General features: G+C 46.3%; 2 protein-coding genes and 1 pseudogene across 2 annotated transcripts; all 3 read left to right on the top strand.

Annotated features, from left to right (window-relative positions):
• Positions 1 to 35,895: 35,895 nt before the first annotated feature.
• Positions 35,896 to 50,850, top strand: LOC138651786 (zinc finger protein 605-like). The gene is made up of 6 exons (XM_069742290.1): positions 35,896 to 36,041; positions 36,171 to 36,350; positions 36,434 to 36,557; positions 36,648 to 36,745; positions 36,935 to 37,025; positions 43,194 to 50,850. The coding sequence occupies exons 1-6, from the start codon at positions 35,964 to 35,966 to the stop codon at positions 45,128 to 45,130; spliced, it is 2,508 nt and encodes an 835-aa protein (XP_069598391.1). The 5' UTR covers positions 35,896 to 35,963; the 3' UTR covers positions 45,131 to 50,850.
• On the top strand, positions 45,189 to 45,437 carry LOC138651802 (oocyte zinc finger protein XlCOF2-like). The gene has a single exon (XM_069742309.1). The coding sequence runs from the start codon at positions 45,189 to 45,191 to the stop codon at positions 45,435 to 45,437; it is 249 nt and encodes an 82-aa protein (XP_069598410.1).
• A 15,575-nt stretch (positions 50,851 to 66,425) lies between the features above and the next one.
• The window catches only part of LOC138651785 (zinc finger protein 585A-like), a 15,587-nt pseudogene continuing 9,923 nt past the window's right edge, over positions 66,426 to 72,089 (top strand).

Genomic DNA, 72,089 nt, shown 5'->3' on the forward strand with positions numbered 1-72,089 from the left:
TGTGCACCATATGGCAGTGTCATCTGAGCAAAGTCCTGAACCTATGCAATGTGATAGGATTTTGACTAGAATAGAACGGCAGGAATTCAGACGTCAGAATAGGCTGTGTTTTTACTGCGGTGATTTGGCTCATGTTATCTCTGATTGCCCTAAGCGTACTAAGAGAGTCGCTAGGTCTGTTACCATTAGCACAATACAGCCTAAATTTCTCTTATCTGTGACCCTGATTTGCTCATTGTCGTCCTTTTCTGTCATGGCATTTGTGGATTCAGGCGCTGCCCTGAACTTAATGGACTTAGAATTCGCCAGGCGCTGTGGTTTTTCCTTGCAGCCTTTGCAGAGCCCTATTCCTTTGAGGGGCATTGATGCTACACCCTTGGCCAAGGATAAACCTCAGTACTGGACACAGATGACTATGTACATGGCTCCTGCACATCAGGAAGATTGCCGTTTTCTGGTGCTGCATAACCTGCATGATGTTGTTGTACTGGGATTTCCATGGTTACAGGAACATAATCCGGTGCTGGATTGGAAAACTATGTCGGTGACTAGTTGGGGTTGTCGAGGAGTACATAGTGACGTTCCTTTGATGTCAATTTCCTCTTCCCCCTCTTCTGAGGTCCCTGAGTTTTTGTCGGATTTCCAGGATGTATTTGATGAGCCCAAGTCCAGTTCCCTCCCTCCACATAGGGAGGGGGTGATTCTTTCTGCTATCTCCCCTGATTTGCGGCGGGTGCTTCAGGAATTTCAGGCTGATAGGCCTGACCGCTGTCCAGTAGGGAAGCTGTTTGTTCCTGATAGATGGACAAGTAAGGTAATTTCTGAGGTTCATTGTTCAGTGTTGGCTGGTCATCCTGGGATTTTTGGTACCAGAAATTTGGTTGCTAGGTCCTTTTAGTGGCCTTCCTTGTCGCGCGATGTGCGTGCTTTTGTGCAGTCCTGTGGGACTTGCGCCCGGGCCAAGCCTTGCTGTTCCCACGCTAGTGGGTTGCTTTTGCCTTTGCCGGTCCCTGAGAGGCCCTGGACGCATATTTCCATGGATTTTATTTCGGATCTTTCTGTTTCCCAGAAGATGTCTGTTATCTGGGTTGTTTGTGACCGGTTCTCTAAAATGGTCCATCTGGTACCTCTGCTTAAGTTGCCTTCTTCCTCAGATCTGGTTCCATTATTTTTTCAGCATGTGGTTCGTTTGCATGGCATTCCGGAGAATATTGTGTCTGACAGAGGTTCTCAGTTTGTCTCTAGATTTTGGCAGGCCTTTTGTGCTAGGATGGGCATTGATTTGTCTTTTTCTTCGGCGTTTCATCCTCAGACTAATGGCCAAACTGAGCGAACTAATCAGATCTTGGAGACCTATTTGAGATGCTTTGTGTCTGCTGATCAGGATGATTGGGTGTCTTTCTTGCCGTTGGCCGAGTTTGCCCTTAATAATAGGGCTAGTTCGGCTACTTTGGTTTCACCTTTCTTTTGTAATTTTGATTTTCATCCTCGTTTTTCTTCTGGGCAGGTTGAGCCTTCTGATTGTCCTGGTGTTGATTCTGTGGTGGACAGGCTGCAGCAGATTTGGACTCATGTGGTGGACAATTTGACGTTGTCTCAGGAAAGGGCTCAACGTTTTGCTAACCGCCGTCGGTGTGTTGGTCCCCGGCTTCGTGTGGGGGATTTGGTTTGGTTGTCTTCTCGTCATGTTCCTATGAAGGTTTCTTCTCCTAAATTTAAGCCTCGGTTTATTGGTCCTTATAACATTTCTGAAATTATTAATCCGGTGTCTTTTCGTTTGGCTCTTCCTGCCTCTTTTTCCATTCATAATGTTTTCCATAGATCTTTGTTGCGGAGATATGTGGTGCCCGTTGTTCCCTCGGTTGACCCTCCTGCCCCGGTGTTGGTTGAGGGAGAGTTGGAATATGAGGTTGAGAAGATTATGGATTCTCGTTTTTCGAGGCGGAGGCTTCAGTATCTTGTCAAGTGGAAGGGTTATGGCCAGGAGGATAATGCTTGGGCTGTTGCCTCCAATGTCCATGCCACCAATTTGGTTCGTGCTTTTCACTTGGCTCGTCCTGATCGGCCTGGGGGCTCTGGTGAGGGTTCGGTGACCCCTCCTCAAGGGGGGGTACTGTTGTGAATTCCGCTCTTGGGCTCCCTCCGGTGGTTGTAAGTGGCACTTTTGTGAGTTCTGCTCTTGGGTTCCCTCTTGTGGTTTCTAGTGGTATGGCTGCTCCTTGGAGTTAGCTGTCTTCAGCTGCTTCCACCTGACCGTCGTTTCTGCTCGGCTATTTAAGCCTGGCTTTTCCTTCAGCTTGTGCCACTTGTAAATGGTTTCTGGTTGGATTCACATTTCTTTGGATTTCCCTGTTATCCTGACCAGTTCAGCTAAGCTGTTGTGAGTTCTGTTTTTGGGCTCCCTCTGGTGGTTACTGATGGTACTGGGTGATTTGTGTTCTGCTGTCTCTGGTGTCCACCTGTTCTATTAGGATTTGGGAGTTTCCTATTTAACCGGGCTTTCTTGTCATTTCCCCGCCGGCTATCAAGGTTATCAGAGTGTTTTGTTACCTCAGCTTCTGGCTTCAGTAATCTTCAGGACAAGCTAAGTTTTTGATTTTCTTGTTCCACGTTTTGCTTTATTTTTGTCTTGTCCAGCTTGCATATAATTGTTTCTTTGCTGCTGGTTGCTCTAGTGGGCTGTAATTGCTCCTCATGTTCCATGAGTTGGAACATGAGTTCAAGTAATTACAGGATGGTTTTTTGAAGGGTTTTTTGCTGACCGCGCAGTTTACTTTTGTATCCTCTGCTATCTAGTTTTAGCGGGCCTCATTTTGCTGAATCTGTTTTCATACTGTGTATGTGCCTTCCTCTCATTTCACCGTCATTATATGTGGGGGGCTGCTATTTCTGTGGGGTATTTCTCTGGAGGCAAGAGAGGTCTGTGTTTCTTCTAATAGGGGAAGTTAGATCTTCGGCTGGTGCGAGACGTCTAGGATCAACGTAGGCACGTTCCCCGGCTATTGTTATTTGTGTGTTCAGGTTTAGGGTCGCGGTCAGCTCAGGTTCCATCACCCTAGAGCTCGTTGGTGCTTGTCCTTTTGTGATTCCCTGCCATTGGAATTATGACACTAAGCTAAGTTCTTGCTTGCGCTTTTCTGTCCACAGATTGTGGACTTATCCGTTCTGTGTTTTCTATGTTTGTCCAGCTTATCAGTATGAATTAATTCTGTCTTGCTGGAAGCTCTGGGAAGCAGATTTACCCTCCACACCTTTAGTCAGGTGTGGAGTTTTTAGTAAACTCTGCGTGGATTTTTGTAGTTTTTTATACTGACCGCACAGTATTCCATCCTGTCCTATCTATCTAGCTAGTCTGCCCTCCTGTGCTCATTCTGGTTTCATTCTGTGTATGTCTTTTCCCTCTCCACTCACAGTCATTATGTACAGATACCACTTCCTTCCGAGCTCGTTCCATGTTGCTCCTAAACCACCGCTTCATAACAGTAGACATAGCCGGATCGGCTTGGTGTTAGCTTCACGTGATCTAGTGCGACCAATTCAATTGGTTGTTTGGTAACTATGGGCTGGAGGGGAGCCCTCTGACTGTCACGGTCCTTTCTGCGTAAGCTACACGGGCCACACTCTCGGCACCACTTTTTGATGTTTTTTTTTCATACCAATCCAAAAGAACCTTCCACGAAGTAGACTCTCCAACTTCCTCCATCCGAAGTGTCCTGCTCCATCGTGGTACACTTCCAGAACCATTGGCGCATCTTGCCTTGGGACCACTATCTGCCAAACCAACTCATGAGTGCGTGGGTCGATGTTTCTCTGGCACAGATTACCATCATAGATAAATAGTTTGCCCTTCTCCTTCCACAGTTGTTCCATCTCTTGTGGATCATCCGGACCAGGGCATGCACCTGCCTGCGTAAAGAGTTCTTTCACCCGATGGACCGCGGGGTCACTGTCCAGGGTATCTGCCCTACCATGGTGGGGCAGGGGATTCAGCGTGGCATCCTGCTTGTTCTTATGCCTGTTTCTCACATGATGGGAATACTGAGTGGCATGGGGGCGATGGAAAGCTGGCAACTCTATTTCTTTGAGGGTCTCCGAGTCTTCTTCAAGTTAGCATTCTGGACAATGCATCGGCATTCGCATTCTTGTGCCCTGCACGGTACTTGATGGTGAAATCTGTTATGATCCGGTGACCTTGGAGCAGCATGAGAACTTTCACTGGAGAAGGTGGCCACTATACTGACCGCAATCCTGAACTTAACACCACAACTAGAAGTAGCCGTGGAGTGTACCTAACACACCTAGACACCTCGTCACAGCCGGAGGACTAAATACCCCTAAAGATGGAAATAGGAATACTATCTTGCCTCAGAGCAAATCCCCAAAGGATAGACAGCCCCCCACAAATATTGGCGGTGAGTAGGAGAGGAAAAAACATACACAGGCAGAACAAACAGGATTTAGCACAGGAGGCCACTCTAGCTAGATAGGACAGATTTCTGTGCGGTCAGTATTAAAACCCTTCAAAAATATCCACAGCAGAAAATACAAAAACTTCCTACATCTAACTAATAGATGTAGGAGCGTAAATCTGCAACTCCAGCGAATCCTACAATCAGAGCAGGATTATAAACAAAAACTAGCACACAGCAGTGTGCCACAGACACAAAAACCAAACACTTATCTTTGCTGAATTTGGCAGCAAGCAGGAGAAGCCAGAAAGTGATCCAACACTTCACAAGGAACATTGACAACTGGCAAGGGCTAATGAATCCTGCACACCTAAATATCCCAGTCAGAATTGTAATCAGCAGATACACCTGGCCAGGACTGCGACTCAGAGACAACTGCATTCCCACCTACAACCACTGGAGGGAACCCAAGAGCAGAATTCACAACAGTACCCCCCCTTGAGGAGGGGTCACCGAACCCTCACCAGGGCCCCCAGGACGATCAGGACGAGCCAGATGAAAGGCACGGACCAAATCAGCAGCATGGACATCAGAGGCAAAAACCCAAGAATTATCCTCCTGGCCATAACCCTTCCATTTGACCAGGTACTGAAGCTTCTGCCTCGAAAAACGGGAATCCAAAATCTTCTCAACAACATATTCCAACTCCCCATCAACCAACACAGGGGCCGGAGGATCAACAGAGGGAACAACGGGCTCCACATATTTCTGCAACAAAGATCTATGGAAGACATTATGGATAGCAAAAGAGGCCGGAAACGCCAGTCGAAAAGACACCGGATTAATAATCTCAGAAATCCTATAAGGACCAATAAACCGAGGTTTAAACTTAGGAGAAGAAACCTTCATAGGAACATGACAGGAAGACAACCAGACCAGATCCCCAACCCGAAGCCGGGAACCAACACACCGACGACGATTAGCAAAACGTTGAGCCTCCTCTTGAGACAACACCAACTTATCCACCACATGAGCCCAAATCTGCTGCAACCTGTCCACCACAGAATCCACACCAGGACAGTCAGAAGGCTCAACCTGCCCAGAAGAAAAACGAGGATGAAAACCAAAATTACAAAAGAAAGGCGAAACCAAGGTAGCTGAACTAGCCCGATTATTAAGGGCAAACTCGGCCAATGGCAAGAAAGCCACCCAATCATCCTGATCAGCAGACACAAAGCATCTCAAATAAGTCTCCAAAGTATGATTAGTTCGCTCGGTCTGGCCATAAGTCTGAGGATGAAATGCAGAAGAAAAAGACAAATCAATGCCCAGCCTAGCACAAAAGGCCCGCCAAAACCTAGAAACAAACTGGGAACCTCTGTCGGACACAATATTCTCTGGAATACCATGCAAACGAACCACATGCTGAAAAAACAACGGAACCAAATCTGAAGAGGAAGGCAATTTAGGCAAAGGCACCAAATGAACCATCTTAGAGAACCGGTCACAAACAACCCAGATAACAGACATCTTCTGGGAGACCGGAAGATCAGAAATAAAATCCATCGAAATATGCGTCCAGGGCCTCTCAGGGACTGGCAATGGCAAAAGCAACCCACTAGCACGGGAACAACAAGGCTTGGCCCACGCACAAGTCCCACAGGACTGCACAAAAGAACGCACATCACGCGACAATGAAGGCCACCAAAAGGACCTACCAACCAAATCTCTGGTACCAAAAATGCCAGGATGACCAGCCAACACGGAACAGTGAACCTCAGAAATCACTCTACTAGTCCATCTGTCAGGAACAAACAGTTTCCCCACAGGACAGCGGTCAGGTTTGTCAGCCTGAAATTCCTGAAGAACCCGTCGTAAATCAGGGGAAATGGCAGAAAGGACCACCCCCTCTTTCAGAATACCGACCGGCTTTAAGACCTCAGGAGAATCAGGCAAAAAACTCCTAGAGAGGGCATCAGCCTTAATATTCTTAGAACCCGAAAGGTACGAGACCACGAAATCAAAACGGGAAAAAAAACAAGGACCATCGAGCCTGTCTAGGATTCAGCCATTTGGCAGACTCGAGGTAAATCAAATTCTTATGATCGGTCAAGACCACAATACAGTGCTCAGCTCCCTCAAGCCAATGTCGCCACTCCTCAAACGCCCACTTCATAGCCAACAACTCCCGATTGCCGACATCATAATTGCGTTCAGCAGGCGAAAACTTATGGGAAAAGAAGGCACACGGTTTCATTAAGGAACCAACAGGATCCCTCTGAGACAAAACGGCCCCTGCCCCAATCTCAGAAGCGTCAACCTCAACCTGAAACGGAAGAGAAACATCCGGTTGGCGTAACACCGGAGCAGAAGTAAATCGACGTTTAAGCTCCTGAAAGGCAGAGACAGCCGCAGAGGACCAATTCGCTACATCAGCGTCTTTCTTCATCAAATCGGTCAAGGGTTTAACCACGCTGGAAAAATTAGCAATGAAACGGCGATAAAAATTTGCAAAACCCAAAAATTTCTGAAGGCTCTTCATGGATGTGGGCTGAATCCAATCATGAATGGCCTGAACCTTAACCGGATCCATCTCTATAGACGAGGGAGAAAAAATAAAGCCCAAAAAAGAGACCTTCTGCACCCCAAAGAGACACTTAGACCCTTTCACAAACAAAGCATTGTCACTGAGGATCTGAAATACCATCCTGACCTGTTGCACATGAGACTCCCAATCATCGGAAAAAATCAAAATATCGTCCAAATATACAATCAAGAATTTATCAAGATAAGTCCGGAAGATATCATGCATGAAGGACTGAAAAACAGATGGAGCATTAGAGAGTCCGAATGGCATCACAAGGTATTCAAAATGGCCCTCGGGCGTGTTAAACGCAGTTTTCAATTCATCACCCTGCTTAATACGAACAAGATTATATGCCCCCCGAAGGTCAATCTTGGTAAACCAACTAGCTCCCTTAATCCTAGCAAACAAATCGGAAAGCAAAGGTAAAGGGTATTGAAACTTGACCGTGATCTTATTCAAGAGGCGATAATCAATACAGGGTCTCAAGGAACCATCTTTTTTAACAACAAAAAAGAACCCCGCTCCCAACGGTGAAGAAGATAGTCGAATATGCCCTTTCTCCAAAGACTTCTTAATATAGCTCCGCATGGTGGTATCAGTGGCGTAGGAACGGGGGTGCAGGGGGGCGGGCCGCCCCGGGCGGCACAATGTGGGGGCGGCTATCAGCACGGCTGCGCGCACTCATTCTCTGCTCCTTCCTCCCAGCAAGCATTATGAGGACTGGAGCAGAGCGCTGGCAGTGCGCGCGGCCGTGCAGAGTTGCTGGCTGCAGTGTAGCAGGGGCACACAGTCACACACGCTGTGACTCACCCCCGCACCTGCAGTCAGCAGCAGAAGCTCCGATCCCGCCCCTCCAGCAGCGTCACAGCTCTCACAATGTGAAGAGCCATGGAGGGGCGGGGCTAAATGTCGGGGGCGGAGCCACGGACAAGCAGGAAGAAGAGGCAGAAGGAAATATGAAAATCAGAGCGGGAGACAGAAAAGATGTGAGAACAGAGACAGAAAACAACAGAGAGGCAAAACACAGGTGAGAAGTATATATGTATATATATATATATATATATATATATATATATATATATTACATCATTGTCTAAGGGTCACACTTCCGTCTTTCTGTCTGTCCTTCTGTCTTTCTTTCTTTCACGGATATTCATTGGTCGCGGCCTCTGTCTGTCGTCGCTGATTGGTCTCGGCAGCTGCCTGTCATGGCTGCCGCGACCAATCAGCGACGGGCACAGTCCGATTAGTCCCTCCGCTGCAGTCAGTGCCCGGCGCCTGCTCTATACTCCCCACAATCAGCGCCCGCTCCATAATCCCCTCCAGTCACCACTCACACAGGGTTAATAACAGCGGTAACGGGCCGCGGTGTAACGCACTCCATTACCGCTGCTATTAACCCTGTGTGTCCCCAACTATTTACTATTGATGCTGCCTATGCAGCATCAATAGTAAAAATATGTCATGTTAAAAATAATAAAAAAATGAAAAAACCTGCTATACTCACCCTCCATCGCCTTTCCCGCTCCTCGCAACGCTCCAGTGCCCGCTCCATGCAAGCGGCAGCTTCCAGTGCCAAGGATGGTATGTGAGAAGGACCTGCCATGACGTCACGGTCATGTGACTGCAACGTCATCACAGGTCCTGCGCTCATACCAACCCTGGGACTGGAAGCTGCCTCGTGCGATACAGGGCCAGAATTCATCGGAGGGTGAGTATATGTTTATTTTTTATTTTAAGTCTGTATACTACGTGGCTCTGTGCTGTATACTCCATCACTGGGCAATATACTACGTTGCTGGGCAATATACTACGTGACTGGGCAATATACTACGTGGCTGGGCAATATACTACGTGGCTGGGCAATATACTACGTGGCTGGGCAATATACTACGTGGCTGTGTTATATACTACGTGGCTGGGCAATATGCTACGTGGGCTGTGCAATATACTACATGGCTGTGTTATATACTACGTGGCTGGGCAATATGCTACGTGGGCTGTGCAATATACTACATGGCTGTGTTATATACTACGTGGCTGTGTTATATGCTATGTGGGCTGTGCAATATACTACTTGGCTGTGTTATATACTACGTGGCTGTGCTATACGCTATGTGGGCTGTGCTATATACTGCGTGGGCTGTGTTATATACTGCGTGGGCTGTGTTATACACTACGTGGCTGTGCTATATGCTACGTGGGCTGTGTTATATGCTATGTGGCTATGCTATATTTCTCTGCTGTATCTGCATCATGAATCATGCTATGTGTTAAAGGGGGGGCCCACTGAGACTCTTTCGCCCGGGGCCCTCTAAAACCGCGGCCGACGCTGCAGCTGTTTAACGCTATTGACGTGCGGGCCCGCGCCCGTACGTCAATAGTTAACAACAGCCACCAGCCATTTGGAGGCTGGTAGCTGAAGTCGGCCGCAGCGCACACGTCGACGGCTTCTGACGTCATTGTCAGTCGCCGGCGAGTGCACGCTTCAGCTGCGTGGAGAGAGCAGGAGCGCGGTCAGGTAAGCAGAACTTGTTTTTTTTTTTTGCAGACCCGATCATGTGTGTTGTCCTATTTTTGGTAACCTTTGTGTGTATTGAGCCGAGGGGGGAAGGGGGGGGGGGGGGGCGCCAAACTCGGGAGCAGCCCCGGGCGGCAAAAGCTCTAGCTACGCCCCTGGGTGGTATGTTCAGGCACAGACAGGTTGAAAAGTCGACCCTTAGGAAACTTACAGCCTGGAATCAAGTCAATAGCACAATCGCAGTCCCTGTGCGGTGGAAGGAAACTGGACTTGGGCTCATCGAATACATCCTGAAAAGCAGACAAAAACTCTGGAATTTCAGAAGAGGAGATTGACATCAAAGGAATATCATTATGAACCCCCTGACAACCCCAACTAGTCACAGACATGGACTTCCAATCCAACACAGGATTATGTACCTGCAACCACAGAAAACCCAGCACGATAGCATCATGCAAGTTATGCAACACCAGAAATCGACAATCTTCCTGATGGGCTGGCGCCATTCGCATGGTCACCTGTGTCCAAAACTGGGGCTTATTTTTAGCCAAGGGTGTAGCATCAATGCCCCTTAAAGGAATAGGGTTCTGCAAAGGCTGCAAGGGAAAACCACAACGCTTGGCAAACTCAAAGTCCATTAAATTCAAGGTGGCGCCTGAATCCACAAACGCCATGACAGAAAATGATGACAATGAGCAGATCAAGGACACAGATAACAAAAATTTAGGTTGTACAGTACTGATGGTAATTGAACTGGCGATCCTCTTTGTCCGCTTAGGGCAGACAGAAATGACATGAGAAGCGTTGCCACAATAATAACACAACCTATTTTGACGTCTGAAACCTTGTCGTTCTGTTCTAGACAGAATTCTATCACACTGCATAGGCTCAGGATTTTGCTCTGAGGATAACGCCACAGCGCGCACAGTTCTGCGCTCCCGCAAGCGGCGGTCAATCTGAATGGCCAGAGACATAGAATCACTCAGACCGGAAGGCGTGGGAAACCCCACCATAACATCTGTAACGGATTCAGAAAGACCCTTTCTGAAAATTGCCGCCAAAGCATCATTATTCCATTTAGTCAACACAGACCATTTTCTGAATTTCTGACAATACAATTCTGCCGCCTCTTGACCCTGAGACAGGGTCAACAAGGTCTTCTCAGCTTGATCCACAGAATTAGGTTCATCATATAATAATAATCCCAAAGCCTGAAAAAAGGAGTCAATATTAAGCAAAGCCGGATTCCCAGATTCCAGGGAAAACGCACAATCCTGCGGGTCGCCACACAGCAGGGAGATTACGATTTTTACCTGCTGAATGAAATCACCAGAGGATCGAGGTCTCAGAGCAAGAAACAGTTTACAGTTGTTTTTAAAACTTAAAAATTTGGACCTGTCACCAGAAAACAAATCAGGAGTAGGAATCTTCGGTTCTAAAGCAGGAGTCTGAACAATATAATCAGAAATACCCTGCACCCTAGCAGCAAGCTGGTCTACACGAGAAGCTAATTCCTGAACATTCATGCTTGCACCAGGCTCCTCAGCCACCCAGATATTAAGAGGGAAGAGAACACAAAACAAACTGGAGAAAAAAAATGGCTCAAGAGCTTTCTTCCCTTCTTCTGAGATGCATTTAACTCATTGTTGGCCAGTTGTACTGTTATGATCCGGTGACCTTGGAGCAGCATGAGAACTTTCACTGGAGAAGGTGGCCACTATACTGACCGCAATCCTGAACTTAACACCACAACTAGAAGTAGCCGTGGAGTCTACCTAACACACCTAGACACCTCGTCACAGCCGGAGGACTAAATACCCCTAAAGATGGAAATAGGAATACTATCTTGCCTCAGAGAAAATCCCCAAAGGGTAGACAGCCCCCCACAAATATTGGCGGTGAGTCGGAGAGGAAAAAGCATACACAGGCAGAAAAAACAGGATTTAGCACAGGAGGCCACTCTGGCTAGATAGGACAGGATAGGACAGAGTTCTGTGCGGTCAGTATTAAAACCCTTCAAAAATATCCACAGCAGAAAATACAAAAACTTCCTACATCTAACTAATAGATGTAGGAGCGTAAATCTGCAACTCCAGCGAATCCTACAATCAGAGCAGGAATGTAAACAAAAACTAGCACACAGCAGTGTGCCACAGACACAAAAACCAAACACTTATCTTTGCTGAATTTGGCAGCAAGCAGGAGAAGACAGAAAGTGATCCAACACTTCACAAGGAACATTGACAACTGGCAAGGGCTAATGAATCCTGCACACCTAAATATCCCTGTCAGAATTGTAATCAGCAGATACACCTGGCCAGGACTGCGACTCAGAGACAACTGCATTCCCACCTACAACCACTGGAGGGAACCCAAGAGCAGAATTCACAACAGAAATCATAATTGGACAAACGTGCCATCCACCGTTGCTCCAGGGCACCCAGTTTTGCTGTGTCCAGGTGTGTCAGTGGATTGTTATCCATGAAGACGGTGAATCTTGCCGAGGCTAGGTAGTGTTTGAATCTCTCCGTCACCGCCCAGACGATGGCAAGGAACTCCAGCTTAAAGGAACTGTAGTTGTCAGGGTTCCTTTCAGTGGGGCAAAGTTTCCTGCTGGCGTAGGCAATTACCCTCTCTTTGCCTTTCTAGACCTGGGACAGCACGGCTCCTAGTTCCATGTTGCTGGCGTCCGTGTACAGCACAAATGGTTGGTCATATTCAGGGTAAGCCAGTACCTCGTCTCCCGTCAGAGCCAACTTCAAATGAGTGATGTAATGTGCTGCTGCAGTGCAGTATAGAGCAACCTCCACCAGCGGGTGCTGGTTAAGAGAAAGAGGTTGTACACACAGCGCAGTAACACTGAACAACAACACAGGTGTCACAGGTAATGAAAGAGACGTGAGACAAGCCAAGGTCATACACAGAGATAGCAGCGCGGTACAGGAGGGGTGAGCAGAGAATAGTCGGGGAAAAGCAAGACGTCAGAACCTACCGGGAACGTGGTAACCAAAACGTGAGACGTAAGACAGAGTCGGGGTACAGGCCAGAGGTCAGAACAAGTCATAAACGGGTGCAGGCAGTCAGAGGCAAACAGGAACACTATTACAGGGGTCAGGAGCTCAAACAGTGCAGCATGAACTATAGCTGACACTGGCCCACAGGTTGCAGAGGACTTAAATAGCTCAGCCAGCTTCAGAGTGAGGCAGAAAAGATTAACTCCCACATGACCAGTCCAGAGACAGGAGAGCTGAACATAATCTCAGAACTGGATCATGACAAGTGAAGGATCTCTCCAGTCCGTCGTCCCAGTCAAATGGGGTATTCTTACCCTTGGTTTTCTTGGATTGGCCCACTAACAGGTCTTGTAGTGGTGCGGCTTTCTTGGTGAAGTCTTTGATAAATCTCCTGTAGTAGCCTACCAACCCGAGGAACTGCCGGACTTCATGGAGGTTGCTGGGCTTCGGCCAGTCTCTGATCACAGTGACCTTGTCAGGGTCTGGGGCCACTCCTTTGGCACTCGCTACATGGCCCAGGTACTGCACTTTGGGCTTTAACAGATGGCATTTGGATGGTTTTACCTTTAGGCCAAAGTTGGACAGGGCCTCGAACACCTCGGCCAGGTGCTCCAGATGGTCCTCATAAGTCTTGGAAAAGATAATGACATTGTCCAGATACAGCAAGACGGTTTCAAAGTTCTTGTGTCCAAGACAGCACTCCATCATCCTCTGGAACGTTCCTGGAGCGTTGCACAGTACGAATGGCAGGTAATTGAACTCACAGAGATCCATCGGTGTGATGAAGGCCGTCTTTTCCTTGTCCGCCTCTGCTACGGGAACCTGCCAGTACCCACTGGTGAGATCCAAGGTAGAGAAGTAGTTAGCAGATTTTAAAGCAGCTAATGACTCTTCTATTCTAGGCAAAGGGTATGCATGTGTAATGCGGTTTATCTGCCTATAATCAACACACATCCTCATCGTGCCATCCTTCTTCCTGACTAGGACTAATGGAGCTGCCCAGGGGCTACAACTGTCTCTAACTACCCCAGCCTCCTTCATCTCTCGCAACATGTCTTTGGCACACTGATAATGAGCTGGAGGTACAGGACGGCATCTCTCTTTAATGGGTGGATGATTTCCCGTGGGGATATGATGTTGAATCCCTTTTACCTGCCCAAAATCTAGGGGGTGCTTGCTGAATACCCGCTCATACTCATGGACCACTCTGTACGCCTCTTGTTATTGGTGTGATGGTGTAGAGTCAGTGCCCATGTGTAATTTCTGACATCAATCTTCCATTTGTCCTGCAGAGCCATTGTCCTCCGCCTGGTTGGATGGGACCAAGGGTTCTGTTGCCTATATCACATTGTTATCAACAGTAAACAGTTTGGCAACTGTGGCATATTTGGTTAGGTGGACCTCTTCCTCTCCACAATTAAGGACACGTACTGGCACCCTCCCCTTGCGGACTTCAACCACCCCTCTGGCTGTCAGGATTGTGGGCCTCTTTTCTGAATACACAGGTTCAACCAGGGCCTGGTAGTCTTTACCTCTGAGGCCTATTGCTGCCCGACACCATATTAACATTTCACTTCTGGGGGGTATTGCAATGGGGATTGAGTCACTCACTGTGGCACGGCCAATTTCTCCACCATCTAGTTCTACCTGCTGTCTCTGTACCAGAGCTCTGATTTCTTTCTGCAGGACACGTTGCTCAATGGAAACAACTGTTTCTGCCACCTGCTGTAACAAGGCAATAACCTCTGCAAGACAATTTTCTATGACATTAGTACCAATGGTCATCATAGGGTTACATTCACGGCGATCAATATCAACAATCACGATCCCTTGGGATTTTAACTCTACCCGCCCCACTTTAATGGTGACCTCTTTGTATCCCACTTGGGGTAGTGGCTAACCGTTACTGGCGACTATGGTGAAGTCGTCGTCAGGGCCACGAGTAATGTCGGTGTCTTCCCAATAACGTTTATAAAGGATGTAAGGCATAGTTGTCACCTGAGAACCGGTGTCCAACAGAGCGATCATGGGGATACCGTCGATCACAATGGGGAGAACAGGTCGTCCTCCAACGTACTTGGCTCGCCAGTTGTTTTGGGCCTGGTCGTCCTACTCCTGGGGGGTTGGCCCTCTGCCTCAGGCGTTGCTCATTTAAATGACAGTACCTTGCAATGTGGCCTGCCTGATTGCAGCGGCGGCAGATGGGTCGTCCGTCCTGATGATAGCGATCGTCGTCTCTGCCTCTGGTCGGCGGGGTCCGCTTTTGTTGTCGCCAGGGAACATCCACCAGTCTTGAAGCCAACTTGATCTTCTCCTTGGGGGCCTCCTGTAGGGACTGCACGGTCCGAGCTAATGCAGCAACGTTCTTGGTCAGCTCCTGCAGCTGGAGGCGTAGTCCGGTGGGAGAATCATCTTCCAGGGTCTGAGCATCGGCCTCCGCTGAGACTTGAGGATAGGGCACCACCTCCTGGTGCCACGTGAGGGCTGGGCGCCTAGGGGGAACTGCAAGGCTGAGCTGCCATTCCTGTAGCACCTGGATGGCCTTGTCCTTGAACTGCGCAAAGGCCAGGTCAGGATTCTGCATGGCCAGGAGGTGCAGTTGGGCCCATTGGTTATTGCACAGAAGTCCCTCAATGAACCGCTCCTTTAAGAGTTTGTCCTCATCTGGCACACTGTTAGGGTCAACCTGCCTGATTGCCCGCAGTGCTTCCTGGAGATTAAGGGCATAGTTCCGTGGGCTATCCTGCGGCCTCTGCTTGCACCCATAGAACGTCAATTTAATTTCTGTAGCGGTGCGGGTGTCAAAGGTGGTCTTAAGCTTGGCAAAGACCCGCTGCACAGTCTCTTTATCCGCAGCTGGCCAGGATTTCACTTCTTTCTGGGCCACTCCAAGCAGTTAGCCCGTTAGGCTACGTTCACATTAGCGTTGTGCGGGGCAGCGTAGGCGACGCAACGCACAACGCATGCACAATCAATTCCGTCCATGCCACATATCACTGTTAACCAGTAGTGACACAGAAAAGCACAACCACCATTACTCAACCCAATAAAATCAATTTTATTAAATAATAGAAAACATACAAATAGAAAAACCCAATACAAAAACACAGTATCTCAAATGTGAGGGACCTATAGACTACTAGACTCTTTAAAACATTCAGCGTTTAATAGTACAAAAATGAGCTAATTAGCTACTCAGCTGGGCACTGGAATTGAATCACTCACTAAAGTGTCTGTGGTATAAACTACAAAGGTATCCACATGGTAACAGAGTGTTCCTCGCCCATATTTGCTGTGTGTCAAGTAAGGTGAAGTACCCACTGCTAGGACAATAGCACCCGTAATCCAGAGTATTGTTCACCTTAATAGGATTAGCTAAGTTAACAATCTATTGCCAGGCAGCAGTGAAAAAGCGCTATACTCACTGCTGAATGAAAGGAAAAGTGTCCGGTCACTCTACCCCGACGCGCGTTTCGTCCACACTTCTTCAGGGGGCGTCATGCACAATGCAGCTTTTTGTGACGCATGCGTTCATTTTTGCATGATTTTTGGCACAGAAAAAACTGCATCATGCAGCGTCCTCTGCGCCCTGTCAGTTGCGCCAAAATGACGCATGTGTCACAAAACGCAAGACAACGCATGTCCATGTGCCACCATGTTAAATGTAGGGGCGCATGACGCATGCGTCGTCGCGGCTGCGCCCGACGCTGCCCCGCACAACGCTAATGTGAACGTAGCCTTACAATGTGAACTTTCTGATGTTCTGTCAGGGAGTAAACTTCAAGCAGGCTGCAGTGACTCTCTTTAAAGTCGGCTAACGTATGCGATTCCTCGGAATATTGCGGGAGCCTGGCTGCTCCAGGTATGTATGGCATGGAGAAGGGCATGATGGCCGCAGTAGCTGAGGTGGCGCCTGGCTGGCTGATAGGAGCGGCGGGCTCTGCAGCTGCGCCTACCGCGGGGCCTGCGGGCACGTCCGCTGCGAGGACTGGGGGTGCCATTAGGTCTGCGGCTGCGACCGCCACCAACTCCCCTCCCGGATGAGACATGGCAATTTCCCCTCGCTAACCTGATAGAAGCCTGCGTCTCCTTTTGCGGCTCCGCTGTACGACGTCTCCACTTCCAGCGTTTCAGGCAGCAGCACGGCACCCGTCCTTCCTGCTTCGCACTCTTTTCCTCTGGCTCCGCCCACGAAGATACGTCTCCTCCTCCCTGCGCTCCACGCTGCGTGGAAATGGCGGATTTTGGTGGAAAATGGCAATACACAGTCTTTCAGCACAAAGAGTTCAAATACAATTCTGGCACAGTTCTTAGGCGCACATGACCTGATTTTCAGGCTTAAGTAGATCCTGTTCGTGACGCCAAAGTTGGAGCGCCCCCAGTAGGGCAGTGGGGTACTCGGAGCTGGGCCCTTCGGTTCTCAAGGGGGATGTCACGGTGGCTGACCTGGTCCGTGGCCCTAGGGGCGTTTGTTGATAAAAGGGGAAAAGGTCTTTAAAGGGGAAATGTTTGTGACGCCACCTGTGGTATTCGGTCAGGGTGACCGATGCTGCTTAGGGGTCCGCTGGGGTGATGTTATGGCAGCTAGATGGTATACTTTCCCACAGGTGAAGTATATCCCCATGGCTTCCCGAAGTGTAGATGGTGGATGGTGTGAGGCACAGTGAAGAACGAGGACACAAGGGTGCAGTCTCTTTACCTTTTTACTGAAGGCTTCAGCATCCACAGTCCAGAGAACCAGATCACAGGGCTGGCAGAGTCCGGCCGGTCTGAAGGCAAATCCAGAGTCCCCTTATCCAGGTGGAAATCAGTAGCCTTCCTCTAGCGCCTGGATGTTGTACCTCACTGCTGTGCTTCTCATAAGGTCCTCACCACTGTTGGTGGTATTCTAGATGTTATGTCTTTCTCTCTGTCCCCCAGATGGATAGGAACAACCCGTATGACTGATGGCCTGAGGCTTTTTACAGGGACTCTAGCACGCCCCAGTCTCCACAAGTTGCCACCGTGCCTCCTGGGTAAGAGGTGCGGATCAGCAATGTGCAATTATCTGTCATGCCAGTCTCTGAAGTAAAGCGTAGAGATCCTTACTCCATCGGTATTCTGGCTACCGGACTCTGCACCTCAGAAGGAAGCAGCCTGCTCCTGGCTTGTCTCCCTCTGATATTCCTCTCCTGTGCTCTGCTTTCCTGCACACTCTCTGCAATATGTTCTGCTTTCTATGCCTCTTCCCAGGAGCTGTAGCACTTCATGCCACAGAGCTCCTCTTCCTCTGTCTTCCTGACAGGAACTGAACTCTGAACTCCTTTTCCCTCCAGATCAGGATGTTTTATAGGGGAGTTCAACTAAAACAGGCTTAGAGCTTCCCCTTCTGGTCTGGAATGTGAACATGTTGCATGCATAGTGTTTACCTGGTAAGGAGATTTCCTTTATTGCCTTCAGATGTAACATCACTCCCCCTGGTGGAAGAATGACATTACTGTAACGACCAGGACCCTGGGGTGCTGCATATACAGCGTACAGACTGGAGTCCATGCACAAAGGGCTCTGCACATAACAGAGCTCTGTACACACAAGGCTCCGCTCGGTACACCCCGTATATGCACGGCTCTGCACCGTACACCTCGTACACACATACGGCTCCACATGATAAGCCTCATACACCCACTGCTCTGCTCTGTACACCTCGTACACACGCGGCTCCTCTCCGCACACCTCGTATACACACGGCTCCACTCCGTACACCTCGTATACACACGGCTCCGCTCCGTACACCTCGTATACACACGGCTCCTCTCCGCACACCTCGTATACATACGGCTCCACTCGGTACACCTCGTATACACACGGCTCCGCTCCGTACACCTCGTACACACGCGGCTCCTCTCCGCACACGTCGTATACATACGGCTCCACTCGGTACACCTCGTATACACACGGCTCCGCTCCGTACACCTCGTATACACACGGCTCCACTCGGTACACCTCGTATACACACGGCTCCGCTCCGTACACCTCATATACACACGGCTCCGCTCCGTACACCTCGTATACACACGGCTCCGCTCCGTACACCTCGTATACACGGCTCCGCTCCGTACACCTCGTATACACGGCTCCGCTCCGTACACCTCGTATACACGGCTCCGCTCCGTACACCTCGTATACACGGCTCCGCTCCGTACACCTCGTATACACGGCTCCGCTCCGTACACCTCATATACACACGGCTCCACTCCGTACACCTCGTACACACGGCTCCGCTCCGTACACCTCGTACACACGCGGCTCCTCTCCGCACACGTCGTATACACACGGCTCCACTCGGTACACCTCGTATACACACGGCTCCGCTCCGTACACCTCGTATACACACGGCTCCGCTCCGTACACCTCGTACACACGCAGCTCCTCTCCGCACACGTCGTATACACACGGCTCCACTCGGTACACCTCGTATACACACGGCTCCGCTCCGTACACCTCGTACACACGGCTCCGCTCCGTACACCTCGTACACACGCGGCTCCTCTCCGCACACGTCGTATACACACGGCTCCACTCCGTACACCTCGTATACACACGGCTCCGCTCCGTACACCTCGTATACACGGCTCCGCTCCGTACACCTCATATACACACGGCTCCACTCCGTACACCTCGTATACACACGGCTCCGCTCCGTACACCTCGTATACACACGGCTCCGCTCCGTACACCTCGTATACACACGGCTCCACTCCGTACACCTCGTATACACACGGCTCCGCTCCGTACACCTCGTATACACACGGCTCCGCTCCGTAAACCTCGTATACACACGGCTCTGCTCCACACACCTCGTATACACACGGCTCCACTCCGTACACCTCGTATACACACGGCTCCGCTCCGTACACCTCATATACACACGGCTCTGCTCCGTACACCTCGTACACACGGCTCCGCTCCACACACCTCGTATACACGGCTCCGCTCCGTACACCTCGTATAAACACAGCTTCGCTCCGTACACCTCGTATACACACGGCTCCACTCCGTACACCTCGTATACACACGGCTCCGCTCCGTACACCTCGTATACACACGGCTCCGCTCCGTAAACCTCGTATACACACACGGCTCCGCTCCGTACACCTCGTATACACACGGCTCCGCTCCACACACCTCGTATACACGGCTCCGCTCCGTACACCTCGTATAAACACGGCTCCACTCCGTACACCTCGTATACACACGGCTCCGCTCCGTACACCTCGTATACACACGGCTCCGCTCCGTAAACCTCGTATACACACGGCTCCGCTCCGTACACCTCGTATACACACGGCTCCACTCCGTACACCTCGTATACACACGGCTCCGCTCCGTACACCTCATATACACACGGCTCTGCTCCGTACACCTCGTACACACGGCTCCGCTCCACACACCTCGTATACACGGCTCCGCTCCGTACACCTCGTACACACGGCTCCGCTCCGTACACCTCGTACACACACTGCTCTGCTACATCCACACTGTAAACCCCTCCTGACACCACACATAAACGTCCCTTCATCCAGCACCATGACAACCAGCACAGCAGAGTGCTGCATATACACTGAGGCCCCTGATCATGTGACCCCTGACTCCTCCCCTCCTGTGACCTCATCACAGGTCCTGTGCGCACAGAGCAGCCGTATATGTGGAGTGCGGCTCTGCAGGTGGAGGTAGGTGCTTGAGATTCTGTCTCAGTGGCCCCTTTAACACATACCATGATTCATGATGCACAGATACAGCAGAGGACTATAGGTATGGTTGCGTCTAGTTTGGAGTTGATTTTTTGTGGTTCTCAGAAGATCATCTCCATTCTCGCTGATTCACTAGTGAGCCGTCTAGATCAGAGTTGATTTTTTGAGGCCTCATTTTATCGACTCCACTCTAGACGGCTCACTACTGAAGTGACTAGATCGGAGTGGATATTTAGTGTATAGGTGGAGTGCGGCTCTGCAGGTGGAGGTAGCTGCTTGAGATTCTGTCAGGGTCGGCTCCAGGTTTTAATGAACCTTGGGCGAAAGAGTCTCAGTGGCCCCTTTAACACATACTATAGGTATAGTACAATGCCAAAGATTTCACTTCTTACATTACATGAGTGATATCAATCGCTCCGAAACCAGACAGTATTATGGGCCCTATATATTACTCCAAACATTAACCCCTTTCTGACATCGGACATAATCGGCCATGTTCCCTGGGCCTATTTGACCAGGGATGGATTATTGCGACTGTGCACACGGCCCCTCTGCCTTTGAATCAAAGACCCCGTGGCGTGACACAGGGTGTGATCGTTGCCATGGTGACCTGCTGTTGTCATGATTACATCCGGGTCACCAGACCTAGCAAACTTGTTGATCATGCCCAGTGCATTATGAGCATGTTTTTCTGTCAGTGCAGAGCTGACCGTTTCTATGGCATGGCGATGCTGCTTCATCTCCATGCTGTAGAAGTGAACAACCTGCAAAAAATGATAGTCCCACAATGGCACAAAGTAAAGCAAATAGGAAAAAGTTGTTTGTTTGTTTTTTTAAAAATAATTGTAAAAATATTAAAATAATAAAAAAATCAAAAGATATTGTATCTCTGAATACATTTTTGAATGAAAAAAATCTGAAGAATAAAAATGCACATATTTGGTGTCGCCGTGTCTGCAACGACCCGACCTTTAAGGCCAGAGTCACACATGCGAGAAACACATCCGTGTCTCGCATGTGTTAAGCAAGCTGTGGCGCCGGCACTTCGGAGCGTACGGCCGCATAGCAACACATGGAGCCGCCCGCTCCGCTCCCAATTGCCGGCGCCACAGCTTGCTTAACACATGCGAGACACGGACGTGTTTCTCGCATGTGTGACTCCGGCCTAAAACTGTCCCACTAGTTAATTCCTTTAGTGAACACCATAAAAAAATAAAAAGGCAAAAAAGAATGCTTTATAATCATATCGGATATGAATAATCATGCTATTGCTGAAAACATCATCTTGTCCCGCAAAAAACAAGCCGCCATACAGGTCCATCAGCGGAAAAATAAAAAAAAGTTATAGCTCTCAGAATGAAGCGATGCAAAAATAATATTTTTTTTCTATAAAATAGTTTTTATTGTATAAAAGCTCTAAAACATAAAAAAAATATAAATGAGGTATTGCTGTAATCATACTGACCTGAAGAATAAAACGGCCTTATCAATTTTGCCACACGGTATAAACCTCGCCCCCCCCCCCCAAAAGAAATTCCTGAATTGCTGGTTTTTGTTCATTCTGCCTCCCAAAAATTGTAATAGAAAGTGATAAAAATGTCATGTGCACGAAAATGGTACTAATACAAACGTCAACTCATCCTGCAAAAAGCAAGACCTCACATGACTCTGTCGGCCCAAATATGGAAAAATTATAGCTCTCAAAATATGGTGATGCAAAAAAATTTTTTTGCAATAAAAAGCGTCTTTTAGTGTGTGACAGCAGCCAAATATAAAAACCCAATATAAATCTGGTATTGTGGTTATTACACTGACCAGAAGAATAAAGTCACCTAATCACTGATACTGCACGAGAAACACCGTAAAAATAAATAAAACCAATTCTTCACCTGCTATTAATTTTTTCATTCTGCCTCCCAAAGATTGCAGTAAGGCTTGGCGCACATTTATCCTGTGCTCTGCGCTGAGCGCTTACACTGGGGTTTCCGTGTAAATCTCTGAAATACGTTATTCAGACGGAACCTCTGGCAGAAGATTCCCTTTAATGAGGCAGTTAGAGGCACTGTGGGCGCCGTCTAACCTGTGATCCAGCGGTGTCTGTCTTTTTAGGATTGCATAAAAGTGCCGTCGGTAACAGTTTTGTGCACTTCTGAAAAGGACATTGCTGAACAGAGGCCAGATAAAGTCCAGAGTAACTCTGCTGCCTCATTATAGTGAATGGATCTCTCGGGGGTTTCATCTGAATCACGTCACTCAGATATTTAGATGGAAACCCCAAAGAAAGTGCTCAGCGTAGAGCGCCAGATAAATGTGATCCCAAATGTTATGTAAAATGTTCTCAATAAAAGCTTCAACTCAATCCATAAAAAAAGCAAGCCTTCACTCAGGTCTGTCCTCTGTTCATGGAAATATAGGGGGCTTCCACATTACTGGTAACACAAAGGCTCTGGAAAAGCTAAATGGCTCCTCATCCGCCAAAAGAAAATGAGGAAATTCTGCGCTCACAAATCCAAATGCCCCTCTTCTGCGCCCCACAGTGTGCCTAAACCACATACTGCATCTACGTTTGGCATTTCTGAGGCGAGAATGCACGTAACTTGCTGCTACATGCCTCCAGAAGCACAAGCTGGGCATAACGTATTGGTCACTACAGCGTACTGGTCATTACAATGTACTGGTCACTACAGCAGCTGTTTGCAATTTTCACTCAGCATCATTAATTGTTGCTTGTTTCCGGAAAATACCCATGAAGTCAAAATCGTCACTACACCTGTAGATAAATTCCCCAGGGGGGTATAGTTTCCCAAATGATGTCTCTTGAGGGGGGATTCTGCTCTTCTAGCAATTAGGGGCTCTGTATTTGGAGTCGGCAAGCTGTTCTAGGAAAATCTGCCCTTCAGGAGGCAAATAGCACACTGTTCCTCCCGAGTCTCTCCATGTGGCTAAGTAGCACTGTACAGCCACGTATTGACCAGATCCCCAACCCGAAGCCGGGAACCAACACACCGACGACGGTTAGCAAAACGTTGAGCCTCCTCCTGAGACAACACCAAATTGTCCACCACATGAGCCCAAATCTGCTGCAACCTGTCAACCACAGAATCCACACCAGGACAGTCAGAAGGCTCAACCTGCCCAGAAGAAAAACGAGGATGAAAACCAAAATTACAAAAGAAAGGCAAAACCAAAGTAGCCAAACTAGCCCGATTATTAAGGGCAAACTCGGCCAATGGCAAGAAAGCCACCCAATCATCCTGATCAGCAGACACAAAGCATCTCTAATAAGTCTCCAAAGTCTGATTAGTTTGCTCGGTCTGACCATTTGTCTGAGGATGAAATGCAGAAGAAAAAGACAAATCAATGCCCAGCCTAGCACAAAAGGCCCGCCAAAACCTAGAAACCAACTGGCAACCTCTGTCGGACACAATATTCTCCGGAATACCATGCAAACGGACCACATGGTGAAAAAACAACGGAACCAAATCCAAAGAGGAAGGCAATTTAGGCAAAGGCACCAAATGAACCATCTTAGAGAACCGGTCACAAACAACCCAGATAACCGACATCCTCTGGGAAACCGGAAGATCAGAAATAAAATCCATAGAAATATGCGTCCAGGGCCTCTCAGGGACTGGCAATGGCAAAAGCAACCCACTAGCACGGGAACAACAAGGCTTGGCCCGCGCACAAGTCCCACAGGACTGCACAAAAGAACGCACATCACGTGACAAAGAAGGCCACCAAAAGGACCTGCCAACCAAGTCTCTGGTACCAAAAATGCCAGGATGACCAGCCAACACGGAACAGTAAACCTCAGAAATCACTCTACTAGTCCATCTGTCAGGAACAAACAGTTTCCCCACAGGACAGCAGTCAGGTTTGTCAGCCTGAAATTCCTGAAGAACCCGTCGTAAATCAGGGGAAATGGCAGAAAGGACCACCCCTTCTTTCAGAATACCGACCGGTTCTAAGACCTCAGGAGAATCAGGCAAAAAACTCCTAAAGAGGGCATCAGTCTTAATGTTCTTAGAACCCGGAAGGTACGAGACCACAAAATCAAAATGGGAAAAAAACAAAGACCATCGAGCCTGTGTAGGATTAAGCCGTTTGGCAGACTCGAGGTAAATCAAATTCTTATGATCGGTCAAGACCACAATACGGTGCTTAGCTTCCTCAAGCCAATGTCGCCACTACTCAAACGCCCACTTCATAGCCAACAACTCCCGATTGCCGACATCATAATTGCGTTCAGCAGGCGAAAACTTACGGGAAAAGAAGGCACACGGTTTTATTAAGGAACCAACAGGATCCCTCTGAGACAAAACGGCCCCTGCCCCCATCTCAGAAGCGTCAACCTCAACCTGAAATGGAAGAGAAACATCCGGTTGGCGCAACACCGGAGCAGAAGTAAATCGACGTCTAAGCTCCTGAAAGGCAGCGACAGCCGCAGAGGACCAATTCACCACATCAGCGCCTTTCTTCGTCAAATCGGTCAAGGGTTTAACCACGCTGGAAAAATTAGCAATGAAACGGCGATAAAAATTTGCAAAACCCAAAAATTTCTGAAGGCTCTTCACGGATGTGGGTTGAATCCAATCATGAATGGCCTGAACCTTAACCGGATCCATCTCTATAGACGAGGGAGAAAAAATAAAGCCCAAAAAAGAGACCTTCTGCACCCCAAAGAGACACTTAGACCCTTTCACAAACAGGGCATTGTCACGAAGGTTCTGAAATACTATCCTGACCTGTTCCACATGAGACTCCCAATCATCGGAAAAAATCAAAATATCGTCCAAATATACAATCAGGAACTTATCAATATACAGTTAGGTCCATATATATTTGGACAGAGACAACATTTTTCTAATTTTGGTTATAGACATTACCACAATGAATTTTAAACAAAACAATTCAGATGCAGTTGAATTTCCGACTTTCAGCTTTCATTTGAGAGTATCCACATTAAAATTGGATGAAGGGTTTAGGAATTTCAGCTCCTTAACATGTGCCACCCTGTTTTTAAAGGGAACCTGTCACCTGAATTTGGCAGGACTGGTTTTGGGTCATATGGGCGGAGTTTTCGGGTGTTTGATTCACCCTTTCCTTACCCGCTGGCTGCATGCTGGCTGCAATATTGGATTGAAGTTCATTCTCTGTCCTCCATAGTACATGCTTGCACAAGGCAAGATTGCTTTGCGCAGGCGTGTACTACGGAGGACAGAGAATGAACTTCAATCCAATATTGCAGCCAGCATGCAGCCAGCGGGTAAGGAAAGGGTGAATCAAACACCCGAAAACTCCGCCCATATGACCCAAAACCAGTCCCGCCAAATTCAGGTGACAGAGTCCCTTTAAAGGGACCAAAAGTAATTGGACAATTGACTCCAAGGGTATTTCATGGACAGGTGTGGGCAATCCCTTCGCTATGTCATTCTCAATTAAGCAGATAAAAGGCCTGGAGTTGATTTGAGGTGTGGTGCTTGCATTTGGAAGGTTTTGCTGTGAAGTAAACATGCGGTCAAAGGAGCTCTCCATGCAGGTGAAACAAGCCATCCTTACGCTGCGAAAACAGAAAAAATCCTTCCGAGAAATTGCTACAATATTAGGAGTGGCAAAATCTACAGTTTGGTACATCCTGAGAAAGAAAGAAAGCACTGGTGAACTCTTCAATGCAAAAAGACCTGGGCGGCCACGGAAGACAACAGTGGTGGATGATCGCAGAATAATCTCCATGGTGAAGAGAAACCCCTTCACAACAGCCAACCAAGTGAACAACACTCTCCAGGAGGTCGGCGTATCAATATCCAAATCTACCATAATGAGAAGACTGCACGAAAGTAAATACAGAGGGTTCACTGCACGGTGCAAGCCACTCATAAGCATCACGAATAAAAAGGATAGACTGGACTTTGCTAAAAAAACATCTAAAAAAGTCAGCACAGTTCTGGAAGAACATTCTTTGGACAGATGAAGCCAAGATCAACCTCTACCAGAATGATGGAAAGAGAAAAGTATGGCGAAGGCGTGGTATATCTCATGATCCAAAGCATCCCACATCATCTGTAAAACACGGCGGAGGCAGTGTGATGGCTTGGGCATGCATGGCTGCCAGTGGCACTGGGTCACTAGTGTTTATTGATGATGTGACACAGGACAGAAGCAGCCGAATGAATTCTGAGGTATTCAGAGACATACTGTGTGCTCAGATCCAGCCAAATGCAGCCAAACTGATTGGTCGTCGTTTCATACTACAGATGGACAATGACCCAAAACATAAAGCCAAAGCAACCCAGGAGTTTATTAAAGCAAAGAAGTGGAATATTCTTGAATGGCCAAGTCAGTCACCTGATCTCAACCCAATTGAGCATGCATTTCACCTGTTAAAGACTAAACTTCAGACAGAAAGGCCCACAAACAAACAGCAACTGAAAACCACCGCAGTGAGGGCCTGGCAGAGCATCGCAAAAGGAGGAAACACAGCGTCTGGTGATGTCCATGAGTTCAAGACTTCAGGCAGTCATTGCCAACAAAGGGTTTTCAACCAAGTACTAAAAATGAACATTTTTTTAAAAAATTATTGATTCTGTCCAATTACTTTTGGTCCTGTTAAAAACAGGGTGGCACATGTTAAGGAGCTGAAACTCCTAAACCGTTCATCCAATTTTAATGTGGATACCCTCAAATGAAAGCCGAAAGTCTGAACTTCAACTGCACCGGAATTGTTTTGTTTAAAATTCATTGTGGTAATGTCTATAACCAAAATCAGAAAAATGTTGTCTCTGTCCAAATATATATGGACCTAACTGTAAGTCCGGAAAATATCATGCATGAAGGACTGAAAAACAGATGGAGCATTAGTGAGCCCGAATGGCATCACAAGGTATTCAAAATGGCCTTCGGGCGTGTTAAACGCAGTTTTCCATTCATCACCCTGCTTAATACGAACAAGATTATATGCCCCCCGAAGGTCAATCTTCGTAAACCAACTAGCTCCCTTAATCCTAGCAAACAAATCGGTAAGCAAAGGTAAAGGGTATTGAAATTTGACCGTGATTTTATTCAAGAGGCGATAATCAATACAGGGTCTCAAGGAACCATCTTTTTTAGCAACAAAAAAGAACCCCGCTCCCAACGGTGAAGAAGATGGCCGAATATGCCCTTTCTCCAAAGACTCCTTAATATAGCTCCGCATGGCGGTATGTTCAGGCACAGACAGGTTGAAAAGTCGACCCTTAGGAAACTTACAGCCTGAAATCAAGTCAATAGCACAATCGCAGTCCTTGTGCGGTGGAAGGAAACTGGATTTGGGCTCATCGAATACATCCTGAAAATCAGACAAAAACTCTGGAATTTCAGAAGAGGAAGAAGAGGAGATTGACATCAAAGGAACATCATTATGAACCCCCTGACAACCCCAACTAGTCACAGACATGGACTTCCAATCCAACACAGGATTATGTACCTGCAACCACGGAAAACCCAGCACGATAGCATCATGCAAATTATGCAACACCAGAAATCGACAATATTCCTGATGGGCTGGAGTCATGCGCATGGTCACCTGTGTCCAAAACTGGGGCTTATTTTTAGCCAAGGGTGTAGCATCAATGCCCCTTAAAGGAATAGGGTTCTGCAAAGGCTGCAAGGGAAAACCACAACGCTTGGCAAACTCAAAGTCCATTAAGTTCAAGGCGGCGCCTGAATCCACAAACGCCATGACATAAAATGATGACAATGAGCAGATCAAGGACACAGATAACAGAAATTTAGCTTGTACAGTACTGATGGTAAATGAACTAGCGATCCTCTTTGTCCGCTTAGGGCAGACTGAAATGACATGAGAAGCGTCGCCACATTATTAACACAACCTATTCTGACATCTGAATCCTTGTCGTTCCGTTCTAGACAGAATCCTATCACACTGCATTGGCTCAGGAATCTGCTCTGAGGACAACGCCACAGCGCACAGAGTTCTGCGCTCCCGCAAGCGCCGGTCAATCTGAATGGTCAGAGACATAGAATCACTCAGACCGGAAGGCATTGGAAACCCCACCATAACATCTTTAACGGATTCAGAAAGCCCCCTTCTGAAAATTGCCGCCAAAGCATCATTATTCCATTTAGTCAACACAGACCATTTTCTGAATTTCTGACAATACAATTCTGCCGCCTCTTGACCCTGAGACAGGGCCAACAAGGTCTTCTCAGCTTGATCCACAGAATTAGGTTCATCATATAATAATCCCAAAACCTGAAAAACGGAGTCTACATTAAGCAAAGCCGGATTCCCAGATTCCAGGGAAAACGCCCAATCCTGCGGGTCGCCATGCAGCAGGGAGATGACGATTTAAACCTGCTGAATGGAATCACCGGAGGATCGAGGTCTCAAAGCAAAAAACAGTTTACAGTTGTTTTTAAAATTCAAAAATTTGGACCTGTCACCAAAAAACAAATCAGGAGTGGGAATCTTCGGTTCTAAAACAGGAGTCTGAACAATATAATCAGAAATACCCTGTACCCTAGCAGCAAGCTGGTCTACACGAGAAGCTATTTCCTGAACATTCATGCTAGCACAAGGCTCCTCAGCCACCCAGAGATAAAGAGGGAAGAGAATATAAAGCAGACTGAAGAAAAAAAATGGCTCAACACCTTTCTTCCCTTCTTCTGAGATGCATTTAACTCATTATTGGCCAGTTGTACTGTTATGATCCGGTGACCTTGGAGCAGCATGAAAACTTTCACTGGAGTAGGTGGTAACTATACTGACTGCAAATCCTGATCTTAACACCGCAACTAGAAGTAGCCGTGGGGTGTACCTAACACTCTAGACACCTCGTCACAGCCGGAGGACTAAATACCCCTATAGATGGAAATAGGAATACTATCTTGCCTCAGAAACCCAAAGGATAGGCAGCCCCCCACAAATATTGGCTGTGAGTAGGAGAGGAAAGACACACACACAGGCAGAAAAACAGGATTTAGCACAAGAGGCCACTCTAGCTAAAATAGGAAAGGATATGACAGAGTTCTGTGCGGTCAGTATTAAAACCCTTCCAAAAATATCCACAGCAGATTATACAAAAAATTCCTCCATCTAACTAAAGACGTAGAACGTATATCTGCAACTCCAGAGACTCCTATACTCAGAGCAGGAATACAATAAAAAAACAAGCACACAGCTTGTGTGCCATGAAAAAAGAAACAGACACTTATCTTTGCTGAATTGGCAGCTAAGCAGGAGAAGCCAGACAGAGATCAAACACTTCCCAAGAAACATTGACAACTGGCAAGGACTAATGAGTCCTGCAAACCTAAATACCCCAGTCAGAATTGCAATTAGCAGATACACCTGTCCAGGACTGCAGCCCAGGTACAACTGCATTACCACCTACAACCACCGGAGGGAGCCCAAAAGCAGAATTCACAACACCAAGGAAACCTCTATTACTCTTATAATACTGTATAATGTTCGCACGGTACCTCCATCCCCAATTTAATTTTATTTTTTTGTGTTTTTCATATAGAAGCCAAAGCGAAAATGCTAAAAAACAAAACATCATATCCAGGGAAAAAGAAACACTTTACATGGAGACATTGGCATCAAATAACTCATGTCGTGGTGTTCTTGCAAACAAGCTTTAATAAACAGCTCAAACGTAATAGAAAATTACAGTCCGGGTAAGACGGGAAACATTCATATATAGACGGCTGGTGGTGATGGAGTCAGTGACTGACTCTGGCCAAATATGTTTCTAGAGCTGTAGTAGCAGATGAAGATGTCGTCCTCATCATGAAGTAGTTTTCTCCATCGTCTCATTGGGGGACACAGGACTGTGGGTGTATGCTACTGCCGCCAGGAGGCTGACACTAAGTAGACATAAAAAAAGTTAGCTCCTCCTCCATAGTATACACCTTGACACTGGCCCTGACAGCTCCAGTTTATGCTTAGTGTCCGTAGGAGGCATATCTCTGGGTTTCCCCAGATGCATTTTTCTCTGCAGATAAGACAGGGGCGACGGACCTTTTTGAAGGGGTCCGATCTCCCCAAACCAACAACGGGCGAGCACGTGTAAGTGTCGCCTCCATGTATCCTCTCCCGCAACGTGGGATCTTGTTTGCCGGACTTATAACCTGACCAACCTGAGGTAACGAAACCCTAGGTTGTACAGGCATGGATTTTTTTGTCCGTGCAGCCTCCACTTCTTCACCAATGCTGTTTTGACTATGGTGCTTTAAAGAGGCAGACGGTCCCTCTCCTCACCTTCTGAAGGGTTGAAGGAGTTAGGGTGCCTGCACCGTCTTTCCATATATATATTTATATATATGGATTTACATATGAATTCTTATATGCCTCTTTTCTAACCTTGTGTTGGCAAGAGGCTGCGGGGGGGGGGGGGGGGCTCCTGCTTCATTGCGCGGCAAACGCCATACTGCAACCAGCGCGGTGCTGCTTTCTGGATATTCCTCCATAGCAAAGACATGGGCGGAAGTCCCGCCCCTTTCAGCTTTTTCTGGTGGCCTGTTGCATTATGGTCTCTGTAGTTTTCTGCAGAGACATGGGCAGAAGTCCCGCCTCCTTCGGGGGCGTTTACTTCCGGTGGCGTGCACCCAGCTTTCCTGGGAGAGCGCAGGAATGGGGAGAAAATCAAGTAACTCCTCCCCCTTTTTTTCTTAGGGCACATTCGCCCTGTAATCTTCTACATAAGGGAGGTTTTCTGCACAGAGCATGGTTCGGTGTTGCGTTCAGGGGGACTCGGGACTGGGGTAAGTGCTACTTCCCTCAGCCTGACAGCAGTTTTTTGTTCTAGACCTAGTATCTCATAAGGGTACAGTTCATAGCAGCAGCAGCAGCAGTAGCAATAGTCATCATGTCTAGAAGGTCTAAGTCACACACAGTCCTGTATACCTCATGCATTACCTGTCGACTTTCTTTTCCGCATGCGCAAATTAACCATCTCTGTGAAGCTTGTGATTCTGAACGTGCTCAGGAGCCCCCGCCTGCTACCCCGGCTGTTACCCTGCCAGGTGTACATGTACCTGAGGCTGCGGTATCACCCCCTGAGTGGGTCATATCCTTAACGCAATCTATGGCGTCACTAACAAAGGCGGTTGAGTCCCTTCAAGCCCCTGTCAGGGACATTCATCCGCCTATTTCGGAAAGATCCTCCGAATCTCAGGATCCTCCGGCCTGCAGGGGCCGTGCTCCCTCTAGACAGACGCGGGGGAATAGAACCCACACAGCGTCTCCCGGTCCGTCGGGTGCATCAGCATCTTTGAATTCCGTCTCTCGGTCTCCCTCACCTGTGGGAGTGAGTGAACATGGTTCGGACTATGACTCAGAAGGGTCTTTTGATTTAGAAGCTCCTGATTATCAGGAATCAGTTGACAGTCTCATTGAGGCCGTTAACCAGTCTTTGGGAGTAGAGGATGTAGCCACCTTGCCTTCAGGTCATAAGGTGTCTTTTAAAAGGTTCAAACAACCTCATAAGGTGTTTTCTACTCGTCCTGAGTTTGAGGATTTAGTTCAATTTCACAAGGAGCAATGCTATTGCTATCAGAAGGGCTCTATGGCTAAGAAATTGGCGGGCGGACTCTACCTCAAAAAAGTCCCTTACATCCCTCTCTTATCAAGGTGGCCGACTATTTGGCGCAAAATTAGATCAGCTTATATCTGATACCACTGGAGGAAAGAGTAATTTCCTTCCACAACAAAAGGTTAAGCAACCTTTTCGTCGCCAATTTCAAGCAAGGTTTAAGTCCTTTCGCAACTCCCGGTGGTCTGCAGCGCCAAGCGCAGGTCCTCCAAGTCGGTCTAACCAAGACAGGGAGCACCAGGTCTCATATAGGGCCAATCCATTGGCAAGAATGCGGTATCAACCGTCAAGATCTAGGGGATCTAGATATCCTCGGTCTTCGGCTAAATGACTGAAGGCAGCCTCATGTCGCTCCCAACAGAGTAGGCGGCCGCTTACTACTGTTCCATCAGTCCTGGCTGTCAGTCGTTCACGACAGATGGGTAAGAGAACTGGTGGTTTCAGGGTACAAAATAGAGTTTATCTCTCTCCCTCCAGGCCGTTTTTTTCCGTCCAGTCTTCCCAGTTCAAAATCCCGTCTAAGAGCTTTGTTCAGAGCAGTCGAGTCTCTTCAGTCAAACAGGGTCATTGTCCCTGTTCCAAAAGAAGAAAGGTTCCAAGGATTCTATTCCAATCTGTTTACGGTTCCCAAGAAAGATGGGACTGTAAGACCCATTCTGGACCTAAAGTGTTTGAACAAATTCGTCAGCACTCGTCACTTCCGTATGGAGTCTCTCCGCTCGGTCATTGCGGCTATGGAAAAGGGAGAATTCCTAGCTTCCATAGATATTCAAGATGCCTATCTGCACGTCCCTATATTTCTTCCACATCAAAGATTTCTACGGTTTTCCATAGGCGAACGACACTTCCAATTCACAGCATTGCCTTTCGGACTCGCCACTGCTCCCAGGGTGTTCACGAAGGTGATGGAAACAGTAGTGTCCATCCTGCACTCCCGGGGCATAGTCATTCTGCCATACTAGACGATCTCTTAGTCAAAGGGTCAACTTTTCAGGCATGCAAGGACAACGTCGACATCACTTTGGACACTCTAGCCCGCCTAGGGTGGCTGGTCAACTTAAAGAAGTCATCTCTAGTTCCATCTCGAAAGATTTCTTTTTTAGGGATGATCTTCGACACCTCTCGGGGTCTAACTATTCTACCCCAGGACAAGGTACTCTGTCTCCGGCAGGAAGTAAAAATCCTTCGGCAGCCAAGTTGCCACTCAATCCGGTTCTGCATGAAGGTCTTGGGAAGGATGGTGGCGGCTATAGAAGCAGTTCCATTCGCCCAATTCCATCTTCGTCCACTCCAACAGGCACTCCTGTCAGCCTGGGACAGGAGTCCTTTTTCTCTCAATCTCAGGTGTCGTTTGTCTCTAAGGGTCAGGCAGTCCCTGATATGGTGGATAAGGAGTTCCTCTTTGCTGCAGGGGAAAGCCTTTCCTCCAGTTCATTGGCTGGTAGTCACTACAGACGCCAGTCTTCTCGGTTGGGGAGCAGTGTTTAACCAACACACGGCACAGGGTTGTTGATCCCCAAGGGAATCAACTCTTCCAATCAATCTGTTGGAGATAAGAGCAATTTGGCTGGCTCTGCAGCACTTTCACCATCTTCTGGCGGGTCGCCCGGTCCGGATCCAATCGGACAATGCCACGGCTGTGGCCTACGTAAATCATCAGGGGGGCCCTCGCAGCAGGTCAGCCATGCGCGAGGTAGGGCAAGTCCTCCGCTGGGCCGAGAACAATCACTCCGTGATCTCGGCAGTTCACATTCCGGGCAAGGAGAACTGGGCAGCGGACTTTTTGAGCCGTCAGGGTCTTGCGCCCGGGGAATGGTCTCTTCACCCCGTTTTTCGGCAGATATGCCTACGCTGGGGAACCCCGGACGTAGATCTAATGGCCTCCGGGTTGAATGCCAAGGTACCCAGGTTCGTCGCTTGGTATCGAGATCCAAGAGCAATTACCGCAGACGCTCCAGTCCTATCCTGGAACCAATTTCGTCTTCCATATCTGTTTCCCCCCTCTGGCGCTGCTCCCAAAGGTAAGCAGGAAGATCAAGTCAGAGGGAGTTCCAGCAATTCTAGTCACCCCAGATTGGCCTCGGAGGTCATGGTACGCAGACCTAGTTCAGCTGGTTGCCGGGGTGCCTTGGCAGCTACCAATACAGCCAGATCTTCTGTCGCAGGGGCCGATATTCCACCAGAACTTAGAGGCCCTGCGTTTGACGGCTTGGCCGTTGAATCTTGGATTCTGACCCAGGCCGGTTTTTCTCAAAAGGTAGCTTCCACTATGATTAATCCTCGAAAGACAGTTTCAGCGCGCATTTACCACCACACCTGGAAAGTCTTTCTCTCATGGTGTAGAAAGAAGGGTCTTCCTCCTCTTCAGTTCTCCATTCCTAATGTTCTAGCTTTTCTCCAATCTGATCTAGACTAAGGTCTCGCACCAAGTACCCTTAGGAGGCAAATATCAGCCTTATCGGTTCTTTTCCAGCGCAGGATCGCTACCAATCTACAAGTAAAAACTTTTTTGCAGGGAGTCTCTCACATAGTCCCTCCTTACAGAGCTCCGCTAGAAGCTTGGGACCTTAACTTGGTCTTGAGTGCTCTTCAGGAAGCTCCATTTGAGCCCCTCCAAGACTTCTCTTTAACCTACCTTTCTTGGAAGGTTTTGTTTCTGGTAGCTATAACTTCCATTAGGCGGGTATCGGAATTGGCGCCCTTGTCCTGTCAGGTGCCGTTTCTACAATTCCATCAGGATAAGGTGGTACTGAGACCAGCACCTTCCTTTTTGCCAAAAGTAGTTTCCTCATTCCACATCAATGAGGACATTGTCTTGCCTTCTTTTTGCCCTGCGCCAACACACCGGGTGGAAAAAGCTCTCCATACTCTGGATTTGGTGAGAGCTTTGAGAAGATACGTTTCTCGGACCGCTTCTTTTTGAAAGATGGATGTCCTGTTCGTCCTTCCTGTGGGTCATAGAAAGGGACTCGCAGCTTCTAGGTCGACCTTAGCCAGATGGATTCGAGCCACTATTCAGGAGGCCTACCGCATCAAGGGTGCAGCCATCCCGGCTGGGATCAGGGCACACTCTACTCGGGCGGTAGGGGCTTCCTGGGCACTTCGGCACCAAGCTTCAGCAGAGCAGGTTTGCAAGGCGGCAACTTGGTCCAGTCTGCACACCTTCTCTAAACATTACAATATCCACACTCAGGCCTCTGCTGATGCAAGTTTGGGAAGGAGAATTCTGCAGGCTGCGGTATCGCACCTATAGGCAGTAAGTGCCTAGGAGTTTATTCCAGTGAGTTTTTTCTTCCCACCCTGGGACTGCTTTGGGAAATCCCACAGTCCTGTGTCCCCCAATGAGACGATGGAGAAACAGGGATTTTTGTGTTACTCACCGTAAAATCCTTTTCTCCGAGTCGTTCATTGGGGGACACAGCTCCCTCCCTATTTCATCTTGTTTTTTGTCTATGGGTATGTTCAGATTGTAGTGTTATTCTAGACATGTTGTCTTTGCTCTAATGCTGATTTGTTTTCTCTATCTCCTACTGCTTGTGCACCAAACTGAAGCTGTCAGGGCCAGTGGCAAGGTGTATACTATGGAGGAGGAGCTAACTTTTTTTTATGTCTACTTAGTGTCAGCCTCCTGGCGGCAGTAGCATACACCCACAGTCCTGTGTCCCCCAATGAACGACTCGGAGAAAAGGATTTTACGGTGAGTAACACAAAAATCCCTGTATTTCTCCTGTCACGTGCAATGAATATCTCCTGCAGTATTGCTAATGCTGATTCCAGTGTCGGTAAATGAGATGATAATTAGCGTTATGGAAGATGAGTCTATGAGAAACGTATTCAGCTGCCGACTCCGAGGAAGAAACTGCTTGTTGTTTGTGGCCTAAAATATATAGGTTTTATTAGTAAATGTAAAGAAGATAAGACAATACTGTAAAATAATAAATCTACTCATATGTTCCCTTTTAGTAACTCCAGTAATTGTATTATTACACAAGATATTTATGATGTTATATGGGCTCATCTTCTTCTCATTCAGGTCTGTACAATATCGGATCCTCTCGTTGAAGATCTTCTATATAAGAGAATTTTCCTGATTTACCCATCAAGGATGGATATGGACAGAGACAAGATGGCAGAGAGGATATTATACCTCACTCTAGAGATCCTCTTCCGGCTTACTGGAGAGGTGAGAGATTCTGATGACGTCACATTACATCATTCTTATCTTTGGGAATAGTAGTTGGACAGAAATGGAGAGGTGAGGACTCTGGAAATGTCTGTAGTGAGATTTATTAATGTGTCTCTTCATTATCAGGATTACACAGTAGTGCAGAAGACCTCTAGTGAGCTCTGTCAGGACCCTGTGTCTGAAGGATGGGAAAGACCCCTGAGCCCAATCACTGGGCCTTCAACTCACCCCCTGATACATGAGGACATCAATGACCAGAAGATCCTAGAACTCGCCTACAAGATGATTGAGCTGCTGACTGGAGAGGTGACACTGCTGGGAATGCTGGGACATTATATAGTAACACTATGAAGGGATCGGGGGGATGATGGTATCATTTTATGTGTTAGGTTCCTATAAGGTGTCAGGATGTCGCCATCTATTTCTCCATGGAAGAGTGGGAGTATTTAGAAGGACAGAAAGATCTGTACAAGGACATCATGATGGAGGTTCCCCAGCCCTTCACATCACCAGGTAATAGACAGAACTAAATACTAAATACACATGACCTGTAATTACGTGTGTGTAAAAAATGAATTTGCTCCTTGTATGTTTTTCCTCCAGTTTTATCCAGTAAGAGGACAACACCAGAGAGATGTCCCCATCCTCTTCTTCCACAGGACTGTAAACAAGAAGATCTCAATGTTCCTCAGGATGATCAGGTAGATAGAGAGAAAGTGTCATGAGATGATATGTAGGCGGCTTTAAACGTCTTGTGCTCAGTCTTGTCTTATCCACCAGTATTATATGTTTTATACTTGTGTAATGAGAACAGTGGAGATGGCAGGATTAGAGCTGATCATAGATGCGACTTCTCCATCTGTCTGTGACTTTTACAACATTTCTTTCAGAGTGAAGATCTGACCCATATTAATACTACAGAGACATATGTGAGGGGTGATGAGCGGTGTAAAGAGGAGATTCCTACATATGACTACCCAGGTGAGTAGTAATCACTAAATGTGGAGAAGTCACAGTTTCTTTTCAGTCACCGGCTGTGGCTGCTTTATCGGTGGTGTAGTCCGACCGTATCATTAGTGTGATCACCATTTTACGTCTAGACCACAACTATCTCCTCCACCCAAAACTGTACAAATGACTGGGCATTGAAAGCCCTTGTCTATAGAACTTACAACCTGAAGGATACACCTGCCCCCTGGGATTAGGAAACACTGACCGGTACCTGCCCACATCTGTAAACTACAAAGCCAAATGACAGCGTGTATAGAATGTGCAGACAAGTTAGAAAATTACTTGAAGAAAAATATTATGATTGGTCGCTTAGAGAAAGCGGAGGGTAAAGATGTTGCCTTTGTTGCAGCAATGCCAGAGTTTCTGTGTGGTCCTTTTCCAATTTCCTGGCAGACATGCCACCATACTCACCACCATGGCCACTCTGTGGTGTCTCTGTTCCCTGATGCCTCCTGCTTTTCTGGGCCTGTGGCATGGGTAGTGTGCGCTTCCCAATATTTTAATGGGCAGCATGCGCATTTTGCAGATAGCTGGAAGGCATCCGGTATTTAATACACTCTCCCCAGTAGGGAGGTTCCTGAGGACCTCCTGTAGTTTACCTACTTAGTGTTTGTGCAACTAGTATGTTGCCAGGTCCATCTCCTTGAGTCCCATATGGTCTGAACCTGTTCCTGAAACCTCTATTGCTGAATTTGCAGCACTGTCTGTCCTGGCTAGTTTTCCAGAATCAGAACTGTCTGAACAAGGATTCGTGTTTGTCCTGTCTGGTGATCCAGAATCAGTACAGTTTGTACCAGCTCTGATTTCTAGTTTACCAGTATCCGAATCCTGTCCTGCCAGAAACTGCGCATCCATGTCCATTACTGAGATCCTGACACTTGGGGTCAACTACTGAAGTATCATGGACTGCCCAAGATTGATTCCTTGTGGCTACCTGCAGCGCAAGCCTAACTCCACCATTAGGAGCTTTAGCGGAAATAAGGTATCCGCTTAGCCATGCTCCTCCTGGGTAAGCCCGGCTCATTACACAGTGGGTCCACAATACATGTGTGTAACAGTTTCTTCAGGACATGGACCCTTCTAATCCAATGCCTCTTCTTACTCTGAGTTAAACAAAGAGATGTTCGCCAGCAAGATCAGCAGGAAAAGATTCTGTCCTCTCTGCAAACAATGAATACCCGTTTGGAAACCCTGACGTTGGCTTCTTCATCCACTCCATCTCAAAGTGCAGCATCTATGGCCGTGACTTATGCACCTGGAGCTAATTCTCGTCTGTCTGCTCCACCATGTTATGACAGGGATACTAAGCAGTGCCGTGGATTCCAGAACCAGTGAACGCTGCACTATGAACTATTTCCCATCAGTTTCCCTCTGATCGTGCTAACGTGGGATTCCTAATGTTCCACCTAGCAGGGGAGGCCTTAGTGTGGCTCTACCTCTTGTGAAAGAGATGGGACCCTGTAACATCAGATCTGCAGGCCTTCCTGGTGGCCATGCATAAGGTCTTCAATGAGTCGGGTTGTGTATCTTCTGCAACTTCCATTCTCAGACTGAGTCAGGGAGTTCTGTCTATATGCCACTATGCTGTCTCGTTCCGCTCCAGTCTTACTAGCTTACTTGGAACGATGAAGCTTTGGTAGCCGCCTTCTGGGAGAGTTTGTCCAGAAGGATTAAAGACAAATTGGCTGGTTGAGACATTCCTGCTACTCTAGATCAGTGCTCCCCAACTCCAGTCCTCAAGGCCCACCAACAGATCATGTTTTCAGGATTTCCTTTGTATTGCACAGGTGATGCAATTATCACCTGGGCAAGACTAAGGAGATCCTCAAAACACGACCTGTTGGTGGGCCTTGAGGACTGGAGTTGGGGACCCCTGCTCTAGATGACCTGATTTCCATGGCAATCCGGATCGACCTCAGGCTCCAGTAATGGACCAGAGATGTGATGCGTGAGAGGAAACCATTACGTCTGGCTCTGTCCTTTCAGAGTCTGATAGTTCCCCAGCCTTTTAAAACAGCTATCTTCTATGAACCTATGTAGATTGGTAGTGTTAGGTTGGCAGAGATGCAGCCGGTACACCATCGTGCCAGTGGATTGTGATACTTCTGCGATAGCGCTGAACATTTCATTAGTTTTTGTCCTGGGAAGTCTGAAAAACTCCAAAGACTAGAACCTGTAGGAGAGGCTACCCTATGTGAGAGTAATACCTCTCCACCGTTAACTCTGTATCTATATCATTTGGAGGCTTCCAGTTCATTGACACATCCTACCTCAACTCTATTTCGGTGGGAAATTTCCAAAGCTTTTCAAGTAGTTACTGAGCAAGTGTAACTCCGGATAGGAATGTTGCTTAGTGAGAAGATTGCTTTTCTATGTGCTCTCTGGTCTATTTCATCCACTTCTCTTGGGTTTTCCATAGCTATGAACTGTTCCTGAAACCAATGTTGTTCGAACCAGAACACCTTCCTAAAACCAGTGTTGTCTGAACCGGAACCTGTTCCTGAAACCTGTGTTGTCTGAACTAGCACTAGTGTCCGTCCTGGCTTATGTTCCAGAATCTGCACTGTCTGAACCAGGATCAGAGTCCGTCCTGTCTGATGATCCAGAATCCGTACCAGCCTTGATACCTGCTCTACCTGTATCTGAATCCTGTCCTGCCACTGACTGAGTCCGTGACTGCGATCCTGACCTTTTGGGGTCAGATACTGCAGTATTGGGGACTGCCCAGGAGTGGTACCTGGCCGCAACTTGCAGTGCGAGTTTAACTCCACCATCAGGAGCTCTAGCGAAAACCAGGCAACCACTGAGCAACGCCACTCTTGGGTAAGCTCGGCTCGTGGCACAGTGGGTCCATAATCCACATGTGTGACAGACTTCCTAGAACCATGAGATCTTATTGAATGAATCTCCTTTCTCCCCCTTCTGTGCTGCTGAATGTGCTCATATGGTCCCTACAAGACCAGGTCCAGTCTTTCTAACCAAACTTTGTTTTAATGATCGACAACATTAAATGTACAGTGTGAATTTCTGTACAGTAACAACAGAGTTTCTCTTTATCTTGACTTTTCAATTTCTTTTTAAATTCATTTCCTTCAAGAATGATTGCGATAAACTACTTAAAACATCACACCTGTGCCATGATATATCTCTAAGTTATACGTGGCTGATGGCTGTAATATACATTTCTTCATGTCTGCAGGAGATGTGTTGGCATGGCTCGAGCCCTGGTTTCATGGATTCACTCTGTCATAAATTACATAATGTTTTTGATACTAAGTATTCAGATTACTACACAATCTCTCCTGAAATGGGGGGCACTAATACTTTCTCTACTCTTCTGGTCAGGAGTGATAATAGATTGCAACTCCGATTTAGTATTGGAGTGGGACAGTCCTGACTCGCTTATGTGAGTCTGTAACTTCCTGGTAGCTTTTTTAAAAAGTCTCCATTGCCTCTTCCAAATGCTCGAGATCTAAATTGAAGACACATCAGCTCTTAAAGGGAACCTGTCACCCCGTTTTTTTAGTACGAGATAAAAATACTATTAAATAGGGCCTGAGCTGTGCGTTACTATAGTGTATATTGTGTACCCTGATTCCCCACCTATGCTGCCGAAATAACTTACCAAAGTCGCCGTTTTCGCCTGTCAATCAGGCTGGTCAGGTCAGATGGGCGTGGCGACATCGCTGTTTCTTCCCCCAGATCTTGCATATATTTCCGTTGGTGGCGTAGTGGTTTGTGCATGCACATCTTCTGAATCCTCTGGGCAGGAGAAGAAAAAATGCGCGATCGGCGCTCTTTCCCTGGTGATCTGTGGGGGCGGCCATCTTCCTGAGGCCGCGCGTGCACATATGGAGTCCTCTGCTGCCCGGGGCTTCAGGAAAATGGCCGTGGGATGCCGCGCGTGCGCAGATGGAGATCGCGGCGGCCATTTTCCTGATGCCGAGTTCGCACCTCGGCTTCAGGAAAATGGCCGCCGCGATCTCCATCTGCGCACATGCGCGGCATCCCGCGGCCATTTTCCTGAAGCCCCGGGAAGCCGAGAAGTACGATCTGCGCACGCGCGGCCTCACAAAGATGGCTGCGCCCACCGATAAACCGCGGAATAGCACAGATCGCGCTCTTTCCCTTCACCTGCGCACTGGATTCGCCTGTTGGGCATGCGCACACCACTACGCCATCAATGGAGATCTGGGGGATAAACAGCGCTGTCACCACGCCCATATGACCAGACCAGCGTGAGTGACAGCCCAAAACGGCGACTTTACAAAGGTATTTCGGCAGCATAGGTGGGGAATAAAGGCTCCAAAAATACACTAATTTAAAGCACAGCTCTGCCCCTATTTAGCGCTATTTTTATCTCATCTTGACAAAAAGGGGTGACAGGTTCCCTTTAAATATTCTCAGACATTCAAAAGAACTTTTTATATCTCTTCAAGAAACTCATCTGACAGAAAATATTGTCCATTACGATAGTTTAGACTGCGAAGAGCCACCGAGCCCCATACTCTAATTACCCCAGAGAGGTTTCACCAATAGTTATTCATTTTTTTACTGAAAAAGATTGTTGAGTTTGATCATTTCAGTAGATGTGTTATTGCCTATAGTCACAGTTTTTGACTACTGTAGTTAATTCCCAAAATACTCTGATTTAACCACTTCCCACAGACCGTCTTGTGTTCCTAATGCGGCCCCATTTTTTTCACATCTGACGTGTCACTTTATGTGGTGATAACTTTCGAATTCTTCACAAAAGATAATAAGAAACTGATGGACCTTACAAATTATTTTCCAACTTCTCTTTAATCCATCAATACCCCATATACAGTTGTACACTAGTGTCTGGGCACATGGCAGGGTTAAGAAGGGAAGGAGCGCGATTTAACTATTTCAATGCAGATCTTGCTGGAATAGTTTGGTCACAGCAACCCTAATGTTAGTGGCTGGACAGCGCCTGCGCTGCACAGAACTACAGGTTCTGACGTCTCCTACATTACCAGCGCTGCCTGCAGAATGAATAAGGCAATGCCTCGTGACAGAAGCAGACGTCACAGGAGCAGTTCCCAGACGGAATGTAGATAAAAGGAGGAGAAAAAAGTGCAATAGAGTTTTATGCAAGGGACAAAAAGATGTTAAATAAGGTTATGCTATCCTGATTTAGTTGTGTATACACATTTCCATGGCTTATAAATCCAGCTGCTGCACGTCCAATGTGTCATCAGACTGAGAAATCACAGATAAGGAGAATTTGTGAATAATCTGCTGGTATCACATATAATAGATACAAGTACAGACAGAAAGTATTTGCAGTTTTTCCTTTATTCAGTCAACGTGTTTCGAAGTGCTACAGACTTCATCATCAGTATAAGAAAACCATAGTTTACCTTACAGTGCAGCTTTATTTATAGTGATCCCAAAGGGAATATGACATCCCATTTGTTGAAGCCCTAATATATCAAAATAGCAGAAAACCAGAGCAGTAGAAATCCCCATAAAGTGACTCCATCTTAGAAAGTATAACCCTCGGTGAATTAATGTATAAATGCAATGAATGTTTTGACTCCACGGACACTTTCCAGAATTTAGTATGCAGTGGATGCTGGAAAGTGAAAAATTGTAAATATATGATTATATTACTCAAAACATAGTGCCCAGATTCACACACCGTAAATTAAGTGGGTTCTTCTCACTATATCAATACCAAATTCATGGATGCTAAATGTGGTTTGGGCGCACTGCAAGTCTCAGAAGAGGGGGAGATTTGACTTTGGGAGAGCGGATATTGCTGGACTGGTTTATGGAAACGTCTGTTTTTCTGTTGACGGATGAGGGACCTGAGTGGGGGCTTGTTTTTTGTGAGATGAGTAGATGTTTTTATTGGTATTATTTTGGCCAACATAACATTGGTGGCCCTTTAATCCATATTTGTGAGGCAGAATGAACAAACAGTTGAATACCACGCTCTACTGGTTCATCCTATGAGGTTTTCTGTTAGACTGAACTGTCATTGACTTGGTGAATAATTCAATATTTTTACATAAATTGCCTTTTTTCTGGACAGTTTGAGTAGAAGTGTTCAAAAATGTAAATTTCAAGGATATTTTATTCAAAAATAATAATTGCTTTTATTATTAGCAGATGACTGTACCAGGAGATCAGACGGACAGCTGACATCTTCAATTTTTAAATCAGATAATCTAAAGATCCCACAGGATACAATTGAAGTGAATGACATTACTTCATATATACCATCATCTCTTCACTGCAAAGATCTGTCATCTGATCCATTGAAACAGGTCCTGTCTTCTGATTCATTACTGACTATTAAGGAAAATCAAAGTCTCAAAATAATCATTAAAAAAACAATTGCTCCTAACGCAAAGAAGCCATTTTCACGTTCAGAATGTGGAAATAGTTTTCCACTTGAAAAGTCTTTTTTTAAAGATAAAAAAATTCACACATCAGGGAATACATTTTTTTGTTCCAGGTGTGAGAGATGTTTTAACCAGAAATCAAATCTTGTTACACATCAAAGAACCCACAAAGGTGAGAAGCTTTTTTCATGTTCAGAGTGTGGGAAATGTTTTAAATGGAAAACAAATCTTGATAGCCATCAGAGAACTCACACAGGGGAAACGCCTTTTTCATGTTCAGAATGTGGAAAGTGTTTTACAGAGAAATCAAGTTTAATCAGACATCAAAGAACTCACACAGGGGAGCAGCATTTTTCGTGTTCAGAATGTGGGAAGCGTTTTAACCAGAAATCAGAAGTTGTTATACATCAAAGAACTCACACAGGGGAGAAGCCTTTTTCATGTTCAGAATGTGGGAAGTGTTTTACAGTGATATCAAGTTTAATCAGACATCAAAGAACTCACACAGGGGAGCAACATTTTTCGTGTTCAGAATGTGGGAAGTGTTTTAACCAGAAATCAGAAGTTGTTATACATCAAAGAACTCACACAGGTGAGAAGCCATTTTCATGTTCAGAATGTGGAAAATGTTTTGTGAAAAAATTATCCCTTCTCAGTCACCAGAGAACCCACACAGGTGAGAAGCTTTTTTCATGTTCAGAATGTGGGAAATGTTTTAAATGGAAAACAAATCTTGATAGCCACCGGAGCATCCACAGAGGGGAGAAGCCTTTTTCATGTTCAGAATGTGGGAAATGTTTTAACAGGAAAGCGCATCTTGATGGCCATCAAAGAACTCACACAGGGGAGAAACCTTTTTCATGTTCAGAATGTGGGAAAAGTTTTAATCAGAAATCAGATGTTGTTGTACACCAAAGAACCCACACAGGGGAGAAGCCTTTTTCATGTTCAGAATGTGGGAAATGTTTTAAATGGAAAACAAATCTTGATAGCCATCAGAGAACCCACAGAGGGGAGAAGCCTTTTTCATGTTCAGAATGTGGGAAATGTTTTACAGAGAGATCAAATCTAATCAAACATCAGAGAACCCACAGAGGTGAGAAGCCTTTTTCATGTTCAGAATGTGGGAAATGTTTTACAGAGAAATCAAGTCTTATCAAACATCAGGGAACCCACACAGGGGAGAAGCATTTTTCATGTTCAGAATGTGGGAAATATTTTAACCAGAAATGGATTCTTATTAGGCATCAAAGCACTCACACAGGGGAGAAGCTTTTTTCATGCTCAGAATGTGGAAAATCTTTTAACCGGAAAGCTCATCTTGATAGCCATCAGAGAACACACAGAGGGGAGAAGCCTTTTTCATGTTCAGAATGTGGAAAATGTTTTACAGAGAAATCAAATCTAGTCAAACATCAGAGAACCCACAGAGGGGAGAAGCCTTTTTCATGTTCAGAATGTGTGAAATGTTTTACAGAGAAAAGAAGTCTAATCAAACATCTGAGAACTCACACAGGGGAGAAGCCATTTTCATGTTCAGAATGTGGGAAATGTTTTACAGAGAAATCAAGTCTTATCAAACATCAAAGAACCCACACAGGGGAGAAGACTCTTTCATGTTCAGAATGTGGGAAATGTTTTATACAAAAATCAAATCTTATTGCACATCAGAAAACTCATATTGAACAGAAATTTGTTTAGAGAGTGGGAGCTTTTTTCACTCAAAATCACATCTTGTTAGACTCCAGAGCAGTCACACATGGGAGAATCCTTTTCATGTTCAGAATGTGGGAAATGTTTTACATGGAAATCAACTGTTCATAAACATCAGAGAATTCACACAGTGGAGATGCCTTTTTCATGTTCCGAATGCGTGAAATGTTTTAACCAGAAAGCGAATCTTGATAGCCACCGGAGAATCCACACAGGGGAGAACACCGCCCAACTGGTCTCTGTAAAGGCTAGAAAGTCCCTAGCTGTACAACTAAAAACACCACCTCTGACCTAACTCCCTAATAGGTCGTTGAGGATATTCTCATACCCCCTGAGTAACCTGAGGGAAGGCCACAACACACTGTCAACAAAGATAAACGAAAATGTGAAGTAAGATCTGAAAACCCTGGTTGAGAAATTAAAACACTTTCTTATAGGGCAAAAGAAGGCAAGCTAAGGAGAACCAAAAATAAAAGGAACAAGTATACGCTCCCAGAAGCCTTACAGTGATAGAAGGAAAAGGTGCTGGGAGGGAAATCAAACAGACTCAGTGCAAGAATACAACTGGATTTTTCCAAACAAGGTAAACCACTTTGCTGAAGGGCTGGAATTCCTGAATACACATTCACCAAGATGTATAGCCAGCAAGGAAGTGCAGTGAAGGGAAAGGTGAACATATAAAATCCCACCCAAAATGTGATAGAACAAATCAAAATGGGAAAATGAGAAACAGTTGGAGAGGAGCAAAACAAGAAAGGAAAACAAAGACAATATGTTTATATCATCGTTTGGACAGGGAAGAAAAGGCAATAGCTGAGCAGACAGAAGAACTGATCACGCAGCAATATGTCACTTGATTGAGTCTCCAAGCCAAAGTATGACAGTACCCCCACTTCTACGAGGATCCACCGGACTCTCAGAAACCCCTGACATTGCTGATAGAACTTTCGCATGAGGCAATTCATAGTTGCATAGGTTAAAAAAAGACGTTGCTTCATCAAGTTTAACCTTTCTTCACCAAATATACATTTTTTGCCACTGCATTATCTATAACCTGCATGTACTGAGGAAATCAGCCCTTTTTTAAAGCTGTTCTAGTATTTGCCATTGCTACCTCTTGTGATGGAGCATTCAAATTTCTTGGGGAAAATGGGGGTGCACCTTATAATTTGAATATACCTTACTGGCCGCGGTGGAGCAGGGGTCCCAGGATCGCTGCTGGAGCAGGCAACAGTAGGGCGCTGCCGCATCCTGGGATGAGGGGGTGTTTGGAGGTGCGACACTGTGTGTGCTCGTTTGTGTGGGGGGCCCCACCATCGTTTTGTGAAAGCCTGGGACCCCCACACTTCCATGGTTTACATTGCAGTGGACTCTGGGAAAATGGCTGCCAGGACAGCACATGCACAGATGAAGATCTCGGCACCAAGATCTCGGGAGATGAGATTTCAGCGCCAAGATATTCATCTGCACATATGCTGCCCCAGCAGCCATTTTCCAGGAGTCCACCGCAAAGTAAACTATAGAGGTACGGGGGCTCCGGGCTTTCACAAAATGTCAGCTGAGGGAGCCCACCGCATCACTGAACACCAGCAGAGTCACATATTCGAACACCCCTTTCTCCCAGTCTGGGGTCCGCAGCATCGCCCCACTCCGACCTCTGCCAGCAGAGACCCTGGGACCCGCTTTACCGCAGTCACCACCCCCGGTAAGCTATGAGACGCATGGAATGTAAGAAGCACCACCATTTTATTCAAACAAAAAAAATTTCCCTATTTTTCTCCTCAAAATTTGGGGTGCGTCTTATGATCCGGTGCGTCTTATAAACCTCAAAATACGGTAAATAAGATCTCTTGTGATACGTCTTTTTTCTAACCTAAACATACACAACTTTTTTTCAACTTCTCATCATTAGGTAGGCCTTCCATTCTTTGTAATTCTCTAGTTCCCCACCATTGGACTAGTTCTATGTAATGATTCCACCCCTCAGTGCGTCTTAGGACACTGATTGACAGCTCAGTCATCCAGTGTTATGCAAGAGCATGCTGAGCTGTCTCTGTTTTGTTTGACAGCTTGGCCATCCAATCTGAGACTGGGTGGTGCTGAACTCTCGTCAGGTGCTCTCTGTTTCCTTGATTACTCAGCTACTTGACTGGGTTGGCAGTCCCAGTTAGCTGCCAGTCGTAGCTTCATATCTGTGTGGTTTGTTTTCTCTATGCCTAGGGGTTGGCTTGGTGATCTATTGTTGCCGTATCTTGACCTCGTTTTGATCATCTGTTTGGCTAACTCTCCTGATCTGAAACACTATCCTCCCAGTATTTTCACATCAGACCCTTACCCGACTTCACCTTTGTCTCTACCGTTTATTTATGATGTACCCTCCTGGCTATTGACCTCTACCTCATTGTGTATCCCGACTCACAGCTAGTCCGTGAGAAGTGACTCAGTGTCACTCTAGCTTCTGAATATCCTTTTAAGGCCGGAATCACACTACCATATAATACGGACGAGTGCTATGTGATAAAAAAATCGCATAGTACTCGGACCAGTATTCCTCTATGGGGCACCTCTCATCACCGTTTTTTTCCTCGGCTGTTTTAAACGTGCAAGTGAAATCGCAGCATGCTGCGATTGTTACCGTCACTCAGCCGAGTCTCGGCTCGCTCGCACCCATATAAGCCCATGGGGGTGCGAGTGAGACAACGCACATGACTCGGATATCATCCGAGTGATGTGCGTTATACGCTGACCCCAGCAATGGAGGAGATAGAAAAATTCATTTCTCCGCCTCCTCCGCAGCTGTGCTCCGTTCCTTTCTGTGCGAGAGGCTCGGAGCAGAGACGCATGACACTCGGCTCCTGCTCGCATCGGATGCAATACGCTAGTGTGACTCCAGCCTAAAAATGTGGATTCCAACATTGGATCCCATGATGTGGCCATACCAGTGATTAATAGAGAGGTAACAATACAGGGATCACATCTCTCTTTTTATGCACCCTAAAGTCTTATTTCCTTTTGCAGCTGCTGCTTGACATTGAGTACTGCTCCTCTGTTTACTTGTATCAGAATACACAAGTCCTTCTCCTATTCTGTAGTCCTCAATATGCTTCCATTTAATGTATATGCAGCAATAGGACTACTCTGATCTAGGTACATTACTTGGCATTTATCGACATTAAATCTCATTTGCCAAGTGTTTTCCCATCATTCAGAGATCTTACAAAGATCATCTTGTAATGTCCAGTTCAGTTTGGTGTTGTCAACAAAGACTTTTCACACTGAGGAAGCTACATTGCTGTGGTGTAACGTGTGGATCACCTTGCCACTTCATATTGAGGGTTGCATTCCTGGTGGTTCTTATGAATAATTTATATTTAAAAAAAGTTGCACTCGGGCTAAACATGTCAATGTGAAATATACACTGCTCAAAAAAAAAAAAAAGGGAACAGTTAAACAACAGAATATAACTCCAAGTAAATCAAACTTCTGTGAAATCAAACTGTCCACTTAGGAAGCAACACTGACAATCAATTTCACATGCTGTTGTGCAAATGGAATAGACAACAGATGGAGATTATTGGCAATTATCAAGACACACTCAATAAAGGCGTGGTTGTGCAGGTGGGGACCACAGACCACTTCTCAGGACCAATGCTTTCTGGCTGAGGTTTTGGTCACTTTGAATGTTGGTTGTGCTTTCACACTCAGGGTAGCATGAGACAGACTCTACAACCCACACAAGTGGCTCAGGTAGTGCAGCTCATCGAGGATGGCACATCAATACAAGCTGTGGCAAGAAGGTTTGGTGTGTCTGTCAGCGTAGTGTCCAGAGGCTGGAGGCGCTACCAGGAGACAGGCCAGTACACCAGGAGACGTGGAGGGGGCCGTAGGAGGGCAACAACCCAGCAGCAGGACTGCTACCTCAGCCTTTGTGCAAGGAGGAACAGGAGGAGCACTGCCAGAGCCCTGCAATATGACCTCCAGCAGGCCATAAATGTGCATGTGTCTGCATAAACGGTTAGAAACGGTTAGATGGTCTGAGTGCCCGACGTCCACAGATGGGAGTTGTGCACACAGCCCAACACCGTGCATTACGCTTAGCATTTGCCACAGAACACCAGGATTGGCAAATTGGCCACTGAGCACGTGACACACATGACAGAGTCTGGAGACGCTGTGGAGAGCGATCTGCCTGCAACATCCTTCAGCATGAACGGTTTGGCAGTGGGTCAGTAATGGTGTGGGGTGGCATTTCTTTGGAGGGCCGCACAGCCGTCCATGTCCTCGCCAGAGGTAGCCTGACTGCCATTAGGTACCGAGATGAGATCCTCAGGCCCCTTGTGAGACCATATTCTGGTACAGTTTGCCCTGGGTTCCTCCTAATGCAGGTCAATGCCAGACCTCATGTGGCTGGAGTGTGTCAGAAGTTCCTGCAAGATGAAGGCATTGAAGCTATGGACTGGCCCGCCCGTTCCCCAGACATGAATCCGATTGAACACAAATGGAACATCATTTCTCCCACCATCCACCAATGTAACGTTGCACCACAGACTGTCCAAGAGTTGGCGGATGCTTTAGTCCAGGTCTGGGAGGAGATCCCTCAGGAAACCATCCGCCGCCTTATCAGAAGCATGCCCAGGCGTAGTAGGGAGGTCATAAAGGCACATGGAGGCCACACACAATACTGAACATCATTTTGACTTCTTTTACGGACATTACATTCCACTTTAATTTTGTGTGTGATTCCAAATCCAAGCCTCCATTGGTTAATAAATTTGATTTCCATTGATTATTTTTGTGTGATTTTGTTGTGAGCACATTCAACTTTGTACAGAACAAAGAATTCATTGAGAATATTTCATTCATTCAGATCTAGGATGTGTTATTTGAGTGTTTCCTTTATTTTTTGAGCAGTGTATGAAATATGAATAGCAATACTGCTGAATACAAGGAAGAAATGAGACGCTTAGCACATAATTTGGCCGATTCATGCAAGCCCATCAACCAACATCAAGGTGGTCTCAAAATTGATGGGTCCCTACATATCTAATGTGAATACCTCTCTCAGGCTGAAGTCTGAATTCCTGGGTGAATGCCTCTCTCACCAAAGTCTGCATTTAGAGTAGGTAGGATCCTGTTGTAATTAAAACCACAACATATTGAATGGCGGAGTTCTCGGTCAGAGCGCTAACATAGAAATAACAAAACACTGACTGGCACATCCAAAACTAGTGTGAATAGGTGCATACTAGGACAGCCACCTCCATATAAAATATACAAAAAAAGTTACACTCTATTGTGCTAAAGATCTCAATGTGAAATATATATGTCTGCTCCTAGTATGCACCTATTCACACTAGCTTGGATGCGCCAGTCAGTTTTTTGTTATTAATTTGTATTTAACACTTTGATAAGGGATTTATATCTTACCCTCCCTCTATGTTCCACTTGGTTCATATTATCATTACAGGCACCTCAGTATATTTTACACTTAACTCACACTGCACTATTACTTATCTAGGCCTTTGGTTACATTTTTGCATGCACTTTTGCTATTCTGGGAGTCAATCTTTTAACTTGTTTATTATGACTGGATTGTGCTTTGTTCTAAAAGATATTCCCCTACCTTCTTGTCTGTTTTTAGTTGTTTTTATACTCATTCCTGTGTATGTTTTGGTATCAATAAAGTATCTTTTACATTTTTGTTTGGACATCCCAGCTTTTATTGTTTTACTTTGAATTATTGATGCCTGATTTATACTGATCATATATGATTATACATATGATTATAATGATACTTTAACCCCTTCAACCCCCAAGGTGGTTTGCACGTTAATGACCGGGCCAATTTTTATAATTCTGACCACTGACCCTTTATGAGGTTATAACTCTGGAACGCTTCAACGGATCCTGGTGATTCTGACATTCTTTTCTCGTGACATATTGTACTTCATGATAGTGGTAAAATTTCTTTGATATTACCTGCGTTTATTTGTTAAATAAATGGAAATTTGGCGAAAATTTAGAAAATTTCGCAATTTTCCAACTTTGAATTTTTATGCAATTAAATCACAGAGATATGTCACACAAAATACTTAATAAGAAACATTTCCCACAGGTCTACTTTACATCAGCATAATTTTGGAACCAATTTTTTTTTTTGTTAGGGAGTTATAAGGGTTAAAAGTTGACCAGCAATTTCTCATTTTTACAACACCATTTTTTTTTTTAGGGACCACATCTCATTTGAAGTCATTTTGAGGGGTCTATATGATAGAAAATACCCAAGTGTGACACCATTCTAAAAACTGCACCCCTCAAGGTGCTCAAAACCACATTCAAGAAGTTTATTAACCCTTCAGGTGTTTCACAGAAATTTTTGGAATGTTTAAATAAAAATGAACGTTTAACTTTTTTTCACAAAAAATTTACTTCAGCTCCAATTTGTTTTATTTTACCAACGGTAACAGGAGATAATGGACCCCAAAAGTTGTTGTACAATTTGTCCTGAGTACGCCGATACCCCACATGTGGGGGTAAACCACTGTTTGGACGCATGACAGAGCTCAGAAGCGAAGGAGCACCATTTGACTTTTCAATGCAAAATTGACTGGAATTGAGATGGGACGCCATGTTGCATTTGGAGAGCCCCTGATGTGCCTAAACATTGAAACCCCCCACAAGTGACACCATTTTGGAAAGTAGACCCCAAAGGAACTTATCTAGAGGTGTGGTGAGCACTTTGACCCACCAAGTGCTTCACAGAAGTTTATAATGCAGAACCATAAAAATATAAAATCATTTTTTCACAAAAAATATATTTTCGCCCCAATTTGTTATTTTCCCAAGGGTAAGAGAAGAAATTGGACCCCAAAAGTTGTTGTACAATTTGTCCTGAATACGCTGATATCCCATATGTGGGGGGAACCACCGTTTGGGTGCATGGGAGGGCTCGGAAGGGAAGGAGCGCCGTTTGAAATGCAGACTTAGATGGAATGGTCTGTAGGCGTCACATTGCGTTTGCAGAGCCCCTCATGTGCCTAAACAGTAGAAACCCCCTACAAGTGACACCATTTTGGAAAGTAGACCCCCTAAGGAACTCATCTAGATGTGTTGTGAGAGCTTTGAACCCCCAAGTGTTTCACTACAGTTTATAACGCAGAGCCGTACAAATAAAAAATATTTTTTTTTCCAAAAAAAATATTTTTAGCCCCCCAGTTTTGTATTTTTCCAAGGGTAACAGGAGCACTGTTTTACTTTTTCAATGCAGAATGGGCTGGAATTGAGATCGGATGCCATGTCGCGTTTGGAGAGCCCCTGATGTGCCTAAACAGTGGAAACCCCCCAATTCTAACTGAAACCCTAATCCAAACACACCCCTAACCCTAATCCCAACGGTAACCATAACCACACCTCTAACCCAGACACACCCCTAACCCTAATCCCAACCCTATTTCCAACCGTAAATGTAATCCTAACCCTAACTTTAGCCCCAACCCTAACTGAAGCCTTAATCCTAACCCCAACCCTAACCCTAGCCCTAATGGGAAAATGGAAATAAATAATTTTTTTTAATTTTTCCCTAACTAAGGGGGTTATGAAGGGGGCGCATCATTTTATAGTGTGAGATTGCTGATCTGACACTTTGCTGTGCACGGTGTCAGATCAGCGATCTGACATGCACAGCTCCAGGCTTCACAGTGCCTGCTCTGAGCAGGCGCTGTGAAGCCACCTCCCTCCCTGCAGGACCCGGATGCCGCGGCCATCTTGGACCCGGGCCTGCAAGGAGCAGGAGGAGGTAAGAGACCCTTGCAGCAACGCTATCGCATCGCGTTGCTGCAGGGGTCTCAGGGAAGCCCGCAGGGAGCCCCCTCCCTGCGTGATGCTTCCCTGTACCGCCGGTGTGCCGGGGGCAGTCCGTGACCGCTCCTGGCACATAGTGCCGGATGTCAGCTGCGATAGGCAGCTGACACCCAGCCGCGATCGGCCGCGCTCCCCCCGTGAGCATGGCCGATCGCAATGGACGTGGTATTCCGTCCTTGGGAAGTAAGGCCCACCAAACATGGACGGAATAGTACGTCCAATGACAAAGGGGTTAATCATTGTTAGCAAAGACCGACAGTTTACTCTCCATCCCATCCACATCGTCATTAATAAAGAGATTACAAAGAATCAGTCCTAGCACAGATCCCTGTGATTCCTACTGCTGCCAGTACAGATCCCTGCGGACCCCACTGCTCCCAGTACAGATCCCTGAGGTTCCCACTGCTCCCAGTATTAATCTCTGCAGTCCCCGCTGCTCCCAGTACTGATTCCTGCGGGCCCCACTGCTCCCAGTATTAATCTCTGCAGTCCCCGCTGCTCCCAGTACAGATCCCTGAGGTTCCCACTGCTCCCAGTATTAATCTCTGCAGTCCCCGCTGCTCCCAGTACTGATTCCTGCGGGCCCACTGCTCCCAGTGCAGATTCCTGTGGGACGATATCCCATTTACAGAATGTACCATTTATGACGACTTTGTTTCCGGTCATTTAGCCAATTCCTTCCCCATCTGCATATAGTTTCCCCCAGTCCTTGATTCTGTAGCTTCAGTATAAGGCTGTTATGTGGTACAGTACCAAATGCCTTTGCAAAGTCCAGGTAAATCCCATCAGCTGCATTTCCTACATCCAGACTTGCACTCACCTCCTCATAGAGATCCAGCATTGTGGTTAGACATGACTTATTCTTCATGAATCCATGCTGATTGTCAGTTATTATATTATTCTCTGCAATATATTTCGGCTGGTCATCTCTTATGATGCTCTTAAAATCTTTGCACTCTACTGATGTCAGGCTTACCGGACGGTAGTTATTTGGATCCACCTTTCTATGTTTCTTTATATTGGCATCACGTCAGCCATTCTGTCATTCTTATAGAAAGAGGAGGTTTTTTTTGCGGAATCCAGGCACACATGGGTTTGCTTTGTCTTTTATTTGTCTACGCGTTTCGAAGTATACAAGGACAGGAGAAGTTTGTATACTTTGAAACGCATAGATAAATGTAAAAAAAAAAACTAATTTGTGTGTGTCTGGATTCACAGTTCCATTGATCCCCTTTCCTTTTTCTAAGTGGAATTTCTGGTCTGAAGACCTGTGAACTTGCAGCAGCTGGGAATCTATGCCTTATTGTTGTTGTGTGTGAACACAACCTTTCGAGGTTAGCATAACCTTAATGTTAGCTTTCTTGTCAGACCAGACCAAGACCCTATTGCGCTTTTTTTCTACTCCATAGTTATCCGCCAATCCTATGGTGTCAACCCTGTCACAAGTAACCACAGAGAAGAACCAACAGAGTGGCTACAAACCACCAATAAAATGAAAAAAATAGATTCTTGAAAAATATCTAAAATTAATACCATTATATACTGTATACATAGGTCTACAAAGGAAGAAATAGTAGGGAGAGAATCAATATCCCAATATTAAGTCCAAACACACCTTATGAAACAATACATATGCGGAAACATTCCATTATAATAGCCAGAAAGCCCATAACCAAAGGTGACGTGTAGTTCAATGTAAAGAATAATGCTTACCCATATTAAGGGAGGATAAGGTGAGCCCACCACGCTCCCCCAATGCGTGTTTCGCATGAGGAATTGCCATTGGAGTGCTGTCCCATTAGCTATTTATATGATAATCTCATCTGCCAATTAAAGGGGTGCATGGATACTGCTGCCCACGTCATTATGATTTGCTTCTACCCACCGCCATCATAGAGGCGTGCGTGCCAAGTAAATAAAACCCAGTGACATCATAGACAAGCACACATCGCATAACAAATGACCTGACAGAGCAGAAAGGCATCGGAGAGCAGCGTGCATGCGCCCATTAGAGGCCATTGTCAAGAAGTCCGCTGGAAACGGCCATTTGTAAGGCCATTTTTCTGGCATAAAAGTCATGGAATCACATCATAAGAAAAAAAAAAAGACTTGACGGAATGGTGAGAGAACAGAATGAAAGCTGTTAATAGGCGCCAATCAATAATATTATATGTAAATAAAATTGTAAGAAGTGCTAAGAGCCAGAGTCAGTGAATAAAAGTTAATAATGTGCACATACATTATGGTAAAGACTTGTGTAAATATTTGCAGATATGTAAATGAACAGATACTGACACTGTCAAAGGATGTCAGGAGAAAGGGAGAAATAATGAGTAGAAAAATAATAAAATATGTGAAAACTGAAAATGAATGAAAAATAAGAATAAAATAAAAAGTGAAAATACAAGTACAAGTGAGTCTAAGAAGACGAGATACAGTAGATCTGTCAATTACTGAGCTCAATTCCCTCAATATCTGTGGGTGAATGTCATCTGGGCCGGATATGTCAATGTTGAATTTGCTCAGGCGCTGGTGACCTTCTTGTGTTCCACTAGTTACAGTAGTGTTAAATACTAGCAGTCAGATATGACTAACCAGATTAATCACTGGTTTTGGTATAAATTATATTACAGCATGTCACGCAATATACCAGTTGGTGCCGTAGATTATAAGAAAACCAACAGACTCCACATTCATGATCTGCAGGTTTCTGAGTCTGTGTATTAGAATAATTAATTGAAAGGGGGTGATCACATAAATAGCAGTGTGGAGTTCAATTAGTGAGGTCAATCATTCTGTGAAGGAACAGGATTGAATCAGATGGCCCTTTTTTAAGGGTGAAGCCAAGACATGTTGTACATGTATTTCTCCTTGAAAGCCTGAGAAATATGGGTCATGTGAGACATTGTTCTGAAGAACAGCATACTTTGATTAAAAGTTGATTGGAGAGGATAAAACTTATAAAGAAGTGCAGACAATGATTGGCTGTTCAGCTAAAATTATCTCCAATGCTTTACAATGGAAAGCCAAGTCTGAGAGACGCGGAAGAAAGTGGAAGACTATCATTCAAATGGATGGAAGAATAGCCAGAATGGCAAAGGTTCAGCCAATGATCAGCTCCAGGATGACCAAAGACAGTCACAACTTACCTGTGAGGACTGTGACACTTAGAAGACGCCTGTGTGAAGCTGATCTCTTAGCAAGAAGTCCCCGCAAAGTCCCACTGTTAAAAAAAGACAATTACTGAAGCAAATACAATTTGCTAAAGAACACATCAACTGGTCTAAAGAGAAATGGAAAAAAAAATTGTGGACTAATGAAAGTAAAATTGTTCTTTTTGGGTCCAAGGGCCGCAGACAGTTCATCAGACGACCCCCAAACTCTGCAATCAAGCCACATTACACTCTGGAGACAGTGAAGCATGGTGGTGCAAACATCATGATATGGGCATGTTTCTCTTACTATGGTGCCGGACCTATTTACCGCATACCAGGGATCATGGACCAGTTTACATATATTAAAATACCTGAAGAGGTCATGTTGCCTTATGCTGAAGAGGATATGCCTATGAAATGGGTGTTTCAATTTCAATGGGTGAAAATTTGAGTAGTTTACTTTCAGTTCCTTATCTAGATTATTTAAAAAAATGTTGACCAACACTGGGGTCAGGACAGAGCTGTAACGCTCGCACCCTGACTGTTTGCCCCATGCGTGGGGGTTGTGGCCCCATTGTGCCACAAACCAGACTACCCTGGAAGTGGCGTGACTAAGCAGCTACCTTGGTGTTTACTGGAGCCTCTGATGGTGAGGTCAGGCTTGTGCGGCAGGTAGCTGCCAGGTACCACTCCAGGGTGATGTCTGGTTGTGGCTGCTGATCCCACCTGGAGATGAAACGCTAGGACAGGGGCAGGCACAGCTGAGACACAGGCAGGCGGGCACAGCTGAGATACTGGCAGGCGGGCACGGCTGAGACACTGGCAGGCCACCACGGCTGAGACACTGGCAGGTGAGCACGGCTGAGATACTGGCAGGCGGGCATGGCTGTGATACTGGCAGGCGGGCACGGCTGAGACACTGGCAGGTGGGCACGGCTGAGACACTGGCAGGCGACCACGGCTGAGACACTGGCAGGCGACCACGGCTGAGACACTGGCAGGTGAGCACGGCTGAGATACTGGCAGGCGGGCATGGCTGAGATACTGGCAGGCAGACACAGCTGGTACTCTGGCAGGACAGGTACTGATTAGATAGGGACCGGAATATAGGCAGGTATATGGAAACAGGTAGGGACCTGTTCAGACAGGAGGGTATATGGGAACAGGTAGGGACCTGACCCGCAGGTTGCAGAAGGAAAGTAGAGCAGGACCGTAAGGAGTGGATGCAAAGCAGAACCACAGGAGGAGGAACTAAGAGAAGAAACGTAGGAGGCGGAGCTAAGAGCAGAAGCGCAGGAGGCAGAGCTAGTGGTTTTGTTCAGGGGGGTGAAACTTCTGAGTGGGCCCCTAACCATATAAGCCTGATTACAACTATGGTGGCGCAGCCTAATAGTGTATGTAGAAGAACCTCAACAGATGACTGCGCTGTTGCTGAAAAAATCTCCATACAAAGACAAACATCGATATTACCGCCATATGGTGACAGTGGTAGATACCAGTCCGGCAGAACATATAAGACTACAGCACAGTTATAGATGATGACTTACAGCTGATGATTTTTCTGGTGCAGTCGTTCACTTTTCCTTTCTTTTCCATCTAGCCTAGACCGACATGAATTCTCCAGCCAGGACTCGTCTGCAGAAATTGCAACAAAGACACATCTGACTTCTCACATTTCCAGCACCGTCTCAATTTATCCACAACCTCCTCATCCCACTGATACCCCAATGCCGAGCCACTGGTGCCATATGTGTCCCTATTACTGCACCTACTGTGTGGTACTGTGTGCCCTCTAATTTTCCTCCTACTGGAGCCCTTGATTTCTCTTTCATTGCATTTGTAAAGTATGATGTCAACAACAGTGCCCCACAAACACTAAGATACCCCCATAGTGAATTCCTCCATAGTGACCTCTACACACAAAGTATGATGACCCTACTGTACCCCACCATGAAAAGTATGGTGACGCCAACACAGTATGATCCCCCAACTGTGACCCTCCCACACCGCCCTCCATGTAGTATAATGGCTCCACACCTCATTACACTGTATATTGCCCCCACACAGTATTATAGACCCTGCACAAATTCACACTGTATAATAGTTTGCATACAGTTTGAAGGCTCCCACGTGAGCCACTAAATATTTGAATAGCCCCACAAAGTCCTCCATACAGCAAAGTGCACCCCATGTCCCATACAGTATAATGCACCCCATGTCCCATAAAGTATAATGCATTCCTTCCATGGTCCATACAGTATAATGCATCCCCCCATGGTCCATAGAGTATGAGTCCCCCCTAGTTCTCACAGTATAATGCATCTCCACATGGTCCATACAGCATAATGCATCCCCCATGGTCCACACAGTATAATGCATCCTCCCTAGTCCTCACAGTATAATGCATCCTCACATGATCCAGCATAATGCATCTCCCCATGGTCCATGTAGCATAATGCATCCCCCTGATCCTCACAGCATAATGCATCCCCACATGGTCCATACGGCATAATGCATCCTCCCATGGTCTACAGTGGGTACGGAAAGTATTTAGACCCCTTTATATTTTTCACTCTTTGTTTCATTGCAGCCATTTAGTAAATTCAAAAAAGTTCATTTTTTTCTCATTAATGTACACTCTGCACCCCATCTTGACTGGAAAAAAAAACAAATGTAGAAATTTTTGCAAATTTATTAAAAAAACTGAAATATCACATGGTCACAAGTATTCAGACCCATTGCTCAGACACTCATATTTAAGTCACATGCTGTCCATTCCCTTGTGATCCTCCTTGAGATGGTTCTACTCCTTTATTGGAGTCCAGCTGTATTTAATTAAATTGATAGGACTTTATTTGGAAAGGTACACACCTGTCTATATAAGACCTCACAGCTCACAGTGCATGTCAGACCAAATGAGAATCATGAGGTCAAAGGAACTTGCCAAGGGGCTCAGAGACAGACTTGTGGCAAGGCACAGATCTGGCCAAGGTTACAACAGAATTTCTGCAGTACTCAAGGTTCCTAAGAGCACAGTGGCCTCCATAATCCTTAAATGGAAGAAGTTTGGGACCACCAGAAGTCTACCTAGACCTGGCCGTCCAGCCAAACTGAGCAATCGTGGGAGAAGAGCCTTGGTAAGAGAAGTAAAAAAGAACCCCAAGATCACTGTGGCTGAGCTCCAGAGATGCAGTAGGGAGATGGGACAAAGTTCCACAAAGTCAACTATCACTGCAGCCCTCCACCAGTTGGGCCTTTATGGCAGAGTGGCCCAACGGAAGCCTCTCCTCAGTGTAAGACATATGAAAGCCCGCAAAGAGTTTGCTAAAAAACACACGAAGGACTCCCACAATATGAGAAATAAGATTCTCTTGTCTGATGAGACGAAGATAGACCTTTTTGGTATAATTCTAATCAGTATGTGTGGAGAAAACCAGGCACTGCTCATCACCTGCCCAGTACAATCCCAAGAGTGAAACATGGTGGTGGCAGCATCATGCTGTGGGGGTGTTTTTCAGCTGTAGGGACAGGACGACTGATTTCCATTGAAGGAAACATAAATGCGGCCAAGTACAGACATATCCTGGATGAAAACCTCTTTCAGAGTGCTCTGGACATCAGACTTGGCCGTGTAATGCTGTTGCTGCAGTGCAGTATAGTGCAACCTCCACCAGGAGATGCTGGTAAGGGAAGAGAGGTTGCACAAACAGCGTAACACCACTGAGCAGCACAACCGTCACCTGGTGGCGAAAGAGTGGTCATATGGGTCGAGTCAGAAGCAGTCAGGGCAAGAAGTACCAGAGGTCCCAGCAATACACGTGGTCAAATACAAGCCAGGAGTCAGAGCCAGATGGGAGCGGACATTACAGAAATGAGACAGTAAAACAGCTCAGAAGACAAGCAACATACCAAGGGGTCTAAAAACAGGGAGCGAATACTAAGACAAGCAGGAAGGCAGGAAAGGGAAGTCATGAGAACAGAGTACACGGGCAGAGGACAAAACACAGTATCAAGGGGTCAGCTGCTCTAGCCTGGGAGAATGAACTATCACTGACATTTGTCTGCAGGCCACAGCAGACTGAAATAGCCACACAGAACTCAAAACGAGGCAAAGTTTAACCCCCGCATGACCAGACTAGGGAGAAAATAGGAAGAAACAAACCCTAGCCCGGATCATGACAGGCCGAAGGTTCAATATCCAAAAAGACAAAGACACTAAGCACACAGCTAAAATAACAAAGAAATGGCTTCAGAACAACTCTGTGACCATTCTTGACTGGCTCAGCCAGAGCCCTGACCTAAACCTAATTGAGCATCTCTGGAGAGATCAGAAAATGGCTGTCCACCAACATTCACCATCCAACCTGACAGAGGATCTACAAGGAAGAATGGCAGAGGATCCCCAAGTCCAGGTGTGAAAAACTTGTTGCATCATTCCCAAGAAGACTCATGGCTGTACTAGCTCAAAAGGTGCTTCTACTCAATACTGAGCAAAGGGTCTGAATACTTATGACCATGTGATAATTCAGGGTTTTTTTAATACATTTTCAAAAATTTATGAGTCGCCCCACAGGCCAAAGGTTACTCGGTACCGGGTCCGGGACTTCAGAGGGGGATGTCACGGTGGCTGCGACCCGGTCCGTGGCCCAGGGCGCCCATGTAAAAGAGAAAGGTCTTTAAAGGGATAGAGTTTATGTTCGTGACGCCACCTGTGGTATTCGCTCAGGGTGACCAATGCTTCTTTAAGGGGTCTGCCGGGGTGATGTTATGGCAGCTAGATGGTATACCTTCCCACAGGTGAAGTGTATCCCCAGGGCTTCCCAGTGTGTAGATGGTGGTATGGTGAGAGGCACAGAGAAGAACGAGGACACAGGTTTGCAGTCTCTTTACCTTTTACTGAAGACTTCAGCATCCACAGTCCAGGGCACCAGATCACAGGGCAGGCAGAGAAGTCCGGGCAGTCCAGAGAAAAGCAAGTTCCCCTGGGTAAGTCAGGTGGGAGCCTACCACTTTGCGCTTTCTGTCTCTAAATCTCTGCTGCTACTAAATGTCTCAACAAGGTCTTTAATCATTCTGCTGTCCTAGGACAGGTACCTGTATGGCAGGCAGCTCGGGCTGTGTGAACTGGGGTCTGTTCTCGGTGACTCCAGGCTCCTAGGTGCTGCTGTGCCACAGGTAATTATGGGCAAAGTCCTTGTAGAACAATACCCTCCGGTTCTGCTCTGTGTTTTATAATCCACAAAAGCCTCGGGCTCCCGGTACCCGGATTCTTGCGCTGATACTCTTCAGGGGCCTGCTCATGGCCTCCTGGAGTTCTCACTTTCCTCTGTGCTCCACTCCTGTCTGTCCTTGCACACAGACTTCTACTACTACTAACTGAGCTGTCTCCGCCTCCAAACCAAGATCATTATTCAGGGAAGCTGCCCTAAAACAGGGCTTGGAGCTCCCCCTCCGGACCTCTTTTTATAGGTTGTGTGTGTCCCCGGCCTTATTAAGAAGCTGATGCATGTACCTCATGTTCTGTGCAGATAAAAGTTGAATTACCCCATATAATCTCGCATAATGTATCCGCACATGGTCCACACAGCATAATGCATCCCCACATGGTCCATACAGCATAATGCATCCCCACATGGTCCATACAGCATAATGCATCTCCCCATGGTCCATATAGTATAATGCTTCCCCCCTAATCCTCACAGCATAATGCATCCCCCCATATAGTCCATACAGCATAATGCATCCCCCTATGGTCCATACAGCATAATGCATCACCACATGTTCCATACTGTTTAAAGAATCCCCCATGGCCCATACTGTATAAAGCATCCCCCCATGGTCTATACAGTATAATACATCCCACATGGTTCATGCAGTATAAAGCATCCCCCCATGGTCCTTACTGTATAAATCATCCCCTCATGGTCCATACAGTATATCTCCCCATGGTCCATACTGTATAGAGCATCCCCCATGGTCCATACAGTATAATACATCCCCCCTATGGGCCATACAGTATAAAGCATTGCCCTCATGGTCCATTCAGTACAAAGCATCCCCCCTCACCAATGGTCCAAACAGTATAATACATCCTCCGCCCATGGCCCACACAGTATAATACATCCCCCATGTCCCATACAGTATAAAGCATCCCTCCATTGTCTATACAGTATAATGCATCCCACCATTGTCCTCAATGCAGTTTTATCTGCACACAGTGTTCTAAAAACAATAAAATACAATACCTCTCCTCCTTGTTCCTTTGCTGCTCTGGTCTCCGCAGCGCCAGCTTGTCTTCTGAAGCATCACACATCTCAGTGTACAGGATGACATTTAGTGACGTAATTGCGCTGAGAAGTCAGACGCTGAGGAAGAATGATGGGGAGTAAACATCAGCTGACGCTCCCTCCTCCAACTTGGTTTCATCTGTATCGGCACTCAGCAGATGCCGTTACAGTTGAACTTGATGGAGGGGCCTTGTGTCAGTGCTGGAACCACCCAACTCCCACCGGAGTCCACCAACACCTGTTACCGGTACCCTGGACTGTGGCTGTAAATCACCAGTAAACAGTTAAAGAGACTGCAACCTTGTGTCCTCTGATTATTTCTGCAACGACACCATCTTTGCCCAATACACCGGGAGCCCTGGGGACCCAGCTTCACCTGTGGGAAACTATACCATTCTTGCCTCAGTACCATCAATCCCCAGAGGACCCCTTTAACCCCTTCATGACCCGGGGTATTTTCGTTTTTCGCTCCCTTCCTTCTCAGAGCCATAACTTTTTTATTTTTCCGTCAATATGGCCATGTGAGGGCTTATTTTTTGCAGAACGAGTTGTACTTTTGAACGACATCATTGGTTTTAGCATGTCATGTACTAGAAAATGGGGAAAAAATTCCAAGTGCGGTGAAATAGCAAAAAAAGTGCAATCCCACACTTGTTTTTTCTTGGGCTTTTTTGGTAGGTTCACTAAATGCCAAAACTCACCTACCATTTTGATTCTCCAGGTCATTACGAGTTGATGGACACCAAACATGTCTAGGTTCTTTTTATCTAAGTGGTAAAAAAATTGCAAACTTTGGTAAAAAAAAAAAAATTGCACAATATTCCGATACACGGAGCGTCTCCATTTTTCGTGATCTCGGGTTGGGTGAGGGCTTATTTTTGCCCACCGAGCTGACGTTTTTATTGATACCATTTTGGTGCAGATACATTCTTTTGATCGCCCATCATTGCATTTAAATTGAATGTTGCGACGACCAAAAAAAGCCTGGCGTTTCGATTTTTTTTCTCGCTACGCCATTTAGCGATCAGGTTAATTCTTTTTTTCTTGATAGATCGGGCGATTCTGAACATGGCGATACCAAATATGTGTATATTTGATTTTTTTTATTGTTTTAATTTGAATGGGGTCGAAAGGGGGGTGATTTAAACTTATTTGTTTTTTATTTTTTTCATATTTTTTAAAACATTTTATTTTTTACTTTTGCCATGCTTCAATAGCCTCCATGGGAGGCTAGAAGCTGGCACAACCCAATCGGCTCTGCTACATAGGAGCGAAGCTCAGATCGCTCCCATGTAGCTGAATTGCTGCATTGCTATGAGAACTGACCACAGGGTGGTGCTCACAACAATCTGGCATCAACAACCATAGAGGTCTTCAATAGACCTCTGCTTGTCATGCCGAACGCATCGCTGACCCCCGATCATGTGACAGGGGTCAGCGATGCGCCCATTTTCGGCCCAATGGCCGGAACTGCTAGTTAACTAGTTAATAGCGGCAGATGAATCACGATTCCACCAAGCACTATTGCGGGCACATGTCAGCTGTTCAAAACAGCTGGCATGTCCCGGCTTTGATGCGGGCTCACCACCGGAGCCCACATAAAAGCGGGGGTTCTGAGCTCGGATGTACTATCCCGTCCGAGGTCAGAAAGGGGTTAAACAGCGTCGGTCACCTTTGACCAAATACCACAGGTTGCGTCATGAACATTCTTATATCTAATAACCCCTTTAAAGACCTTTCCTTTAATTTGGTCGCCCAGGGAAACAGACCGTGTCGCTGCCACTGTGACTTCCCCTTTAATGACCACCGGATCTGGTACCGAGTAACCAGTAATCTAGTCCCAGGCAGGGCGCTCCACCCCCACCCCCCAAAAAAAACCAAAATGTTATCCTGCCCCTTTTCCTAACTCCCAATCCCAAAATAGACAAGGACATTTGGAGTTGCCACTCCTCCCTCTTCTGGAGATAAAGCATCTTCAGCCTCGGCTCTTTACCTCTCCTACAGACAAAATGGAGGAAAACAAAACACTTTTATTAATCAGTTATTTTTTATTACGGCATGTATTAAGGGAAATTACAGTAAACTGTCCCCCAATCCCTTTTCCTTCCCCCTATCCAGAATGCTGGGGTGAGATTATCTCTCCAGAGACCCCAGAAATATTAGGGTCCCAGCGCCATTATACAGAAGAATAGTGTGATCTCCATAGCTCTTACACAGGACACAGAGATCAGACAAGGTCTCATACTCAGGCAGCTTCTCTGTTACTCCAATTATATGAGCAAGATCAGAGTCTCATTATACCGAGTAGAGAAGCTCCAGGGACAAAGACCCCGTCTGGTCCTAACACGCTGGGGCCCCGGAGTATCCAGCCACGGGGCCCAGATTCTCTCATTTGTGGCCCCAGCGTTTCTTGTAGATAAATTCCTTTCTCATACAGTCCTGTAGTAATGACTTTGTTCTCACGTTTTGTAGGAGGGTTCGTCTGACTCCATCTTATGTTATCAGTATACGTGCAAGAGATCGACGACTGCAGATTTACCGTGTGTGTCCGGGGTCAGTTCTACAGGGGGACAGAGCCGCGGGGTCTGTGGCCAAAGATAGTGGTATACGGGTGTATACAGTGTACAGATAAGGGTCTACAACCGAAGCTGGGGGTACACAGGTGTATACAGTGTACAGAGAAGGGTCTACAACTGAAGCTGGGGGTATACGGGTGTATACAACGCACACAGAGGGGTCTACAACCGAAGCTGGGGGTATACAGGTGTATACAGCTTACACAGAGGGGTCCGAACACACAGCGGTCTGCCACCTACTGCTGGGGGTATATTGGTGTTTACAGTATACACAGAGGGGTCTGCGACCAAAGCTAGGGGGTATACGGGTGTATACAGCATACACAGAGGGATCTGTGACTGAATCTGGGGTATACAGGTGTATACAGCGTACATACAGGGGTCTGTACACAGAGGGGTCTGTGACCGAAGCTGAGGATATACGGGTGTATACAGCGTACACACTGGAGTCCATGCCCAAAGGGCTCCGCACATAACAGAGCTCTGTACACACAAGGCTCCGCTCGGCACACCCCGTAGACAAGACACCACTCCACACACCTCGTATATGCATGGCTCTGCACCGTACACCTCGTACACACATACGGCTCCACATGATAAGCCTCATACACCCACTGCTCTGCTCCGTACACCTCGTATACACGCGGCTCCTCTCCGCACACCTCGTAAACATACGGCTCCACTCGGTACACCTCGTATACACACGGCTCCGCTCCGTACACCTCGTATAAACACAGCTTCGCTCCGTACACCTCGTATACACACGGCTCCACTCCATACACCTCGTATACACACGGCTCCGCTCCGTACACCTCATATACACACGGCTCCACTCCGTACACCTCGTATACACACGGCTCCGCTCCGTACACCTCGTATACACACGGCTCCGCTCCGTACACCTCGTATACACACGGCTCCGCTCCGTACACCTCGTATAAACACAGCTTCGCTCCGTACACCTCGTATACACACGGCTCCGCTCCATACACCTCGTATACACACGGCTCCGCTCCGTACACCTCGTATACACACGGCTCCACTCCATACACCTCGTATACACACGGCTCCACTCCGTACACCTCGTATACACACGGCTCCGCTCCGTACACCTCATATACACACGGCTCTGCTCCGTACACCTCGTACACACGGCTCCGCTCCACACACCTCGTATACACGGCTCCGCTCCGTACACCTCGTACACACGGCTCCGCTCCGTACACCTCGTACACACACTGCTCTGCTACATCCACACTGTAAACCCCTCCTGACCCCACACATAAACTTCCCTTCATCCAGCACCATGACAACCAGCACAGCAGAGTGCTGCATATACACTGAGGCCCCTGATCATGTGACCCCTGACTCCTCCCCTCCTGTGACCTCATCACAGGTCCTGTGCGCACAGAGCAGCCGTATATGTGGAGTGCGGCTCTGCAGGTGGAGGTAGGTGCTTGAGATTCTGTCTCAGTGGCCCCTTTAACACATACCATGATTCATGATGCACAGATACAGCAGAGGACTATAGGTATGGTTGCGTCTAGTTTGGAGTTGATTTTTTGTGGTTCTCAGAAGATCATCTCCATTCTCGCTGATTCACTAGTGAGCCGTCTAGATCAGAGTTGATTTTTTGAGGCCTCATTTTATCGACTCCACTCTAGACGGCTCACTACTGAAGTGACTAGATCGGAGTGGATATTTAGTGTATAGGTGGAGTGCGGCTCTGCAGGTGGAGGTAGCTGCTTGAGATTCTGTCAGGGTCGGCTCCAGGTTTTAATGAACCTTGGGCGAAAGAGTCTCAGTGGCCCCTTTAACACATACTATAGGTATAGTACAATGCCAAAGATTTCACTTCTTACATTACATGAGTGATATCAATCGCTCCGAAACCAGACAGTATTATGGGCCCTATATATTACTCCAAACATTAACCCCTTTCTGACATCGGACATAATCGGCCATGTTCCCTGGGCCTATTTGACCAGGGATGGATTATTGCGACTGTGCACACGGCCCCTCTGCCTTTGAATCAAAGACCCCGTGGCGTGACACAGGGTGTGATCGTTGCCATGGTGACCTGCTGTTGTCATGATTACATCCGGGTCACCAGACCTAGCAAACTTGTTGATCATGCCCAGTGCATTATGAGCACGTTTTTCTGTCAGTGCAGAGCTGACAGTTTCTATGGCATGGCGATGCTGCTGTGTGTGTGTGACAGCAGCCAAATATAAAAACCCAATATAAATCTGGTATTGCGGTTATTACACTGACCCGAAGAATAAAGTCACCTAATCACTGATACTGCACGAGAAACGGCGTAAAAAATAAATAAAAACAATTCTTCACCTGCTATTAATTTTTTCATTCTGCCTCCCAAAGATTGCAGTAAAGCTTGGCGCACATTTATCCTGTGCTCTGCGCTGAGCGCTTACACTGGGGTTTCCGTGTAAATCTCTGAAATACGTTATTCAGACGGAACCTCTGGCAGAAGATTCCCTTTAATGAGGCAGTTAGAGGCACTGTGGGCGCCGTCTAACCTGTGATCCAGCGGTGTCTGTCTTTTTAGGATTGCATAAAAGTGCCGTCGGTAACAGTTTTGTGCACTTCTGAAAAGGACATTGCTGAACAGAGGCCAGACAAAGTCCAGAGTAACTCTGCTGCCTCATTATAGTGAATGGATCTCTCGGGGGTTTCATCTGAATCACGTCACTCAGATATTTAGATGGAAACCCCAAAGAAAGTGCTCAACGTAGAGCACCGGATAAATGTGATCCCAAATGTTATGTAAAATGTTCCCAATAAAAGCTTTAACTCAATCCATAAAAAAGCAAGCCTTCACTCAGGTCTGTCCTCTGTTCATGGAAATATAGGGGGCTTCCACGTTACTGGTAGCACAAAGGCTCTGGAAAAGCTAAATGGCTCCTCACCCACCAAAAGAAATTCAGCAAATTCTGCGCTCACAAATCCAAATGCCCCTCTTCTGCGCCCCACAGTGTGCCTAAACCACATACTGCATCTATGTTTGGCATTTCTGAGGCGAGAGTGAACGTAACTTGCTGCTGCATGCCTCCAGAAGCACAAGCTGGGCATAACGTATTGGTCACTATAGCGTACTGGTCACTACAGCAGCTGTTTGCAATTTTCACTCAGCATCATTAATTGTTGCTTGTTTCTGGAAAATACCCGTGGAGTCAAAATAGTCACTACACCTGTAGATAAATTCCCCAGGGGGGTATAGTTTCCCAAATGTTGTCTCTTGAGGGGTGATTCTGCTCTTCTAGCAATTAGGGGCTCTGTATTTGGAGTCGGCAAACTGTTCTAGGAAAATCTGCCCTCCAGGAGGCAAATAGCACACTGTTCCTCCCGAGTCTCTCCGTGTGGCTAAGTAGCACTGTACAGCCACATGTGGGGTATTGCCACGTTCAGTAGAAAATGTGGGACAATTTTTTGTTGGTGCCATTTTACCCACTTGTGTGAAAATGTAAAATCTTTGGCTAAAATAAAATTTTGGTGGTAAAAATGTAGTTATTTGGTCTTCACTGCCCAATGATATAAAATTATGTGACACAACCATGGTGTCAATATGATCACTGCAGCACTAGATGAATTCATTGAGAGATGTAGTTTGTAAAATGGGATCACTTATGGGGGGTTCTGCTGTTCTGGTACCTCAGGGGCTCTCCCAGTGGGTCATGGCACCTTCACTGCTCAGTGATATAAAATTCTGTGAAACACCTGAGGATTCAATATGCTCACCATACATCTAGATCAGTTTCCTGAGGGGTCTATATTCCAAAATGGTGTCACTTGTGGGGCTTTTGGGTACATCAGGGGCTCCATACGCTACATGTTCCACCAAATTTTGCATTCAAAAAGTCAAATGGCGCTCCTTTCCTTCTGAGCTCTGCCGTGTGCCCAAACCGTTGTTTTCTCCCTCATATGGGGTATCGGCGTGCTCAGGAAAAATTACACAACAAATTTTGGGGTCAATTTTTTCCTGTTACTCTTAAAATTTTTTGAAGCTGATGTTATTTTTTTGTGAAACAAAGTTAAATGTTCATTTTTTTTTTTCCACATTCTAAAAATTCCTGTGAAGCACCTGAAGAGTTAATAAACTTCTCGAATATGGTTTTGAGCTCCTTGAGGGGTGCAGTTTTTAAAATGGTGTCACTTTTGGGTATTTTCTATCATATAGACCCATCAAAGTGACTTCAAATGTGATGTGGTCCCTAAAAAAAAAATGGTGTTGTAAAAATGAGAAATCGCTGGTCAATTTTAACCCTTATAACTTCATAACAAAAAAAATTTTGTTTCCAAAATTGTGCTGATGTAGACATGTGGGAAATATTATTTATTAACTATATTGTGTGACATATCTGTGATTTAAGGGCATGAAAATTCAAATTTGGAAAATTGCTAAATTTTTGCCAACTTTCCGTTTTTTTCACAAATAAATGCAAGTCATATCAATGAAATTTTTAACTCTATCATGAAGTACAATATGTCACGAAAAAACATTGTCAGAATCACCAGGATCCATTGAAGAGTTCCAGAGTTATCTACTATAAAATTGTCTAAGGGTCACCTCCGTCTGTCTGTCACAGTTATTCATTCGCTGATTGGTCTCGCCAGCTGCCTGTAATGGCTGCCGCGACCAATCAGCGATGGGCACAGTCCGGAAGAAAATGGCCGCTCCTTACTCCCCGCAGTCAGTGCCTGTCGCCCGCATACTCCCCTCCAGTCACTGCTAACACAGGGTTAATGCCGGCGGTAACGGACCGCGTTATGCCGCTGGTAACGCACTCAGTTACCGCCGTTATTAACCCTGTGTGTCCCCAACTTTTTACTATTGACGCTGCCTATGCGGCATCAATAGTAAAAAATGTAATGTTAAAAATAATTTTTAAAAAACCTGTTATACTCACCCTCCGTAGTCGCTCGCGCCGGCCGCCATCTTCCGTTGCAGGTTCCGGTAGCAAAGATGGTATGGGAGAAGGACCTGCCATGACGTCACGGTCATGTGACCGCGACATCATTACAGGCCCTGCGCGCATGCGCTAGAAAGACATGCCGTGACGTCACGGTCATGTGACTGCGACGTCATCACAGGTCCTGCGCTCATACCAACCCTGGGACCGGAAGCTGCCGTGGACTACAAGGGGCCCTCGGAAAGGTGAGTATATGTTTATTTTTTATTTTTTAACCTGTGACAAACCTGGCTGGGTAATATACTACGTAGCTGGGCAATATACTACGTGACTGGCCAATATACTATGTGGCTCTGTGCTGTATACTACTTCGCTGTGCAATATACTACGTGGCTCTGTGCTGTATACTACGTCACTGGGCAATATACTACGTAAGTGGCCAATATACTACGTGGCTGGGCAATATACTACGTAACTGGCCAATACACTACGTGGCTCTGTGCAATATACTACATGGCTGGACAATATACTACGTCACTGGGCAATATACTACGTCACTAGGCAATATACTATGTGGCTGGGCAATATACTACGTAACTGGCCAATATACTAAGTGGCTGGACAATATACTACGTGGGTGGGCAATATACTATGTGGGCTGGGCAATATACTACGTGGCTGGGCAATATACTACGTGGCTGGGCAATATACTACGTGGTTGGGCAATATACTACATGGCTGGGCAATATACTACGTGACTGTGCAATATACTACGTGGTTGGGCAATATACTACGTGGTTGGGCATTATATACTACGTGGGCTGTGCAATATACTACGTGGCAATATATAATCACTGCACTCATACTATGAAACTTGCTTGATGCAGGTGAAAAAGTTTATTGAGACAATTGTAGCAAAAGGTAAAATGGTGAAGCGATAGGCATAAACGACGTTTCGGCCAGCTCGTGGCCTTGATCACGTTATTGCTGGAACAAATGACAGAAAAAGACAATGAATAACTATATACAAAGCAGTAAGTAACTATGTACAAAACTATTTACATATATACAGATCTGGAAAACATGTCAAAACCAAGGTAGAGGTGAAACACAAGATACCAGTGCTCGCAAATAAAGCGCATATGATGTCAGGACGACAAATCGAAGCATAGGGAAACAAGAAGATACATGTATCGTGCGCTAGGGTGAGAGAACAAGACGATAAGACTGTAGCATACCCTAGTGGGAGGTTCCTTATGTATTGTTGTATTGCAGTGTTGCTGAGGGTGTCAGCCAAAGGTAAAGGAGTTTAAATAGTCCTAAAGAGAATGATGGAACACCAAAAGCAATGATTCAGATTATCATAATCTAGCCATGATCTTATCTTATGGTAGGGGGCAAAAGGAAAAGGCTATAACATACTTGTGAGATGCCATTAGTACACGTATGACGAGCCGTTAGTCGCTGTGTAGTGGAGCACACATGTGGGTATGACTGTAGGAACAGACGATAGTAAGTTATCTGTTGAATCCGTAGTAAGTCTATAACAAGTGAGATAGACTACGGTATACTTGCCAGTATAATGTTCTTATTATAGACAGTGTAGCAGGTCGGTCGTCGTGGTATGAGACGTGCGTGAAAGTATGGCTAGGGAGATACATAGATATACATTGGAATGAGTTTAGTCCATATCGGGTCAGATAAAGAGGAACTACGCTATACTTGCCAATTTGATAATTAACTTGTAGTGCACCGGATGTCCCCAATGTATGGAAGATATACGTGGATGTTGCTGTGGGAACAGATATTCGTAGGGTAAGTGGGTTGTAAGGTAGGCCTACAGTGAGCAATTATGCGGTTGGTGCGCTACCTGCCAGTATGTAGGCCCAGTCCCGGTCCAACTATAGGGGTCCCGAGTTCCAAAAAGAATCAGGGCTGTAGTGCACAAAAATTTGGCTGCAATACAATAAAGGGGCTGTTAGGATGAAGTACTCCAAACCCCCATGTTACTTATCTGTAGGGTGAAATCTCACATCTGTGGTCCGCTGGTCGCGTTCGGGGGGCCGGCGTTGGTGGCCAAGTGGTAAGAGCAGACACAATCTGTGTCTATGCTGAGGGACGGCTGCCATGACTGATCT

The sequence above is a fragment of the Ranitomeya imitator genome, chromosome 10 (genome assembly GCF_032444005.1).
Source record: "Ranitomeya imitator isolate aRanImi1 chromosome 10, aRanImi1.pri, whole genome shotgun sequence".
NCBI classification, from domain to species: domain Eukaryota; kingdom Metazoa; phylum Chordata; class Amphibia; order Anura; family Dendrobatidae; genus Ranitomeya; species Ranitomeya imitator.

Coding starts and splice junctions, on each gene's coding strand:
- LOC138651802 (XM_069742309.1), top strand. CDS start 45,189: ATGGGAGAATCCTTTTCATGTTCAGAATGTGGGAAATGTTTTACATGG.
- LOC138651786 (XM_069742290.1), top strand. CDS start 35,964: ATGGATATGGACAGAGACAAGATGGCAGAGAGGATATTATACCTCACT. Junction 36,042..36,170: donor TCTTCCGGCTTACTGGAGAG/GTGAGAGATTCT, acceptor CTTCATTATCAG/GATTACACAGTAGTGCAGAA. Junction 36,351..36,433: donor TTGAGCTGCTGACTGGAGAG/GTGACACTGCTG, acceptor TTTATGTGTTAG/GTTCCTATAAGGTGTCAGGA.